Source organism: Hippopotamus amphibius, chromosome 4, assembly GCF_030028045.1.
Source record: "Hippopotamus amphibius kiboko isolate mHipAmp2 chromosome 4, mHipAmp2.hap2, whole genome shotgun sequence".
In the NCBI taxonomy this organism is placed as follows: domain Eukaryota; kingdom Metazoa; phylum Chordata; class Mammalia; order Artiodactyla; family Hippopotamidae; genus Hippopotamus; species Hippopotamus amphibius.
The window spans coordinates 179,210,067-179,281,445 of NC_080189.1; the positions used below are offsets into that span (position 1 = coordinate 179,210,067).

General features: G+C 48.9%; 1 protein-coding gene across 1 annotated transcript; it reads left to right on the plus strand.

Annotated features, from left to right (window-relative positions):
* The first annotated feature begins 3,735 nt into the window (after positions 1-3,735).
* C4H14orf132 (chromosome 4 C14orf132 homolog) lies at positions 3,736-53,396 on the plus strand. The gene is made up of 3 exons (XM_057732644.1): positions 3,736-3,812; positions 8,026-8,287; positions 51,904-53,396. Exons 1-3 carry the CDS (start codon positions 3,736-3,738, stop codon positions 52,126-52,128), a joined length of 564 nt encoding a protein of 187 aa, XP_057588627.1. The 3' UTR covers positions 52,129-53,396.
* The last annotated feature ends 17,983 nt before the right edge of the window (positions 53,397-71,379 follow it).

Consider the following 71,379-nt stretch of genomic DNA (forward strand, 5'->3'; position numbering starts at 1 on the left):
TTCTAACACCTCGCTCTGGCAGGGCTGCCATCGGGAGTGATGGAGAGGTGAGCACAAAAGGATCTGGGAAATCCACGTGCAGGAGAACAGGCACAACCTGGAGACCACAAGCTCACTCTCATCATCATTATTTCTGGCGTCACTGTCCCTGGCAGACCTGTGGATGTGGCTGCCCTGGGCAAGCAGAGCTGGAGGAAGAAGCCTCTTCCGGGGACGGTGTCCCAGCCCTGCTGCCCTCCCCAGCAGACCTGCACATCCCCCACTGTTTCCTCCCCACACTATCAGCGCTCTAATTAAAATGAGTTCATCAGACTCTGGAGGCGCAGCCAACAAAGGAAGCTAACACAGCAATCGCCTTCTGGGGACGGTGCCTGGAGCTTTGGAAGTTTCCTATGAAGAGAAGCAAGTGTGGGTGGTGTGGAAGAGTTCAGCTGAGTGGGAGACACTCTCCTCTCTGTATAGGAGACAGGCAGATGTGCATGGATTTCTGGGGAGTGGGGGGAGGACGTGGGATTTCTGAGACTAAGCCATCCACACCCCTGCTCCCTGTCAAGGTTCTTGGTCTGCACCTGGGATGCCAGGATGGAGCAGGCTGTTATCTTCCCCAGATCATGAAATGCCTCTTTGTTTTTCTACTTGGGAAACAGGAGAATTATTTAAAATTGTCCCCTGGCTGGAGCACTTTGTCTGTCCCCCTTTCTGCTCACCTGCCCTAAACTACCCCATCCCTGAAGGCCACGAAGCTGGTCCAAACCCCTCCAGTCCTCCTGCATCCCACTCCAGCATCACAGATGAGTTCTTTTGTTCTGAATTGTCTCTGCCAGTGCTCTTCAATAGAAACAGAATGCAAGCCACATACAATTTAAAATTTAAAAAGCCACACTGCTTGTGTGTGGCTGTGTTCCAATAAAACTTTGTTTATAGACAAAATAAAAAGCCACAATGCAAGCAACTTAAATTTTTCTAGTAGCACGTGATAAAATCCAAAAGGAACAAATGAAATTGATTTTAATAATATAGCCTAATATGGCCACAACATTGTCATTTCAATATGTCATCAATATCAAAAATCATTACTCTTTTTATACTGTCTCCAAAAATCCTGTATTTTATACTTAACTCTCAATTCAGACTGGCCATATGCTTAATAGCCCCATGTGGTCACTGGTTACTGTATTAGATAGCGCAGGTATGTACTATGTTGACATTGGGTGATGGTCTTGTCTCCATCTATCAACTTGGTACATTTCCCTCCTGGGTGGAATTATGGCCCAGTGAGGCTATATTCACCCCTCCAGGGAGCCCTGCACAATCCTGACTCTTGGGAGGAATTTAGTAATTGTTTTGGACTGAATAGGTTGTAGAATGGTCTTTCTGCCTTTGTATTAAGACATGACGCTAGGGGGATTTCCTGGCAGTCCAATGGTTAGGACTTGGCACCTTCACTGCCATGGCTCCAGGTTCAATCCCTGGCTAGGGAACAAAGATCCTGCAAGACACAAGGCGGGGCCAAAAAACAAAACAAAACAGAAAAAACAGAAGTGATGCTAGGAGATGTGGGTCTCTAGCTCTCTGCGCGTGGCAGTGGCCCAGGAATCCTGCCCCAGGTTTTCCTTCCTATGCTGTAGGAACACAACACCAACAAGGAAACAGAGCGGGGTCGGGCACCTGAGCTTCTAGTATCTGGTGATCACTCATTTTAAATATCAGCCCCGGTGTGTGTGCACAGGCAAAGGAAAGCAGGTAAAGGGACAAAGGGAGAAGTTGTCCTTTCTGCATCCTCCTACTTAATTTCATCCATTCTTTTATTCAACCGTAAATGCTTATTAGCTCATTCGTTTGTTCATTCGGGAAACATTCCCAAAGCAGTTATTTAAGCCAGGCGTTTGCTAGGTGCTGGTGTGTTTCATGGATAAGTAAGAAACCATCCTTCCTCTCTCTGTGTAATCCCCTGGAGTACTTGTTCTAGCAGAACATATGCTTAACTAGAGTAAACATAAGCAAATGAGCAAACTCTGTATCAAACTAACACCCTCCCCTCTCCCTGTGGACTTTAACTTTCCTTCTCTCCTTCCATGGACAACACACCTACCAAGTGCAGGTTCAGTGCTAGGCACTCTTTCCATCATCTCACTCAATCCTCCACTTTTAGAGAGAGAGAAAGAAAAAGAAAAAAACAACTCTGGCTCAGAGAGGTTAAGTAGCTTGCCTGTTGCCAGCTAGCAACTGGCAGAGCCGAGGTACAAACCTGATTCTTCAGTCTCCCCTCACGGGGATCTTTGGACCCCTTATCATTGCTGTTGAAGCTCTACACAGCTCTCTCCACCCCTTCCAGACACGCATGGGAGAAGCTCAGGAAACACGTACTGAATAGATGGATGGAATACTTGTTGACTTAAAGAATGAATGAATGGATGAATTCTTCCTCACTTTATAATGATTTCCTTTTGCATTGGCCTAACATATAGGTTCCTTATGGGCAGGAAGCATTGTGCAGAAGACGTGGATTCTGGAATCAGATGATTTGGGCTCAAATCCTGGCTCAGCCCTTATTTGCTGACCAGTCAAAAGAAATGTGTCTTGCTGTGAGAATTGCCAGGGAGGGTGTGTTGGGCCCAGACTTCAAAGGACAAGGGGGTTTCCTGGGCATTTTGCTGTCCCCACTGCTGCTTTCCATTTTCTCTGCCTGCTAAAAAGAGGGGTGGGTCCTGGGCCACCTCTGCCCCTGTGATGTGCTGTAAATAATTAATCAAGTGGCTTAGTGCGAAGCTCATGAATTCTTAAACCCTTTTTAAAGGCCTCCCAGGAAGAGAGGGCATCTGCTGCAGGGTCTCTGTGGCCCCCTGCCCTCTCCATCTGGGTCCCAGATGAGGCGAAATGACAGGGTCAGGTCCCCCTGATGTGGCCTTCAGGCCAAGAGCCTTTTAAGGAATGGAATGTTTCTCTCCAATGGATCCCAAGTTCTCTTCACACATAAATTATGCGTCCAATACTTGGCAGAACAGCAGTCTGGAGACTGTCCCTGGAACCCAAATCCTCTAAGTTTGCAGTGCAAAGATGTATCCCCTTGTCGTGTCCCCCTGCCAAGCTGCCAGTACCAAGAACATGCAGGTGGCCTGAGGCCCAGGACTCTCAGAGCCCACGGCAGATTGCCTCTCCTAACAAGTAAGTACATTCAGAAAGGGAGAGACGCTACGGAAAAATAAAATAAGCTGTTTTAATTTTAAGGACGGATTACTTAAGGTTGGAAAGGCTTCCTGGAGGAGGTGGTTTTGGAAATGAAACCGGAACCATGAAAAGAAAGATCTGGAGACAAAGAATTCCAAGCAGAAGGGATAGCAAAGACTATGTCTCCGCAGGGAAATGGACTTGGTGTGTTACCGAGACAGAAAAAAAGTCCTGTGTGGCCAGAGCACAGTGAACGAGAGGGTTGGTGGGCTGAGAGTGGGGTGTAAGGGAGAGGGGACTGAGGAGAACTCCTGGGTCTACTGGGAGGCCTTTGAGGGAATTAGCAAAGGAACTCCTTCCTCTAGACAGACGTAGCCCCTAACCCATGCACAGGATTCCATGAGAGGAGCATGGCTGGATTTTAACCACATCTGCCTTTCTGGCAGGCACCGTTGTGCAGTGTGCAGCATGCAGCACCATACATGGAGGACCTGGGTAGAGTCATCATCTGCTTGTGATGGAGCAGGGTAGAAATCATAGCTCAGTGCTGGCCAGGATAAATTTGAGATGCCGTTAGCCACCCAGGAGAAGTTGCTGTACAGACAGCTGGATGGGGCCACCTGGAGCTCAGGACAGAAGTCCAGGTAACCTCACTGATCACTACATGCCTGGATGTGGTCGCCCAGGGAGAGCTACAGTGTGATATTTCTAACATGCAGATTTGCCTGTGAGGTGTTTAGTCAGTAGGTGAGACCAGCAAGGTGCCTAGGAATTAAAATTTATGGAGACATTCTCAGGGTCACACAAGTGCAAAGCTGGCACCTGAGAATACATGTCATCTTACATTTTGTGTCTTCTTAAATCTAGTCCTGCTCTGGGGTAATTCAATGGAGAGAGGCTAGTTGGTGGTGCTCGCACAGTTGAAAATTCATTTGGGGAAGAAAAAAAAAAAAGAACCTCAGCCTTTATTTCATACCATATATAAAAACAAAAATATGTCATAGACCTTAACACAAAAGCTATAACTATAAAACTTTGGGGGAAAAGAAAACAGAAAATCTTCATGACCTTGAGCTAGTCAAAGATTTCTTAAATAGGACACAAAAAGCATGAACCATAAAAGAAAAAGAAAGGTCAAGTGGGTTTTATCAAAACTGAGAACTTTCCTTCGAAAAACATCATTAAGAAAATTTAACAAACCACAGACTGAGAGAAAATATGTGCAGTACATATATCTGACAGAGGACATGTTCCCCAAAAACATAAGGAACTCTTACAACTCAGTAATAAAAAGATAATTGATCCAAATCTTTTTAAATGGGTAAAGATTGGAATAGACCCTTCACAAAAGAAAATATACAAATAGCCAATGATGAGCAAGTAAAAGAGAGGTTCAACATCATCAGTCATCAGGGAAGTGCAAATTTAAACCATAATAGTGTACCACTTTATACCCACTCGAATGGCTTAAATTAAAACCAATGAACATATCAAGGATTGGTGAGAATGTGAAGCAACTGGAATTCTCATACACAGTTGTTGGGAATGTAAAATGTACAAACACTTTATAAAATAGTTTGGCAGTTTATTATAAACAGCCAACGAAGCAGTTCCACTCTTAGGTTTTTACCCAAGAAAATGAAAACAAAATGTTTATACAGAGACTTGTACGCTAATGTTCACAGATGCTTTTATTCATAACGGCCCAAAACCTAGAAACCGCCAAGTGCCCAGCAACAGGAGAACGGATAAACAAGCTGGGGCACATCCAGACATCGATGCTTTTCAGCAATAAAAATGGAACTACAGATACATGCAACGTAGGCATGATTCTCAAAAACATGCTGAATGAAGGAAGCTGGACAAGGAAAAGAGTACAATCTGTATGATTCCATCTATAGAAAAATCTAGAAAAGACTAATCTGTAGTCATGGAAACATGATTAATGTTTGCCTGAGGCTGGAGTTGGGGGCTGGGGGTTGGCTTCAAAGAGACAAAAGGGAACTTTTAGGGGTGAGTGGAATGCTCTGTATCCTGACTGTAATCCTGGTTACACGGGTGTGCGTGTGTATCAAGACTTATCAATCTATACATGCAAAATGGGTAGATTTATGTAAATTATACATCAATATAGTGACTTACAAATACTTCAGCTCCAGCTTTTGCTGACAACCAGTCCTCTGGCCCTCCTTGTCACTCTGAGTGTGGTAACGTAAGAATGTTTTCTTTCTTCAAGGACATGGTGATTAAATAGTTCCGTTCACCTCAAGGATATGGTGGGTGCTAACACTGGACTCAAGATTGGCGGGTCCATGCCTGCCCCTTCATTTAGAGATGAGGGAACTGGGGCCCAGGAGGCAGGAGAGACTCATCCAAGGACACACAGCTTGATGTAGGTATTGACTACAATGTGTCACTCGGGGGAAGTTTGAGTTTAAAACACAAAAACAAACCAAGCAAACAGACAGTTTGCCCTGGTCCCATCTCTCTTTTTCTTCAGAGCCAAGTCCAAGGAGAGGTCTGGGTTCCCATGAGCGAGGACAGGTCCACAGGCTGGTAACTGCACAAAACTTCTGTCTGCAGAGCATCTTCTAGAAGATCCACCCGGTCCAAGAACACCATCACCATGAAGCAGTGAGGGTACAGGAGCACGAGCCCCACTCTTCAGCTGACACCACCTCGTGCTGTTCTCCCCACCTTCATCATCGCCCTGCCTACCTGCTGGGGTCCTCGCGAGAACATGAAAACATGGATGTCTGCTTCCAACACTCTTACTGAACCTGGATGTCTGGTCAGTACAATAAGGCAAAGCAAGGAAGTAAACAAAAAACAGATCAGAGAGGAATAAATAAAACGGTCCCTCTTTGCAGATAACATGATTGCCCACATAGAAAATCCCAAGGAATGAACCAAAAAATTCCAAGAACTAATAAGTTCTAGGTCACAGGATGCAAGAAAAACAAATATACAAAATCAATGATATTTTTTATATACTAGCAATGAACACACGGACACCAAAATAAGAAGTATATTACCTAAAAATTTATAATCACTAAAAAAAAAAAAAAAGAAAGAAATGTTTAGGTGTGCATTTAACAAACATATCCAGGCTTTGTATGCTGTAAACCACACACCACTGATGAAAAAAAGAAAAATCAAGGCAGGTCTAAATAAATGGAGAGACATACTGTCTTCGGTATGTCTTTGAACATACTAGATTGGAAGACTCAACATAGTACAAATGTAATTTCTCCCTGACTTGATACAAAATAATGTTTAACCAGCTATCTGGGCATCATGTGGCCCAATCAAGTTGACAGATAACATTAACCACCGCGGTACCTAAGTCAGAATAGCATTACTGTGGGAAACGAGGAGCAGTTAATGGACTAGAACAGACAACACATAAACAGGCCCACACCTGGATGGAACCGGACAAATTTGGTGATGTCAATCCACACCAAACCAAAAGGGCTGGGCTGGTCAATACAAGGGACGGGATAATGGATTATTAATATGGAAAAGATGAAATTTCTTCCTTAACCCATAGCAAAAAAATAATCAGTAAGAAAAGCACTGAAATATGAAAAAATAAAAATTAAAAACTACAGGAGAGTATCTCTATGGTCTCCAGTGGGGAAAGGATTTCTTCAACCAGGGCTAAGTGTAAAGTTAAATATTAATAAACTTTGACTCAATTAAAATGAAGAACTTCTGATATCTCTCTTCTTATAAGGGCACTAATCCCGTTAGGCGAGCTCTACCCTCCTGACCTAGTGACCTAATTACTTCTCCAAAGCCCCACCTCCAAATATTATCAGATTGGGGATTAGGGTTTCAACATATGAATTTTGAGGGGACACAAACTCTGTCAATAAGGCACTGGTCCCATTCCCACAGCAGCCCCCCCAGGGGGCTTCAGGGACATCTGCTTGCTCTCCCGGTCAGCTGTGCGGGAGGCTGGACCAGCTGCAGCATCGAGGACTCGAGCGCAGGCAGCAGTAGGGACACATATGGATCTGCCCTTTACGACCGCACAGGTAACGCACAACCCATTCCCTACCAGGGAGCCCTTCGAGAAGGACAAAGCTCCCAGCTGCTCCTCTGTGGGCCAGCCACCAGGTCTGGGGTGTCACACACACATGCACACACGGGGATAGGTCCCTTCCACCTGCTCTGCTATTGTCCTCATCCTAGTTATCGCATCCGCACGTTTGGGATACTTGTAGAAGGTAAGGAAAAATCAAAACAGAGCCATAAGGTACCAGTTGTGCACGCTGCACACTGTGCAGTCCTAGAAGGCACCAGTCACAGCTTAGTCTCTGTTATTAGCCATGTTACAGTTCATATTTATTGAAGACACTACGGACCAGATACATGATCTCATTAAATTCTCTGGTTCTGTTTTCTTCGTTTTACTTACGACGAAACCCAGGCCCAAGGAGACACTACCTTGCCCAAGCCGCAAGAGCAGAGATAAGATTTAAACTTCCTTCTGCCCAGTTCCAGAGCCCCAGGACACCGGACTCTGGGCGCAGTGTTGGCACCAAAAGCCTGTTAACCCTGATCCTGGCAGGCCAGCCCTGCGAAAGCACGGCTGGCCCCCTCCCACCCCCCGGGGAACTGGGCTCAACAGCACCGGGCAGGGCGCCAACAGCACTGGACCTGGGTTCAGGGGCTTGTTCTTGCACCGACCAGAGAAGCGACCTCGGGTCTCAGTTCCTCCCTCCCGCGCGCGCAGGGAAGCGATTGGGGGCGCTCAGTGGGTTCCACCGAGCCCCGCCCTCGGGGGTGGGGCTGGGAGTGATCACGTGCAGGGGCGCCCTGTTCCCCCGCCCCTCCCCGCCCCGCCCCCAGGCTCCAGGCCCTCCACCCCTTCGCGATCCGGAGTCCAGAGCGCAGAGCCAGCCGAGAGCGCCGCGCGGGCTCGGGATCCGCCGCCACCACCACCCGGCTGCAGAGGTTGGCGTCGCCGCCGCGGGGTTTCGGGGACTCCTGCTCGCTACGTGGCCTTCTCCCGGCCAGCTGTGCGGGCAGCTGGACCAGCAGCAGCAGCAGGGAGGACTCGAGCGCCGGCGGCAGCAGCGACACCATGGATCTGTCCTTTATGGCCGCACAGGTAATGGGGCGCCTTCCACGCGCGCCTCGGCCCGCCAAGTTTGGGCAGATTCGGGGCCACGGGTTCGCGCTCCCCGCCCGGGCTGAGCGCGCCGGCGGGGTTCAGGCCGGGCGGTGCCTCCCGCCGGGGATCCGAGTCCGGGTCCTTTGTCCGGAGCTGGCATCCCTACCTGGTGCGCGCGTCCGGGCGGCGAGAATGGCTCCCGGGGCTGGGGCGGGTTGGGCGCCCTGAGCTCCCCGGGTGGACCTGTGCGAGGGGCCTGGGCAGTGGTCCCCTGCCTACCCATCCCCCACCAGCGGTACCTACCTCCGTTGCCCGGGAGCCCTCCAAGGCAGGGCAGCCCAGATCCGTGCGAACCTGGGTTGGGCAGGCAACCTCGCTCTTCCCCATTCTGTATCTTCCCGAGGCGCCGGGTAATCTGTCACTTGCTGCTGCCCTCGGGCACATCCCACCTCACTTTTCTCCTCTTTGATGGAGACCACAGACTCTGCAGCCCGAGTAACGCGGCGAGACCAGCTATGTGACCAGCCAAGCGCCAGAGCACACCAGTCGTCATTTTCTCTTTTTTTTTTTTGCTTTGTGCTGAGTCTGTAGCCATCAGTGCCCGGCGCGACCATAACTCTTTCCTCGACACAAAACAGGTTCCCAGTAGCAGACAAAAGAGGTGACCTCTCATCGCTTGGTTTTTTCTCCAGGAGAAACCCCTGGAGCTCCGAGCGTGGAGTGATCTTTATGTTTGGTGCCTTAACTCTGGAGCCAGAACAAAGGCAGACGCCTGCTTTCCGCAGCTGTCTGTGGCCTTTTAGAGTTAGATTTTGACTCCAGGGAAGGGCCACCGCATTTGGGCTGGAAGAGAAAGTCCCCATGTAGCAAATTCAGACCTTGCACCTTCTATCGAGTTGGTTATGTTGGGAACCCAGTGGTGGGAAGGCCCCCCAGTTTTCCTCTGTCCCCTGGGCATGTGACAGGGCCCCCACTGGCTGCTGTTTACTTTTCCAGGGAATGGAGTTTCAGGGGACATTTTCCTTTTCCCCCAAACTTTATTATTGTGGAAGTCTGTTTAAAAAGTAAATGTAAAATAGATAGCTAGTGGGAAGTTGCTGCATAACAGAGAGAAACTCGATGATGGGTGATGACCTAGAGGGCCAGCATAGGGAGGGTGGGAGGGAGTTGCGGAAGGGAGGGGATATGGAGATATATGTATAAATACAGCTGATTCACTTTGGTGTATCTCAAAAATTGGCACAGCAGTGTAAAGCAATTGTATTCCAATAAAGAGCTTTAAAAAAAAAAAAAAGTAACAGCAAAATCTAGGCTGTGGGGACAGTGAGCTCCCAAAGCAGGCGTGAAAGGATGCAGAATCCTCAAGTTGGCTCAAGGGAATGCAGATTCCAGCTCTTGGCAGCCTCTTGACAGGTTTTCCATAATGCCAGTTGCTCCCATGAGCGATGCTGGTCTTTTTTTGCCTAATTTTCTGTCTCCTGTTCCTGAACCCATGTTTATAAATATTGTCATATGGACATCATTTTAGAGAGTGGTGACTGTAACTGTGCGATGACTGAGGAGGCTTCACCAGATTTATTTCTAGAGGGGAGAGGAGCTCGCACAATGTCTACCTCTGCCTTCCCCCTCTGGATCCCACTACACAGCTGGTGTTTCCATGGTTACAAGATAAATTGATTACTGCTAACCCTGGGGCTAGCTGGAGCATCAGGAGTTGCTATGGTAACCTGACAAAATAAACTTAGTGCTTTCCAGCACCAATAGGCAGAGCCTGCGCAGAGATTGAGTTCTGTTTTTTTTGTTTACGATTCAAGTTTAATGTGGTCAATTTATTACTGTGGACAGATGTTTGGGCCCTGGTTACATTCTCAGTCCTGGGCTAGCTGTGAAGTGCCACCAAATGGGGAGAGATGCTGATGTTTGCTGAGCATCTGCGATGTGCCAGACATGGGCACTTACACAGTACATCCTTACACATCTGTGATGTTGGCACTGTTATCCCCATTTTATAGATCAGGATACCAGACTTAAGCGAAATGAAACAATTTGCCCAGGGCACACCTTTAGCAAGGAGGAAAATGGATTTCAAATCTGTGTCTGAGGATCTGCAAAGCTGCTGGATTTTCCCCCTTATTGCTTTTCCCTGAGAAAGACACAAAATAAGGGACAGGACGGACATATTTAAAGATGACTTATCTCTCCTTCTCCCTCTGGGAAGTGGTCTTCTTGTGGTGCATCGTACCTAATGGATTTCATTCTAATGTTGCTCTGTACCTCTTATCCCCACAAGGTGAGGAACTTTTACTTCTTCTTCTGTGGCACTTAGCAGTGCTTGGGCGCATGAGTGCTCAGCACATGCTGTGGGTGTATAATGACCACTGTGTGTGACCGAGTTGCTGTCCCCAGACAGCAGAGGGCAGTTTGAGAGAGACATGTGAATGCCTTCATCCACTTGCTCAGCTAATACTGAGTACCTACCTTGTGCCAAGCTCCATGTCAGGCACTGGGACAGGGATGCTGGGGGGACAAAGTTGAATGGGAATTAGATTTTCTGTCTGGATGCTTGCAGAGTAATGGAGGAATAATGGACCAGGCCATTCCAGAAAGGGCGACCAAAATGCCTGGCATATAATAGGCCCTCCACGAGCATCTATTAGATGATTGGATGAGGGTAAGACAAGATGTATGTGCACACAAAGCCATTAACAGGAAAAGACAGTGAATCTGGGGTGTCACATGCCCCCACCCCCGACAAACATCAGTACTTGAGGCTGGGGGTTCTGACAGATAAGAACTAGAGGCAGATTTCCCCTACTGGGCCTGGGAATAAGGGCATTCTAAGAAGATAGGCATGAAATTTCCCTGGCGGTCCAGTGGTTAGGACTCAGCACTTTCATGCCGTGGCCCCCGGTTCAATTCCTGATCAGGGAGCTAAGATCCCGAAAGCCACGTGGTGCAGCCAAAAAAATAAAAAATAAGCAGAGAGGCATGGAGGTAGGAAAGCCCAGACTATATTCAAGAATCCTTCAGGAAGCTGGCGGGTAGAGGGGTGCAGTAAAACTGGGAGAGAGAGGCCAGAGCCAGGTTGTAGAAAGTACTAACTGCTGGGGATGAAAAGTTCATGTTTAATCAGTAAACAGTGGGAACCATTGTAGGTGATTGAGCAGGAATGGTTTATAATTGAAACAGTGCCCTGGGAAAACCCCAGCCCCCATAGAAGCCAGAAGCTGGAGGGATGGATGGAGTCAGAAGTGCACACCTGTTGGACTCATTGATGGAGTAAAAGAGACCATATCCTCGTGACTCCAAAACCCAAGTATCTTCCCTTTCACCAAGTTGTGAAATATGATTCCTCTTAGTGGCTTAAAAAGACCCGGAGAATATATGCTGTTTTAGATAGAGTTCCCTCTCAAAAGCTAAGCTTCAAAAAGACACTCTTCTTGGATGTACAGAGTGGACATCAGTTATCCAGCAAATCCTCTTATGCAGATGTGCCCTCCCTGGTGCACATACATGGGGCTGTGGGTTTGGGTTTAGAAGAGGCTATGGTCACTGAAGATGTAAAGACTCAGCTTGACCCTGAGCCCTGGAGGCACTCAACCACCCTTTTCCCCTCCCTGGAAGCACCCCAGCCCCACTCTACACAGTCCCTGGGCCCCTGGAGATTCTGGAGGGTTGAACAGTAAACAGGGGCATGCATTTTTCTGTGGCCAGAGATGGCCAGGAGGGCAAGGCTTTCCAGACCCCCTGGGAGCTTGGGGGGTGGGCGGAGGGGAGAATCACAGACCTTGAAGACCTATCTCCAAATCCCTGTGTTGTCTGTGAATAGCCTGTCCCCAAAGACGGCCCCAACCATCCCTTCCCTTACTCCCAGATGTATGCTGGCTGCCCCCCATGAGGGGTTGGGGATCTGATTCCCATCCCTTTAATCTGAGCTGGCCTTGACGACTTTTCTGACCAAGACAGTGTGATGTGAGTCACATTCTGAGATTAGCTTGTAAGAAGCTTGCAACTTCCACCTGGGACTCTTGGAGCGCTTGTTCTGGAGGAAGCTCACGTTATGCATGAAATGCAGAGACCCTGAGACCTCCATGCTGCGGGAAGGGAATGAACGTTGAAAGAACCTATTCTGAGCTGGGCCAGCGCAATGAACTAGAGGAACAAGGAGCCCTATTCACCTGTTTCCCAGTTGTAACCCCCCGTAGAACGAGCACGTCTAAGGCATAAGAGCTCGCTCTTATTTTTGTCTTGCATTGCCCCTACGGTGACTAGTCTAAACCCAGTAGTTCCCAAATGTTGCTGCCACTAGAATCACCTGGGAGCCTTTAAGGGTCCTGCTGCCCAAGTCCCTCCCCAGACGCTCATCTGAGTGTGGAGCTGGAAGCTGGCATCAGTGTTTTCTTTTCATCCCCTCATTGATTCCAGTGTGCAATTAAGGTTGAGATCCAGACCTTCAGCCCACACTGTAGGGCAGCCCCCCTTTCTCTTCTCTGGATGGAGCACATCCTTGGCTCTCTGGTTCCTTTTAGGTCATAAAAAGTCATGTCGTCCCTGGAAGTCACTCCTGTATTGATGCAGCAAATTAAAATATTGAGGCCCAGAATAATGGGAACTTGCTCCAAAATTGAGATTCTTGTTTGGGATTACCAGATGCAAACTATTATATATAGAATGGATAAACAACGAGGTCCTACTGTAGAGCACAGGGAACTATGTTCAATATATTGTGATACACCATAATGGAAAAGAATATGAGAAAGAATATATGTGCACGTGTGTGTATATAACTGAATCACTTTGCTGTACAGCAGAAACTAACACAACAGTGTAAATAAAATTAAAAAAAAGAAAAAAGAAAATTAAGTTTCCCTCTTCCTCCAGACCACACCTGCCACAGGTGGGAAATCTGGAGTTGGAGTGGATGCCTTTATTGTTGTCGTGGTACAGACAGGGAGGAAGTGGAGAGGGCAGGTGGTTCGGCTGTCAGGCAGGGGAGCCAGGAGTGGATCCTCATCTGCTGACCACAGACGCGTCCTTCATGTCATCATGCCACCCCCCAGAGCAGTCCAAGTGCTGGGGGGAGGTGGGGTACCCGGGAACCTCCATGGATCAGCTTCAGGGAATCATGGAGCCCTGAGGTACACATAGTATCTTGTTTATGTATGTACATTTTGAAACAAGTTCTTAAAGAAATCTGTATTCGTTTCTTAGGGCGACCTTAACAAATTACCACAAACTGGGTGACTTAAAACAGCAGAAATGTAATCTCTCCAGTTCTGGAGGCTCCAAGTCCAAAGTCAAAGTGTCGACAGGGCTGTGGTCTCTCTCAAGGCTCCCAGGAGGACAAGCCCATGCCTCTCTCTTAGCGTCATGGTGTGGGCTGCTGTCATTGGTGTTCTGTGGCTTGCAGGGATACTACAGTCTCCTCCGTTGTCACCTGACACTCTCCCCGTGTCTCTGTGTCTGTTCTTCTCTTCCTATCGGGACACCGGTCATATTGGATTAGGGTCTGCCCTATTGACCTCATGTTCATTTGATGATATCTGCAGAGATCTTATTTTCAAATAAGGTCACATTCACAGGTACTGGGAGTTAGGACTTCAGTATATCTTTGGCGGAGACACAGTTCAACCTATAATAGGGTCTGAAGATCCCTAAAGAATAAGGATCTTGGTGCTTGTGTTAGTGGCCACTTGTCTTTGAGAGGCAGTGGACAGGTCACTTCTCTAAATCTGTTTCATCATCTGTGAAATGGGGACAAAATGGCCTTCCTCCGGGAACTGTTCATCTAGTCAGCAGACGTTACCTGTGTGTCAGGCCCTCCCTGTGTGGAGCACTGGGGGGCAGAGGGTCACAGGCCCTGCAGGGTGAGACGTGACAGGGTGGAGGTAGATGTAGGTGCCCTGGTAGCCCAGAAGGGGCATCTAACCCAGCTTCGGAGGTCAGGGAAGGCTTCCGGAGACTGGAATTGAGCTGAGTTTGAAGGATGCATAGCTTATGTAGACGAAAGAGGACCTCCCGGCCTGGGGAATAGCATGAAATGGCTTGAAATGGATGGGCTTGAATAGTGTCTCTTGTCAGGAATGAAGGTTGCAAACGGCCATTTGATTGGGCCGTGCGGCAGGTTGTAGGGAGTGGAGGTGAGGCTGGGGGAACCAGGGCCTGGCAGATGGCCTCATGGAGTGGATCAGGGTGGGATGGGGGGCTACGGTGACCCGGAGAGCAGGGGCCTGGCCTGGAGGGGGCACAGGCAGCGGCCCTGAGCTCCAGCAACTCGCCCATGCTGTGCAAACACACAGGCCCGGGGCCGCCAGTGCTTGTGGGTTTTTCAGAAAACTGAAAACTCTGATGCTTAGAAGCAATCTGGATTTTCAAATGCTGGCAGCTAATTAAAAATTTTAAACGAACTGACCAACCATGATGTGAGCTGTTTTAATAATTACTCATCGCTCATCATTTCTGTTACTCAGCGGCTTAAAGCAATGACTTATTTTGTGGGACCAGAATTTGGGAAGAAGTGGGCCAGGCAGGTTGTTTCTGCGCCAGTGGCATCAGCTGGGACTGCTGGGCTGGAGCCTAGATGTGAATCACAGCTTCATGCCTGTGTCTGACGCCTCCGTGCAGCCTGACCGTCCTCTCCTGAAAAGGTTTCCTAAGGCAAGTGGGGCTTCCTCCCAGCATGGTGGTCTCAGGTTCATTGAACTTCTTGTTTGGCACTTCCTTTAGCCTGAAACCAGCATTCCCAGGTGGACCCTGTGAAGCTTCTTATGATTGGAAAGTCCCAGAATATTACGAACTCCACATTCATTTGGTCAAGAAAATCCTAAGGCCAGCTCCGACTTAAGGACAGGGGAATCAGATTCCACCTCTCCATGCGGGAGGCAGCAGTCACATCCAGTGGAGAGGGAAGGATGGATGGTGGACATCTTTCAAGACAGGTTACACCTGGACCAAACAGAATAGGCGTGTGGACTGGATTCATCGTGGGGCTGCCAGTGTAGTAAGTATCTCTAGACTAGACAGATGGGTGTAGAGCTTGACAAAACCTTGTAGATTTCCAAGCCCAGGAGAGAAGTAAGTTATTGTTCAGGGGATAGACCGTAAGTTTATTAGGCTGAACCATGTGAAGTTGCTAATATCTGACCATTCTGACCTACAAAATGACAATTTCATATAGTTCAGCCTAATGGGTACTAACTAGAAAGACAGTAGCTTCCTTGAATTATGGAGGGAAGAAGGGCTGTGGAATATGGGGAAGGGAGTCACTACCTGCTAGGGAGATCTGAAGGGGCTTCCTGGTGTTTGAGAAGCAGGGTCCCAACCCCACTTCTGTCCTCAGCCCAGCTCTTAGACCCTTGGCCTTGCTGTTGGGAGGATACAGTATACCTGGAATATTATGTTCCAGTGGGTTGGTCTCTCTGGAAGACAAGATGCATGGGCTAATCATAGCTGAGATGCTATGTCCCCCTTCTGCCACCCACCCCCCCACCCCCCGGACCTTGGGAGGCTCACGGTTAATTTGCATTTTAATTATTTTTCATGGAGGGGAAAAAAACCACAAAAGACCTCTGGTCAAGAGGCGATTCTGTTATCTCTTGAAATAGTCCTAGCTGTACTCAAGGGCCTGTGGGGGCATTCCAAAAGATTTCCAAGAAACCAGCAGAAGTTTTCCCTCCCCAGAGGAACACAGCACTGCCCAGAGAAATAGAATTCTAGGGTGTCTGGCAGTCTGCTACTTAGAGAATGTTTTCCCCAGCTAGCGACTGCTCCTTTTTCCTTAAGCAAAAAATATCATTAAAATACAAATTGTCTATTATATCAGATGTTTTTAACCTAAGGGCTGGTCTTGGTGTACTTGAATTCCCATTTAAAAGATTTAAATATTTTATCATGCTAGTTAGAGAGCCTCTAATGCTAATTTATATAGCCTCGGGAGAGCATATAGTGCTACGTTTTTTGCAGGGGTGTAATGAGAAGTTAAGGAAGAAGTAAAAATCTGTAGTATGTTTTGTAGACCAAACTTCTAGATAATGTTTTGTTTTGTTTGCTTGTTTGTTTTTAATTTTTATTGGAGTATAGTTGCTTTACGATGTTGTGTTAGTTTCTACTGTTCAGCAAAAGTGAATCAGCTATACACATACATACATCCCCTCTTTTTTGGATTTCCTTCTTTTTTAGGTCACCACAGAGCATAGAGTTCCCTGTGCTATATAGTAGGTTCTCATTAGCTATTTTATACATAGTATTAATAGTGTATGTATGTCAATTCCAATCTCTCAATTCATCCCCTCCTTAGCATCCATACAGTTGTTTTCTACATCTGTCTCTATTTCTGCCTTGCAAACCGGTTGATTTGTACCCTTTTTCTAGATTCCGCATATATGCATTACTATACGATACTTGTTTTTCTCTTTCTGACTTACTTCACTCTGTATGACAGACTCTGGGTCCAGCCATTTCTCTACAAATGACCCAATTTCATTCCTTTCTGTGGCTGAGTAATATTCCATTGTATATATGTACCACATCTTCTTTATTCTTTCGTCTGTTGATGGGCATTTAGGTTGCTTCCATGTCCTGGCTATTGTAAATAGTGCTGCAATGATCATTATTATGGTACATGTTTCTTTTTGGATCATGGTTTTCTCTGGGTGTGTGCCCAGTAGTAGGATTGCTGGGTCACATGGTAGTTCTATTTTTAGTTTTTTAAGGAACCTCCTTGCTGTTCTCCATAGTGGCTGTATCAATTTACATTCCCACCAGCAGTGCAAGAGGGTTCCCTTTTCTCCACACCCTCTCCAGCATTTATTGTTTGTAGATTTTGTGATGATGGCCATTCTGACCAGTGTGAGGTGATACCTCATTGTAGTTTTGATTTGCATTTCTCTAATGATTAGTGATGTTGAGCATCTTTTCATGTGTTTGTTGGCCATCTGTATGTCTTCTTTGGAGAAATGTCTAATAGATCCTCTGCCCATTTTTTGATTGGGTTCTTTCTTTCTCTTTCTTTCCCTTTCTTTCCCTTTCTTTCTTTCTTTCTTTCTTTCTTTCTTTCTTTCTTTCTTTCTTTCCTTCCTTCCTTCCTTCCTTCCTTCCTTCCTTCCTTCCTTCCTTCCTTCCTTCCTTCTTTCCTTCCTTCCTTCCTTCTTTATTTCTTTCTTTTTCTTTTTCTCTTTCTTTTTCTTTCTCTCTCTTTCTCTCTCTCTCTCTCTTCCTTCCTTCTTTCTTTTCTCTTTCTTTCGATATTGAGCTGTGTGAGCTGTTTGTAGATAGTGTTTTGAGTCAAGATATTCCATCTGACTTGGAACAATTGTATCTCACAGAGCTAAGAGAACCAGGGTATCTGGAGGTGGATTACAAATCTCCAGTTGAACACGAATGTTTGTGGAGTACCTGCTGTGTGCTCAGCCCAGCTTTGGGGTCTGAACCCAGCTCCTTGTGCTCTGGGATGATGGAAACCCATCTCTGTTTACTCTGTCCCAATTTTCTCCCCTCAAGATGTCCCTGTACCTTCCCATCATAGCTACCCTTTATCAGATGCTTAGGAGGTACCAGGCAGGCCCTGAGTTGAATAATGCACAGAATCTCACTTCTTAATCTTATGACAGCCCCATGGAATAGGCAATTTTAGGATCCATTTTACAGATAAAAAGAACTGAAGCTTAGAGAGGCAAAGACACTTGCCCAGGGCTCACTGGAAGAATTCAAACCCAGATCTCTGTGCCTCTTCAGCTTATTTTTTTAATCCAGTCTTACAATCTCTGCCTTCTGACTGGAGTGTCTAAACCATTTATGTTTAATGTGATTGTCTGTATAGTTGGGTTTAAATTTATTGTCTCACTGTTTGTTTCCTATTGGTCCCTTCTGTTCATTGTTCCCCTTTCTCTCTTTTATGCCTTCTTTTGGATTCACTGAGAATTTTATATTCTCCCATGTATTTCCTATGCCTGTTTTGTTATTTTACTGGTTGTTTTAAGATTTACAGTATATATCTTTAGCTTATCACAGCCTATCTACAAGTAATATTATGCCATTTCACATGCAGTAAGAACCTTATAACAATACACTTCTATTTCTCCCCTCTCAGCCTTTGTGGTATCACTATTGCACATTTCACTTCTACATATGTTTTAAACCTCATGTTACATTATTTTTGTCAAAAGTCAATTACTTTTTTTGAAAGAACTTTTATTGAGATACAGTCAACAGACAATAAACTGCATACATTTAGAGCATACAATTTGGTATCCCAATCTCCCAACTCATCCCCCCCTCAACCCTCCCCACTTTCCCCACTTGGTGTCCATATGTTTGTTCTCTACATCTGTGTCTCTGTTTCTGCCTTGCAAACGGGTTGATTTATACCATTTTTCTATAGTCCGCATATATGTGTTAATATATGGTATTTGTTTTTCTCTTTCTGACTCACTTCACTCTGTATGACAGTCTCTAGGTCCATCCATGTCTCTACAAATGTCCCAGTTTCGTTGCTTTTTACAGCTGAATAATATTCCATTGTATATATGTACCACATCTTTTTTATCCATTCATCTGTTGATGGACATTTAGGTTGCTTCCATGTCCTGGCTATTGTAAATAGTGCTGCAATGAACATTGGAGTGCATGTGTCTTTTTGAATGATGGTGTTCTCTGGGTATATGCCCAGCAGAGGGGTTGTTGGGTCATATGGTAACTCTGTTTTTAGTTTTGCAAGGAACCTCCATACTGTTCTCCATAGTGGCTGTATCAATTTACATTCCCACCAGCAGTGCAAGAGAGTTCCCTTTTCTCCACATCCTCTCCAGCATTTACTGTTTGTAGATTTTCTGATGATGTCAATTACTTTGTAAAGAGATTTAAACAGTAAGGAAAAGACTTAAATATTTTCCCATATGGCTACGATTTCCAGTGCTCTTTATTCCTTTGTGTAGATCCATATTTCTATGTGCTGTCATTTTCTTTCTGCCTAGAGGACTTTAACATTTCTAGTAGTGCAAAGCGCTGGTGATGAATTCTTTCAGCTTTTGTATGTCTGGGGAAAAAGTCTTTTTATGGCTTTCACTTTTGAATATTTATTTTTTACTGGACATAAAATTCTAGGTTGACTGTTTTTCAGATACTTTAAAGATATTGTTCCATAATGTTTCTTCTTTCCTTGTTTCCATTGAGAAATCTGCCACCCTTTTCTTGTTCCTTCAAACATGATGTGTCTTTTTTTCCCCCTTTGGCTGTGTTTATAGTTTTCTCCTTACTGATTTTGAGCACTTTGGTGATAATATACCTTAGCATAGTTTTCTTCATGCTTCTTGTCTTTAGGGTTTGGGAGCTTCCTATATCTGTGAGTTTATCCTTTTTATTACATTTGGAAAATTCTCTGCCGTCCTTTCTCCACCCCACTCTCAGTTTTAATGAGATATAGTTAACATAACATTGTATAAGTTTAAGGTGCACAGCACAATGATTTCTTACATGTATATACTGCAAGAAAGATTACCACAATAAGTTTAGTTGACATCTGTCACCTCACGTAATTACAATTCTTTTTTTCTTGAGATGAGAACTTTTAAGATCTACTTACTCCCTTAGCAACTTTCGTATATACAATGCAGTATTGTTAACTGTAGTCACCATGCTGTACATTATATCCCCAGAACTTATTTATCCTACAACTGGAAGTTTGTACTTTTTGACTACTTTCACTGAATTCCCCAACCCCTTGCCTCTGGAAAACACCAATCTGGTCTGTTTCTATGAGTTTTTTTTTTTTTAGATTCTACGTATAAGTGAGAGTGCCTTTCTCTGACTTATTTCACTTAGCATGATGCCCTCAAGGTCCATCCAGTATGTCTCAAATGGTAAGACTGCCTTCTTTTTTATGAGTGAATTTTATGTGTACACATATATATGCACACATATTCGTGTATATATATATATATGTATGTATATATCTCATATTTTCTTTGTTCATCTGTAAATAGACACTTAGGTTGTTTCAATGTCCTGGCTATTGTAGATAATGCTGCAGTGAACATGCGGGTGTGGATATCTCTTTAGGATAGTGATTTCATTTCCTTCAGATACATACTCAGGAGTGGAATTGCTGGATCATATTGTAGCTCTATTTTTAATTCTTTAATTTTTGAACTCCCACACTCTTTTCCATAGTGGCTGCAAGCAATTTATATTCCCATCAGCAGTGCACAAGGGATCCCTTTTCTCTACATCCTCTTCAATACTTGTTACCTCTGTCTTTTTGGTACTAGCCATTTTAATAGGTGTGAGGTGATATCTCACGGTGGTCTGAGTTGCATTTCCCTGATGACTTGTGATGTTGAGCACCTTTTCATGTACCTGTTAGCCATTTGAATATCTTCTTTGGAAAAATGCCTATTCAGGTCCTCTGCCCATTTTTAATTAGATTATTTTTATTATTATTATTGAGTTCTATGAGTGTTACTTTATTTCTTTACAGATTTTTCTGTTGCCCCCTGTCTCTTCTCTCCTTTGGAGATTCTGTTTACACATATATTAGGCTGCCTGACATTGTCTCACAGGTCCCTGATGCTTGTTCATTTTTTTGTCTTTTTTTTCTGTTTGTGATTCTTTTTGGGTAGTTATTATTGACATATCTTCACATTCACCAGTATTTTTTTGAATATCTAATCTCTGCTAATCCCATCCAGTGTATTTGCAACCTCAGACATTGTAGTTTTCATGTTTAGAAGCTTAATTTGGATCTTCTTTATATTTTCAGTCCTCTTCTGAACATATTCAATATTTCCTCTAGCTTTCTGAACATATGGAACACAGTTATTACAACTGTTCAGATGTCCTCATATTCTAATTCTTAATCTGCATCAGCTCTGTGCTGCTTTTGATTGATTGCTCTTTCTCCTCATCATGAATCTCATTTTCCTGCTGCTTTGCATGCCTGATAATTTTTGATTGGATGCCAGACATTGTGAATTTCACCTTGTTGGGTGCTAGATATTTTTGTATTCCTATAAATATTCTCAAGCTTTGTACTGCAATGCAGTTATGTTACTTGGAAACAGTTTGATCCTTTTGCGTCTTGCTTTTAAGATCTGTTAGGCAGGACAAAGAGCCATCTTTCGTCTAAGAGTAATATTTTCCCGCTACTGAGGCAAGGCTGCTCTGAGTATTCTACCCAGTGCCCTGTGAATTATGAGATTTTTCAAAACGGCTGGTGGAAACAGGTACTATTTCTGGGCTGTATGGATGCCAGGCACTACTCCCTGTCATCCTTTAAGGTGATTCTTTGCTGCCTCAGGTGTTTTCCTCGCACACATGCACTCACCAGTGCTCTGCTAAATATTTGAGGGGTCCTTCTTCAGATCTGTGTTCATCTGTCTCATCTCCATCCTCTGCCTCATGGTCTCCAGCTGCCTTGGTCTCTCCAGACTCTCAGTCCCATCTCTTCAATCCAGGAGTCCACTGGGCTCTGTCTGGGTTCCCTGTTCCTGCTCCACAGCCTGGAAACTCTTTCCAAGCAGTAAACAGTGTCAATTATAGGGCTTACTTGGTTTGTTTCCCATCTCTCAAGGATCACTCGTTCACTGCCTGATGTCTAATGTCTTGAACACCATTTTCCCATGTTTTGTCTATTTTCTAATTGTTTTCTTTGGGAGGGTAAATCCAGTCCCTGTTACTCCATCTTGGCTGGAAGCAGAATTTTCTTAACCCTGTGTTTTTAACAAGTATATTACCCCTACTCCTTTCCTCTCATTGTGGGAAAGGGAATATAACACTAAATCTGAACCTGGCCCACTGCCTCCTCCTGCCCTCTGTGGAACCTTGGTCTGGCACTTTTCTGTCTCTTCTGAATGCCGTAAAATGTGGGTAACGTACGGAAGCTCACAGGTGAATCTCTGATACCAGATTTAGAAAGCCAGACAGTGCATGGACTGCCCACATCCCTTTCTGGGCTGCCATTGCTATTGAGTTCCTTCAAAGAGTCTTGTGACGGGGTGCTCCATGGGACATGGAGAGAGCTGGGTAGTGACCCAGGTGTCAGGTCTGGCAGCTGGAAGCTGGGCAGCCTATTGAGCAGGGCTGGTTCCCCCAGGCCTCCATCCCAAGCACCTGGACTCAGGGGAGGCTCATTCCCTAGGAGGATGAAAGCGAGGGGGTGGGGAGCAGGTTTCTGCAGCCACAGGCCCACCCAGGGTGGCAGCCAACAGCTGAGACCCTGTTTGTCTTCTCCAGACCCCATTACAGCCCCTCATCCATCTCCTCAGCACGGAGCTCTGGGAGCTGATTAGAAATGTATTAAGGCTTGGCTTCCAGTGGCTTTGAGAGAGACCTGAGGGAGGTGACTAATGAGGTCCCCAGGCCCCCAGCACCCCGCCTCTCTTTGCTGAGCCGTGGCTGTGATGCCTGCATCTCCTGCCTGCTCTCCAACATCCTGCCAACCCTTCTTCCCTCCCTCTGGAGACTCCACCTGGGCCCCGATGCGTATCCCAGTCACCAAATCAATCCGGCAGGGAGGGCCATGCAGGCAGCATACCGTGGGACACCCCCGTGCTGTGTTGGGGGATGTCAAGGAGCCAAAAAAGAAACTGTCACCAGCCTTTGACATCTTTGTCACCCTCACCAACATTGTGTGAGCTCAAATTACATACGAAATATCAACATCAAGCACGCAGGTGAGGCAGGAGCCACCCCAGGGGGGAAGGAGAAGGGGGTCGATGGGTAGATGAACTTGAGCACCTGCTGAGGGCCAGGCTCTGTGCTGCATGATCCCCCGTGAGGGCAGTGCTATCACATGCCCATTTCAGAGAGCCTGAGGGTCTGGCCTAAAGTCACCCAGGCAGGAAGGGCTCAAACAGGCTGAGCCCAGGGCCCAAGGACCAATGGCAGCTGACAGATTGCAGAGTGTTGAAGAGGGAGTGGAGGGGGACCTGAGCCCCAAGCAGGCGTTAGTCTATGTCGCAGACCTCTGCAGCCCAGCCCTCTGTTAGCCCCTGTCTCCCTCCCTGGGGCCTATGTGGGCAGAGTGGATTGTGGCTGAAGCAGTTTGTTCCAAAGCTCAGACAGGCTGGCACCAGAGGGGGAGGCAGCGTCCACAGGAGGCTGAAACAACCAGGGAGGGGTCTGAAGGAGGGGAAGCTTGCTCCCTCTGGAAGTGATCAGCCCTCCCTCCTCCGCTGAGCCCCCGAGGCTCCGTCCTGGTCTCCGTCAGAGCATCCCTGTGTCTGAGGTTCCCTGAAGACAAAGGTTTGTGTCGCATTCATACCGGGATTGCTGCTGCCCAGTCCAGGGCCAGAGCTGATAAATAAGTAATAAATGAATCAAAAGAGAGCAGGGAATGAAAGCATGGGAAAAGCTGGATAGAAAACCTGTGCTGCATCAGCTTGCCAGGCCCTTTCTCCTGGGTCTGCATCTTACCTTTCCCAAAGGTGTCAGTTACCGACAACACCCAGTCCTGCCAACAACACCCAGTCCTGCCACCGGGCCCCACATCCTGTCCCTCAAACTTCCAGACCCTAGCACCCTCCCTTGCCCCCCACAGGTTATCTGCCACATGTGGGGCCCAAGACTAGGGCTTTCCATTTAGCACAAGACAGCCTGTCTTAGCCCTTCCTGCCTGGGTGACTTTGGGCCAGACCCTCAGGCTTTCTGAGACTTGCTGTCCTCCTATCTGAAATGGGCATGTGATAGCCCTGCCCTCACAGGGTGGTCGTGCAGCACAGAGCCTGGCCCTCAGCGGGTGCTCAAATTCATCTACACCACCCGCCCCCTTCTTCCACCGCCTAAGGGCGGCTTCTGCCTCACCTGTGTGCAGGTGACTTCTGACTCGTGTGTTTGCATTGCTCTAGAACCCTGGCCAAATCACCTGGGCAGATCTACCGTAAGGTGCCAGAATCCCGCCCCAACCTTCCTGTGAAGGTTGAGTCACCCTCTGTGTATCTTCATTGATGGGGAGCTCACACCACCTCCCAAGGTGGTAACTTCCACTAGAGGCAGGTAGCCTTGGGCTCAGACATGGTCCTGTCACTGTGTGTCTGGGGAAACCACTCCATCTCTCCAAGCCTTGGCATTCTCAGCTGTGCAGTTGGATGATGGTCATTGTGATAAGTTATGTCAGGATTCTGAGGCTTAAGTATGGTAATGTGGCATCTCGTAAGGGGTCAGTAAATGGGAATCATTCATTATGAGCTTCCCCTCTTGAGTCAAAAATCATCTTCCTTTTAACTCTCTCTGCCCATTGGTCCTCAGAAGCAAGTCTAATGCTGCTTGCACGTGGTAGCCTGTTCTGTAACTGCCTGGGGCTACAGAGAGCACCTGAGATGGGGAAGCCAGATGCTTACGTTCCAGACCTGGCTCTGCCACTCATGACTTGGAGCACCATACTTAACGTTTTAGAACCTCAGTTTCTCTGTCTATTAAATGGAAATAGTAACACCTAGCTCACAGGGTGGACAGGAGAATGAAATGAGATGATGGATGTAAAAGTGTGCACTATGCCAGACTGCACAAATGCCAGTAATAATTATTATGTTTGAATTACCATCCTGTATCCTCCTTCAGCATCATCTCTTTTTTGGGGGGATTAAATGTGGCCATTTCCTTCAACTATTTTTCCAAATTACTCTTCTCTCTGAAATCTTCACCAGGTCAGGCTCTAGTCTGTCAGTCTTCTTATAAATCGGTTTTCTCAGAACAAGATATGATGATCCAGAAGGACCTATGGCCTCCTTGGATCTAGCCCTGCTATATCCATTAATATGGCCACTGGGAGCTGAATCTTGCCCTGTGTAATGCTGTACCTTTGCCTCATGCTAATGGGAGGTCCCTCTTTCCTGAGGGCTGCTGTTCAACCAGTTCTCTCTTCCAGAATTGGTGCAACTGATTTCTTTGAACCTTAGCACAGATATGTCAAGAACGGTGAAGGCTCTGAAATTTTACCTTGCTTGCAAGCTAGCCTGCCACGATGTCAAAGATGTTGACCAAAGATGCGCGACTCACAGACAGAGAGGGCTTTATTGTTCACAGCACAGTCTGCAGCATGAACTTCACATTCACATCAGTGCTTCTGACCCCACAGGTCCCACGGGGCCCAGGCAGAGCAGCCCAGGTGGATTCTGTGCTTGCCTTGGGTTTGTGTAACAGCGAGGATCCCCATGCTTAGGAAACTCGGCTCTTTCAAAGGGAGCTACTAGCCAACCTACGCAACCTTGTCTCAGAGGGAGATATTATTATCTCAGAGGGAGATAATCACCCTGGTCGGGAAACAAATGTGCCTTCTGTCCCAGAGGGGTTGCTGTCTCTTTCTTAGGAGAGAGAGCTTGCTGTATATCATTGCTGTACAAACATTGAAAAGATAGTGCAGAACGAGGCTCTCATGCCTTTACTCAGAAGCGTGCAGAACATGAAGGCCCAAGGAGAATTGTCTCCCAACAGTGTCTTTATACTCATCCCTTGAAACTGCACAGATTTGGGCTTGCATTGCATCTCCCTTGGCCATTCCAGAGCTGTGCCACCTTGGGCAAACTCCTAGCCTCTCTGATCCTCAGCTTCTACAGCCTGAAAAAGGCAGAATTCCTACTTTCCCAAAGTGCTGTAAGGAATTCTCGGTAGTAATGTCCTTGCAGCATCTTCACTGTGCCTGGTGTAGAGCAGACCATGGAGAGAAGGCAGCAGAACCACAGTCACTGTGATTTGATTCTCCTGGTCTTCTTCACCAGCCCTGCCTGACCTAGTCCTCGTGGCTCCAGTCAAATGGGGCAGAGTCACCATCCTGGCCCTGAGCCCATTGGCCAGAGGCGAGGACCTGGGCAGGTGGTGTCAGGAAGCCCGGAGCAGATAGAGCAGAGCCAGGTTCACATTGGCTTCCTGGACCCGGATGAGTCCATCTCTGAGCCTCAGCTTCCCCGTCCATAACATAGAACCCACCTCTCAGAATTGAAGGAAGAACAAAAGGAGATGATAAACACGGACTGTTTGGAATGCATGTGACAGACGCTCAGCAAAGCCGTTATGATGCCTTTTCATTTCAGTAGCCTGAGACTCCCGGAACTCAGTGTGGGGTTAAAGACAGAAGCTTGCTGCCTGGTGAGGAAAGCGGCCATTCTAGCTGCTCCCTGGAGGGAGCTGATTAGGAAAAGCAAAACAAAGAAGGCTGTGGAGTGTGAGCTTGTCTTGCAAGCTCCTTGCAGATCGCTCAGCACGTTGGCAGCACTCAGTAGCAATTTATGGGCATTCCTTCTGTGTTCTGCCTCCAGCAGGGAATACAGAACTAACTGCCCAAGGCATCCTTCCGTGGGGTCCACGGATGAGGAGCCTGGAACTCTGGACACCTGCTCTCTGGCCTTGGCAATGGCTGTTTACTTACTGTGTGACCTTGGGGCGGGGTGACTAACATCCTCTCTCTGGGCTACACTTAGGAACTCATTGTAGCTTGCTGGCTAAGGGTTTGCGATGTAGAGTCAGACAGACCTGGGTTTGAATCCTAAGTTTGAAACCAGCTGGAAGACTCCAGCATGTCATACAGCTTCCTAAGCCTCAGATTCCTCATCTCTGTGATGGGGTAATGACCTTTCCCGCCCCGCAGAGTTCTTGGGAGGATGAGATAAGCCCACGCGTGTGCAGAGCCTGGCCAGGAAGTGGAGCCTATGTTGATGTCGCATTATTCTCTGTTTCTTGGTCTACACAATGGGGTGAGACTGTGGGACCACCGAATGTCTTATTGCCTGAAGAGATGGAAGACTCCTGGAGTCAAGGTCAAAGAATTCTGGTCCAGATTCTCTTTAGCCTCTTCCCGGTGGTGTGTGTCTTGGACGAGTCGCTTTACTTCTCTGCACCGCACCATCAATACTGCCAGCTCATCACGCCTCCTTCCACCACGTATGGTGAAAACACTGGTCCCCATGCCTGGCCTGGGACCCTGATCAGTGCTCAGGGCCCCTCTCAGCTCCGAGCTTGTCAATCAGCGAGGCTGCTGGCTTCAGAGAGCACCCCGTGTATTCAGGGTGCGGCGAGTAGGAAGGTGACACACATGGGACACTGGGTGGGCCAGAGGAGCGCACAGGGGTCCTAAAGGGAGTAGCAGGCAAGTCCCGATGGCTGGAGCTACCCTTGCTCTGTCCCGACCCAAGGATTAGTCCTTGGGATGCTTTTTGGAGCTGCTGGAGTGGCTTAGGCTGGTGGTCCCTGCAGCTCCTGGCACCCCAGTGGCAAGCAGGGTGGACCATCCCATGGGCAGCCGGGGAGGAGCAGCATCTTTTGCAAAAGGAAAATGCTTAGCCTCCTCCTGGCAAATGACGTTTACTGGGTCCTGGGGGAGTGAAGTCCATTTTTTATACTTCTGGTCTGGAAAATTAAGGGGTTGCTCACGGGTACTCTGCGGGGAGGAGCGCAAGACTGCGTGTCCCGGATCCATCGCAGAGGCTCCTTCTCCTCAATTCACGGTACGTGGGTTGGAGGAGTGGCCTTTCCAGGAGCTGGCAGTCTCTCGGGTCACTGGGACCGTGCCAACCATGATATCGCCCGCTGTTTGCCGGGTTCTCTGCTGAGGGCTTTACTCGAGCAGCACAGCCAAGCCTCACCACCACACTCTGAAGTAGAAATTCCAATTCTTCCCATTTTTTCGGACGAAGCAACTGAGGCTCAGCAAGGTGAAGTAAGTAGCAGAGCCAGGCACCCACAGGTTCTTTCTCATGGCTTCTTCCCTGCGTTCAGTAGCTCTGCAGCTGGGCCTGGTTGGTTTTTCCATCTGAGCTCAGCCTGAGCGGGGAATCAGAGAGTGGCAGTAATTGGGGACCCTCACATTTCCACCGTGATTTGCAACGCAGAGCTTTGAGTCCAGCACATCTAAGCGGGGAGCAGGGGTTACCAGCTTTGTTTTCAAAGCAGAAACCAAGGTGCGGAGGGGAGAAATGAGCACTCTCTAGCCACACAGGATGCCACCCCTGTGCCAGGCTGATCCCGGCCGTTCCAAAGGGTGCAGACAGGGGTAGAAAGGGAAGCAAGCGGGCTGTGCGGGGAGCCGTTCCTTGGGAGCTGAGGAAACGGCTGGTGAGTGACTTGGAAAGGTTCCTGAGCCACCTCTGAAGGGTGCTCTAAGCCTGGGGAGAAGAGCCCTGGGGGTGGGAGGCTGGCAGGAGAAAGCTGCGCTGACAGACAGAACACAGGCCACATGCTGGATCTTTTGGCTCCAGGGCTCACTGGGGACGAGCTCCCCCAGGCCTGCAAAGCAAAGGCACCCAGACCACAGCATGAGCAGACGATGCCCCCCAGGGCTTCCTGCCGAGCCTTGTTCACATTCCTTAGTCCACTTAATTCATTCGACAGTGGTCCCCTGGGCCTGGCTCCATGCTGGGTATTGGGAGAAGAGGTGACGAGGACAGTCCCTGCCACCAAGGGCCCAGCCATGTGGAGGGAAGCAGAAGAGCCAAGAGAACTGACAGTACTCAGCGAGAAGGCTGGGGCTGGGCCACAGAGGGTGCACCTCAAGCCGCCTATAGGAGCAGGCCTTGTTGGAGGGCTTCCTGGAGGAGGTGGCATCTCGAGCCTGCCATTACGGGGCTTCCTCTGCTGCCGCTCTGATTTTGCACACTTGAGCCCTCCTCATAGGTCGCAGCAACTCTCGTGTGGCCACAGGCTCTGGAGGGAACAGGCTGGTAGGTCCCTGAGTTCTGTATTCTGGATTCTAGGCAGTCCAGGTTCTGTCTGGCTTGGGGTACCCAAAGTTTGAATTTGGAGCTGTGAGGTCCCCTCAGGAAGGAAGGAAGGCCAGGGCAGAGGTGAAATTCAGGTTGTCCCTCCCATCTTCTCCTCCCACCAAGGGAGGCTCAGAACCCCTTCCTGTATCCCCTCCTCATCCTCCCTGTAATGCACAAGGTCCACTGTTAGAGGCCAGCTCCGAGCCCAGGGGTCCCCATGCCTGACAGGTTCACTCTGGACTTGGCCTGGGATCCTCCCCGAGATCCCGCCTGTGTGGGTGCTCAGTCTCTGGGTGTCCGTCCTGGGGCATTTGCCACCTTGAAGCGTTGGTTCTACATTCAGGCAGGAGATGCTAAAAGGGAGAGCAGGTAGGGTTCAGACCACCCATCTCACACTTGCATTTCCTCCGCCCATAGGAAGGGTGTGGCCTGGGGGCTGCGTCTGCACAGAGCCAGTGCAAGTCCTGTGTGTGAGCATCAGGAGTGCAGGGGGTGAGCCCAGGGCAGGGTCTGGCTTGGATCTGGCCTCTAGAAGAGGTGCCCTCTTGGACCACCTGTTCGTCTGCTACCTTCTTTTCATCAGCCTTAACTACTGTCCCATCATCACAGTCTCCTAAAAAGCCTCCGGTTTGGGGGACCATGCTGTTCATCTGTGTCCCCCACCCCAGCTGTGCTTCTTTCTTTGGAAGAAGACACACCTGCCTTCAGATTCCGCCTTCCAGGCTGGTGTGTGACTTGAGGCAGCCACCTGATGCTCTACAGCTATTTCCTTACCTGCACAAGTGAGCGAATGACCTTGATCTGGAAGGACTGGGTGGGGATGAGGAAGATCAAGGGTACAGTGCCTGGCACAGGCATGGCACTGAGCATTATCTAGATGCAAGGAAGGGGAGGTCAGGGAGGGGAAAGGCTGTGTGCCATCTCTGCTTGAAGGACACAAATCCGTGAGATTGGGGCATTGGGGTCGCCTGTTGCCCACACTCAAGTGTGATGACTGCCTGGTGCTCCCTCTGACCAGCCTGGCACCAGCTGGCGAAGGCTTCCCATTCAGGCCAGCCCCTTCTCCCAGTACATTGTCTCAAATATGATGATCAGTTCCCATTTTTTGAGCTCCTTTTGCAGGTCAAGGGTGTGCTACGTGGTAGGGTGAGAATTGGCGTTGCACTTGAAAGCTCATCTGTCAGTCACACTGTTTTTCTTTCAAAATAGTTGTGTGCAAGGAAGCAAAAGCCTTTAGCTGTGATCCTGATTTTAAGACAGTCAGGACCAGTGCGGTGGAGCTGATTCTCACCAGTTTAGGGAATTAGCCACTGGTGGGGGTGGGGGTATTTACAGCCCAGTTGGTGGAGAAAATTCTCCTAAAGCAGACAGAGTTCATAACTTTGGGAGGCCAAAGAGTTTTCTACAGCAAATATTCCAACAAATGATAAGAAATATCATAGACTCAAGGTTGTAAGTCAGAATCCCTTAGAACTGCTAAAACAAAGTTAGTCATTATAACAGCAAAGCTGGTGGCTTTTCTTGGCAAATACAAAGAAGCTTGACCCTTTGAGGACAAGACGCAGAATCGGTAGTTTTAACTTAAATGTTATGGTAACTCATATGTAAATATTCAATAATCTTTTATCTGTTTAAAGGAAGATAAAAAGCCTCACTGTCTCTCAAACTTCATGCAAACATAGCTTGTGGATTTTATTTTACTGTTTGTTTCTGGGTTTATTTTTTAATCGAAGGGTAACTCATGGGCATTACAGAGCACAACTCTTAAGCGTCCAGTGCGAGGAACCTACATACTGTGCAGATAATTTACATTAACAAGCCTGACTGCTGTCCTGGGAAAGCCCTGCTTACAAAGTTGGCCCTTGGCTGGGGTCCCCACTCTCCTGATTGATAAGGATGGTTCTCTGCACCTAAGGATGGTTCACTGTTCCTGCAAACAATACGGTGTATGTAGAGCACCTGCTTTCCTTCTGGGAGCTGGGGTTGGGTACGTGCTGGGCAGAGGGTGCCTACTGACCCGCCCCCCATAAAAGCCTTGGGCAGCGAGTATCCTAAGCTGGCTACCTCCTAGACACTTCGTCCTGTTTCAGCCTGTTGCTGGGGAATTAGGTGTGTCCTATGTGACTGCATGGGCAGGGATGCTTGGAAGCTTGTGCCTGGTTTCCTGTGGCCTCTTCACCCCACCTGCCTTTTCCCTTTGCTGGTTTGACCTTGTGCCCTGTGCTGTAATAAATGAGTCCTCCCAGAGAATCACCAAACCCGGGGTGGTCTTGGGGACCCCAACACACATGTGTAGACACCCCCATAACTGCCCCCCAGATCAAGAAGTATAACATTTTCTTTGTCCTCTCCCAGCCAGTGTCTCCCAAGGACTTGATCCTTGTCACCCACTGCTCTCACTGTCCCTCCACGCATGACAGTAGTTTTGGGGGCACATCCTTCTCTTTCGGCCACTATTCTGCATCTCTGTTTCACAAAGAATTGTTTCCTTTTTCTGCACACAGCTTACTCACATCTTTTGTCTCTTAGAAATAGCTGTGCCCTGTCCCAGTAATGCTCTACCCATTGGAAGAATGTTTCTTAATAACATCATTTCTGCCTGCCTCTCCCCTGACCCCCAGTCCTTAACTCCCTCTTCTGACTTTTAAAAACCTTGTGAATATTGGTTTATTGACAATTATACAGCTTATTAAAATTCTGCCAGGGATTTTAAAAAGTCTGCCTTCTTGCTTGAGACTTCTTAAAAGACTCTAATCCTTCCCCTGCTCTGAGAACCTTTTAAAGCAGAGCAGGATTTATCAGAACAGTTTTTAATCGAAGTTAACTTTGTGGTTTTCCCCACACAGCCAGACACAAGCACATTGTGGAGATTTACATGTGACATTGGGAAATGCTGTAGTGAGTCTGTTCGCTCAGGTAGAGAGCGTCGTGGGGTGAGGACCAACAGCCGCCTGGCTCAGCCAGACACACAGTGGATCAGACAGGATGGACATAAAATGGAGCCAGAAGGATCAGCCTTCCCGGAATTCCAGGCACCCCTGGGATGTAGCCGCAGGGCTGCTGGTGGCAGAACCAAGGGCGGCTGACAGTTTGTTCATCCTCCATGTGTGGTGGCCACGGGTTGCCTTTCAGAGGGGCCCCAAGTCCACAGTCCCAGCTCAGCCATGGCTCCCGGGTATCTGAGCACGTTGAGTCCATTTGTATGTCTGAAAACTGGCTCAGTACTACCTGCCATCCCGGTTTATTCTGAACACTGATGCGCTAATGTGTGCAAACAGCTTTGCAGATATAACAGTGGCAGTAAGGATGCAGCCTGGCATTTACTGAGCACTTAGTGAGTGTCCAGTACTACTCTAAGCACTTTATATGTGTTAATTTTCACAACACCCCGGAGCAGGAAGTACTCTTAACAGCATTCCCATTCTGCAGATGAGGAAACTGAGACTCAGAGGTTATGTCACTTGGTCACTTGCCCAAGTCCTAAAACAAATGAGTGGCAGAAGGGGTTTGAAGGTCTATGGTTGGATGTCCTAGCTCTCAGCCGTGTGCCAACCTTACCTATCAACTGCAGCGTGACTTGTAGAACACTGTTTACCTGGACGCAGCCTCCGCTGAGGGGGCGCTAGCAGAGTGGCGTGTTTCCGAACATGGGAACATTCATCCCCAAATTCCCATGCAACTGCTGCAGCCCTTGGCCAAGCCTCCTCTCCTCCCTGGACCACTGCAGGTGCCTCTCACCTGGTGGGTTGTGTCTGGTTCCTTCCTGATCCATTTTCCTTTCCTCCTGCTGCCAGAGGAGCTTTATCCTGCTAAGGTTCCTCAGTGTCCCCCACCTGCCCCTGGCCCATGGGATAACATCCCAATTCTTGGGCTGACCCTCCATCCCTGTGAGCAGACCCAGGCATCCTCTCCAGGCCTGGGGACTCACAGGCACCTTCCTGGTCCCTGCTTTGGCCAGGTGCTACCCGAATCCTCCGTACTTTCCCCTGAATGCCCCCTCCTTCAAGGCCACCCCATTTCCCAGAAGCCAGGTGCCCTAGACCCCGCACTCAAAGGCAAGTGCTCTTCTTTTATACAAATATCTCAGCCCTGCTCCCTTCCATCGCTGGGCTGGCATTGGTGCAGACAGAGATCAAGCGCAGCTTCTGTGGCCCAAACTGTGTCATTCTTCCCAGCCTCCCCCAGCATGGGACATGGGGCTGGCGTGAAGGCAGGTAGGACTGGGTGGCAGGCCCAGGTCTGAGCTGGCCCCCCCATGCTCACTGCAGGACCTCAGGCAAGTCCTCGCCCCCCAAGAGCCCCAGTCTCTTGGCCAGTATGGGTGGGTAGTGGCCTGTGGACACAGCGAGCACAGAATGAGCAGAGCCAGTGGAGATGCACTTTGTGGGGTGTAGAAGCTTCCAGTGTTGTGCATGTTTGCTGGTCCCGTGAATAAACAGTAGGTTGAGATTATCCCAGCAGATGGTTTACATCCCCCACACTCTCTTTCTCTTGCTGTAAGCTGAAAGTTCAGGGCTCAGCTTGCCCTCTTTCTCACCCTCCTCCTGCCTCACTCACTCATTCTCTTTCCCCCTTGGCCAGACACTTCTTCCCTCCCCGTCACCGCCAGCTCCAGGGAATCTGCTCACCACCAGTCAATCAACAAACACATATCTCTCTGAAGAGAAATAAGCCCTACATCCCGTCTACCCCACCAAACGGCAGAGGGTCCAAGATGCCATCTGGGAAAGGGGTGGCAAAGGGTTCCCGGATCCCCCTACACACCCCTCCAGTGCATTTCCCCAGCTCATTTCTTGTTTGCTACAGATTCTTAAGTTAGAAGGAAAATATTGAGCTCCTAATTCCAGAGTTTGAAAAGGTTCTTCTCAGAGCATACACTGTCTTAAAGTGGTAAAAATAAAGTGGCCAAAACCACCAACTACTACTGTTAATAATAATAGTAGTAGCACTAGTTACTAGAAATATGATTGTGTATTAAATTATTATCTGCCTGGCCCTGCACTTAACACCCTGTGCCAAGTGTTAAGCTGAGGTCTTTATGTCTGTGGGCTCATGAAGTCCTCACAGCACCCCAAGGAGGGAGGTGGTCTCATTGGTCCCATTTTACAGATGAGGAAAGTAAGGCTCAAAGAAGGTGAGGGATTCGTCCGTGGTCACACAGCTCCTTGGTAGCCAAATCAGATGTTGGAATCCGGATGGCCCAGATCCTTGATCTGCACTTTCTCTCTGTTGGAGTCTCTGGGGGTTTGTATTACTTGTTGCCATTGGGCATGTGTGTTGTCAGCCCAGATTTCAGTCCGTAAATTCACTCAAAGAGCTGCCTGTTCTTGGTTAAGTAACAAATAGCAAGCAGGACCACCAGGACAGCCCAGAGCAGTTGCTAGGGCTGAGCTACTCCAAGCAACAGCAGCAAAATGTGATGTTTGTGGGTGTGTGTTTAATTTACCATGTTTTCTTTTAAGTAGAACTTGTTAGCCACAGTAGAACCAGTATGTCACAGATGACGCCTGCCCAGTGAGCAAGATTTAAAGAAATAAACGCCTCGGCATAATTCCCCAGCTTTCTCAGTAGTTCTCAACCAGATAATTCCTCTAATACTGAGTCTTCTACCTTGGTATTCGCATCCCTCCTTAATGAGGAGTTAATCAAAATTCCTGATGATAAATCCTCTATCCAGCTGGCCTGGACCTTCAGCACATTTTGAAGTCAGAAGCCCTCGCGGGCAGCTTTCTTATTCACTCACTGCCTTTCTCCAGCAAGTTGCTTCACTTATTGAGTGCCTGCTGTGTACACATCATCTCTGAGCTTCTCCACGGCCTGGCGGTCAGGGTGTTGCCCCACAGGTCAGGTGAAGAAGACGTTTTAAGGCTGAGATGGCACGTCTGTGGCTACACCCTCTGCGGGAGACAGAGCCTGAACATGCACCCTGACCTGAACTCCAGCCCTTCTTTCCACTTCACTTACGTGATGAGTGTCACGGTCTTTGCTCTCAACTCATCAGGATAGAAAGTCAGAAGGGCCGAAGGATCTTTGTCTTACCCTTTCATTTATATCTATTGCTCTTGTTTCTTGCCTGCATGTCGCAAAAGCTGACATGGAGATTACAGCCACCCACGTGTGTCTTTACAGTAATCCTTTGAAACAACAGGACTGTCTTTTTCGATTGGAAAGGAGGCATTTTCTGCCTCTTCTCAGAGCAAATTCCTCCTCCCCCGCTCCTCCCCACCCCTTTCCCTCCAGCTGCTGGTGACAATCAGATACTCTTAACACCAATCCTCTGAGTGGCATCCTTGTCAAACCCTTCAGGGAATAGGCCCAGATCCCTTTACCGGGCTTTTCAGCTGAAACTGGACCAGGGCTTTTCTGCAGAGGATTGAAATGCTTTGTTTGCTCTGGGCTGTCAAACACACCCTTTCTTGGGCTGCCCTGGGCCTCGTTAGTCTTCAAGTGATTTTAAATACTCTTGGGAGGAATACAATCTTTTTTCTAAGGTGATTTCTTTCCGACAGACAGGTTTCCTGTGGCGGATAATACAGACTTGATTTTGCCCAAACGAGCCAGCGAGCATTTATTGAGTACCTGCTGTGTGCAAAACACTCAGGATCTAAGATAGCACTGGTGCTTCTGCCCTGAATCTCAAAACCAGGGGGTGTCAGTACACAGGAAAACCATGACCGTTGTTGCATAAAAAGAAAAAGCTTTTCATCTGATGCTAGAAAAAACTCCGGAAGGAGGACGAGGCAGGGATCAGCATGTTTGTTTGGGAAGCTGAGGCCAGAGAGGTTCTTAAGCAGTTGTTGATTTGCAGCTGTGGACAAGGTCTCAGCCCTCCTGGTCCCTGCGAGCCCCCGATGGTGGACCGTTACCCTCAGGGACACAGGGTTAAGAAGGAATAGCTCTCGCTGGCCGTGCCAGCTGAAAAGAAATTAAGGTTTCTTGTAAGCAGTGAATTCCTAAAAAGTCCTCTTGACCCAAGAACAGGGCTCTGGGGATTTTGGGGGAATAACGGAAGTCACATGCTGGTCTTCATTTGCTCTCCTGGAGCACGAGGACTCTGCTCAGGCCGACTCTGGAACCGCCACGCTCTCTGGCAGGGATTACGCATCTGGTACTAGCCTCCTGTATCTTCTCTGCTCTGTTTTCTTCATGACACACTGGGCTGTCTTTTCTCCCCCATGCTCAGGCAGGGAGCTTTGACATGGTGAGAAGAGTCTTTCTTTGGCTTCTGGCCAGAAGCACCTTTCCCGAGTGGGCCTGTGTGAGCCACAGCCAGCTTTCTGAGATGGTACCCAACACAGCCAATGAAGGATGGGGCGAGATTGCTACTAACCAGGTCCCAACTCGTAATATCAGAAGGAGCTGGACAGACTGACTCCTCTCTCTGCCTGACAAATTCCTTCCTGTCCATCTATCAGGACCCTTCTCAAAGGGACAGCTCCTCATGGAAACCTTCTAGAAGCTTCCTAGTCAAGTTCGGACTGTGCTGTGTCCACTCCTTCTTCTTCCTGCACACACAGGTGTCCCTGGGGAGGAGGGGTGTGGTGACTCACCGGGACCTTTATAGGTTGGAGGAGACTCTGGTGTCTTAAAAACATTCTATGGAGATCCCAGTGTCTCTCTCTGGTGTTGTTTCCTGTCATGATTACTACTGAAAATGATTTTGTCGTTTTTGTCTTATAGAGGAGGGGAGATTTTTAAAATGATCCAAAATGATCCACTTAAGGGGGGTAAAGATGCTGTCACTCCATCCTCCCTTCTCTCTGAGATACACATGCTCACAGACATAGAACGCAGTCTCTTTTAATTTTATTTCATTTGTTAATTCTGTCTCCACCCCTCTCCCTCCCTCTCTTTCTCCCTGCTTCTCTCTCTTTCCCTTTCTCCCTCTCTCTTCCTCCAAAATAGGAATCATGTGGGTTTTATCTGTGCACCTCTGGCTTCCAGCCCCGCCGTCATGTAGTAGATGATTGTTTGGCCAATGAATGAATAAACAATAGAACAAATTTCCCACCATCACCCTAAGGGTCTGAAATTTTATTCTACTTGATGAAAGGGAATTTAATACCATTAGGTAGATGTGAAAGGGAATTTAATACCAAAGGGGACACTCGTTTGGTTACAGTGATGCTATTGAATCACTCTAAAGATTCTACTGAATTCATTGGGGGCAGAATAGGTACTAGTTTATAACAACCTTTGCCAGCTGTTTGCTAAGGGAGGACTTCAGAATTCCCCTTTGTTTTGTGTTTGCTCAACTGCAAACAGTCAGTGAAGGCGGAAGGTGGTATCATCCCAAACTGGTCTTGGCTGCTGCTTCCTGAGGTTCTCAGCCAGCCTCATCTGAAAACAAGCGATGGTCCCTGCATTCTCACTGTGGACCATATGCGCGCCCTGTGAAGGATGGGGTCTTGGGAGTCCTGGACCACCACACTGATGTCTGGCCTTTCTGTCTCCAAGGCAAGTGTTCCCTTTGTTCCTGGTAATCAAAGATGATGTGTTCTGACGAGACAGTGTTTTTTTCCTGCTGTGTTGTGCTGAGTTTCTATGGCAACCGTTTCAAAGATGGTGAATTTGATTTTTCCTCTTAATTCTGTAATGCTTTCAGGCTTTCCAAAAATATCCTCATTTTCCTGGGCCTTACATGGGTCTAGAAATATTCGGCCCCAGCAAGTAGAACCACCTCATCCACCATGTAGGTATTGTCTCAAAGAGTGCAAGGTGCAGCAAGTCATTGAGAAAACATTTTTTAATAAAAAATATGTTTGGCATCTGCTCTGTGTGAGTTGATGTGCTAGGCATTGGGGAGTCAAGGAGAAATTAAACTCAGCTCTTGTCCTTAAAAAGCTCACAGTCTGTAAGAAAGAGAAACAAGTATACAGCTCGCCATAATGCAATGTAATATAATGTAACAACATAACATTATATACTATAATGTAACACTAGTACGTAGCTAACTATAATATAATGTAACATGACATAACATGATGTAACATTAGTACATAGCAAACTATGCTATAATGTAATGTAACAATATAATGTAATGCAATATAGCATAATATAATAAGTATAATGTAATGTAACATAATAAATATTTCATCAGTTGTAGGAATAAATTAGTGGAGAAAGCCATTCAGCCGAGGATGACAACAAGGGTTAGGAGGTGGCAGACATGGATGTTGATTCCTGATCAGTTACTTATAGCTGTGCAAGCTCAGGGAAAAGACTGCCCCTCTCTGAGCCCCCTGTCATCCTCTGGGTCCCGGGCTGGTATGAGGGTGAAACAGCACCCACTGAGCCCAGAGCAGCTCTTCCTTGGGACTTCCCGTTCATCCCTGCTGAGCCCCTGGATGCTCAGGAGAGCCTCAGGAGAGGACATGAGCACAGGTGGAGGACCCGTAAGCAGTGGAAAGGCAGGAGAGAAGCCTGAGCCGTGAGGTGGCCTCGTGAAAATGCCTGGCAGGTAGGGGTCCGAGGGAGGTAAGAAGGGCAGTGTGGCCCATGCAGGTAATGGGATCTGATCCGTCACCATCCCTGGTCAGGAAACTTTTTGAGAGTCACCGTTGCATAAGACTGATGTACCATTGGTTCCATGCTATGAAATAAACATGGAGGTTTCTCTCAAAGTCCTCAGTGTGCACTCAGCACCGTTCCCGATGGCGTCGTGCCTTGTCACATTTGGGGGTGCTGCAGGCGTGACCTCCGCCTCTCTCTTTGAGGGAAGAAAGCATCTCTCCTCTTGGTCCAGTGCAGTATTGGCACACGGAGACATCCATGTACAGCAGCTGTGGAGACTTTTGTGGGGCGATGCCTCACCACTCTCCCCCTCAGCGCGTGCCTCTGTTTCCTCTGCCCACCTATCAAACAAACGTGGTGATGGTACCCAACCCAAGGGGTTGCTCGTGACAAATAGTGATCATGCCCACAAGATGCCCAGCACATACCTGGCCTAGAGCAGGCTCTCAATAAATATTAGCTATTATTTTTATTTCCTCCATTTTGTTTTTAATTAAAAACTCTTCAGCGTGTGACCACGAGCCAACAAGAGTGGCAAAATGCCATTAATTCAGCCTCCACGGAAGAAACATACAGGAAGGGGGGTAGCTGGCAGTGTGCTGTCAAATTTGATGAAAGGGCAGAACTGCTTTTTTTTTCCCAGTGCTCTTTCAACAAAATAGCCAAGTTTGGAGGCCAGTTCTCTGCCAGGATAGCATCCCCCAGTATCACGTGACTTCATGAGCAGGCCTTTAGGATTGGCGGTTCAGAGGCCTGGAGAACTCTCTCTTTCTCTCTCCCTGTCCCCCTCTCTCTCTCCCTCTCTCTCTCTTCCTCTTCCTCTCTCTCTCTCTCTCTCTCACACACACACACACTTTTGACTCCTGCCCCTTGCTAACTGAGGGACTGACCTTGGGCAAACTCCTTAACCCTTTCTAGAGGCAGTTTCTGCATCCATTTTTGTTGAAGGCATTAATAAAAGCGACCCTCCCCAAGCCGTTAACATTTCTGAAGATCCAGACTGAAGGCGTACGGGGAAGTGGCCACACACCCCACACTCAGTTCTAGCCTCTGCCCACAGCATGCCCCTGCGTCATTGTGGTCTCTCCATCGGCCCGCAAGTCCCTGGCAGGCACCTGAATGGGTGTGGGTGAATGACTGCCATCCTGCGATGCTCTTTGCCTGTAGTTTGCAAGGACGGGCAAGCTTTTTTCTGAGCATCCTCTGATCTGTTAAGAAAGGGAAACAACATCCCATGAAGTGTGAATTGTCTGAATAGAGGTTCATCTCAAAAGTCATTTGAAACAAATTCAAGATTCCTGTATGAGCCTCAGTCTTCCCGCCTTCTTCTTAAAGGACAACTTTTGAAGTATGATAGACACACTGGAAAGTGGACAGCTTGCTACATCTTCTCCAAGTGAGACGCCCATGTGACCAGCACCCAGATCATAACACAGACAGCCCCACCCCCTCACTCCAGGAGCAATTCTGACTCTGACACAAGATATTAGTTTTGCCTGTTTTTAACCTTTATAAAACCCACAATTTCCCAACCTGGACACTACTGACATTTAGGGCTGGATGATTCTACATTGTCAGGGGCTGTCCTGTGCACCGTAGGGTGTGCAACAGCATCCCTGGCCTCAACCCACTAGATGCTAGTAGCACCCCCTCCCCACCAGCTGTGATAATCAAAAATGTCTGTAGATATCACCAAAAGTACCCTATGGGGCAGAATCGCTCCCAGTTGAGAACCACTGATAGAAATGGAACCACATGGTGTGCTCTTATTTGTGTCTGGGTATTTTACTTTGTTTTTGTCATCGTTGTGTTTATGAGATTCTTCCATGCTTCTGTGTATAATTGTGGTTCATAATCATTGCTGAGTAGAATTCCATTGTGAGAGTATGCCGCAATTTACGTATCCTTCTACTGTTGGTGGGCTTTTGGATTATGTCCAGCTTGGGGCCATTCTAGATGGTGCTACTATGGACATTTGTGTACAGGTGTTGAGCACATGTACACCTTTCTGTTGGGTGTATAGTCTGTTTTGTGATGTCTTTCTGTTTCTTTTCCTGCCAGCCCCCATGTGGCCTCCATGCCTCCATCACAAAGGAAACTCATCATATGGTGAAATGCCCTGGCTAAACCTCTGCCCTCTTCAGCCTTCTCCTAGACCTGGTGGCATAAACTCCAGTGTTCAGATTGCCGTCATGGCTGGTGCATCACTCCAGTTAAGCCACTAACACTCACCACACTGTGCAGCAGGGACTCCCAGCCTCTGGCCAACTCATCACCACAACCAAGTGCTCTCTTCTGACGGGGTCTGGGGGAAGCCTGTTGACCAGCCCCATCGCCCCAGAGGATGGGACCACTCAGCCTTGGGATGCTGTACTCCAAGATGGGCCTTGGGGGGGAGTGTGATAGGCAGTGGTTCCCATTCTGGTGACTTTTCACATGACTTTCACTTTCCTTGATCAGAATGTTCTTCTGACCCATGTTATGTGATGACCAAGGTGGCAGGATTTGGGTGTTAAATTTGCCAGCCTTCAAATCAAAGTTTACATTTCCTTCCTCCCTTTCTCCCTCCCTCCGTTCCTCCTTCCCGTCTTTCCTGTCATGTACATATTTTGTTAGATTTATAGTAGTGTTCTGTTTTTGGTACTCTTATAAATGAAGCATTTTTATTTTGAATTCCAATTGTTCATTGCTTGAATATAGAAATACAATTAGTTTTTAATATTCACCTTGTATTCTATGACCTTGTTAAGCTCACTTATGAGTTATATGATCTTTTTGTAAATTCTTTGGGATTTTCTATGTAGACAATCATGTCATCTGCAATTAGAGACAATTTTATTTCATCCTTTCCCATCTGTATACCTTTTATTTCTTTCTCTTGCCTTATTGCACTGGCCAGAACTTCCAGTATGACATCTTTGCCTATTCCCTAGATCTTAGAGGGAAATCATTCAGTCTCTCATTGTTAATTGTGATGTTAGCTTTAGATTATTTGTTTTTGTTTTTGTAGGTGCTCTTCATCAAATTTAGAGAGTTCCCTTCTATTTCTATTTTGGTAAGAGCTTCTACCACGAATAGATGTTTAGTTTTGTCAAATGCTTTTCCTGCATCTATTGATATGATTATATTTTGTTTCTTCTTACTTCTGTTAGTATAGTGAATTACATTAATTGATTTTTGAATATTGACCCAGTCTTGCATTATCCTTTTTTATATGTTGCTGGATTCAATTTGCTAATATCTCTTGTCTGCTTTTTGTGTATGTTCCGTTAGGAAATTGATCTTCTGTCTTCTTGTCATATCTTTGATTTTGGCAGCAGGATAACACTAGCATCATAAACATAATTTGGGAAGATTTCCATAAAATAAACTGGAAAGTGCCTTCTTCTCTTCTGTTTTCTGAAAGATATTGTGTAGAACTGGTATTATTCTTCCTTACACATTTGATAAAATTTGTCAGTGAAACCATTTGGAGATTTCTTTTTTCAGGTTTTCGCCTTATTTTCTGTAAGCAGTGGTCCTGATGTCAGTTCTGATTGTAACACCTTTGCAGTGCTGTTCAGACTCCGGGGTGAATCTGGGCTTGGGCAGGGGTCTTAGTTCTGTTCTCAAAACCTTTATTACGATTCCTTGGTTCATTTCCGTGCACGCACAGCTTGGAGCGAGCCCAGAATGTGTGAGTTTACACACGGAATTAGGGGATGCCTTCTCCAGCTCTCTACCCCCTGAAATTTACCCTTGGGATTCTCTTTGGCTCCCAGGGGTGGTCTTTCCTAACCCTTTACCTAGAAAGTCAATGTTTCTGTTAACTTTCTCTTCCTGTGCTGTCACCCAGCTCTGCACGGCCAGGATGCCTGCTCTGCAAAGCAGGAGAGAAAACAGAAAAGATAAGGGCATCTCCCCACACTCTTCAGACTATGGGGGACCCTTTTCTCTGTCCTGCTGGTCAGAAAGAAGAGTTTTCTCTTGTGTTTTAGGTTCCATGTTAAAGCTGCCACCGTCACTGCCATCTAAGCACAGTCCAGAGATTGCGACTGGCCTTGGGACAAGGCCAGAGAGAGAAAAGAGAAAAAAAGAAAGATATTGGCGATTGCACCCTAACCCCCAGCTCTCAGGAGCCCCTTCTCTCAGTCCTCCATCTAGAAAGAGGGGTTTCTCCCAGGGCTCTTCTGTGGAAGGTGGGAGGGGTGGAGGGAGAGCCCCAGAGAGCATCCCCTGCCGTCTGCCTTCAGGGTTCCTCTCCAGCCCACCTGCTGTGCTCCCTGGGCCGAGTCCTCGGGCCCAGAGTTCCTAGCTGTGCTGTGTCTTGGCACCAGAACCCTTTCACTGTAGTTTAAAGTTTGTATAAGGGTCCCCTGGGCCCTGGGCTAGAATCCTCATTGTTTAGACAAGAGACGGACCCAGCAGTAGAAGTGGCCCAGCTGGGCCTGGAGCCAGGATGGCACGTACTCCTGGGGCATCTCTGGGCGCCCCTGTCTGGTCACGGCCGCGAGGTTACTCCCCTCCCCGGGTCAGGAGGCAAAGCGCCCTTGCCGGCCAGCGTGGTGCACCGTTTAGCCCAGGCCTCCGGGGCGGTGATGAGTAGGAAGGTCCACAGGCAGGAAATGGAAACTTGGCCCCTTTCTCTCTCCTGCCGCGATGCGCCTTCAACCCTCACCTTCAGAATACATTGTAAGGGGATCATGGTTTATCTTGCAGGAGGCCTTGAATTCCATTTCTCATGTTCCCAATGGAATTCACTGGAAATTAACCAGATCCAAAAGCACAAAATGGAAAAAATCAAAAGCGATTTACTGTGGCGAGGCCTTGAGAAGACAGCAAGCCCAGCTCTCTGCCCTGGGGGCCTGGGGTCCATCCAGCGGTGACAGCAAGGACGACACTAACAAGGCTCATGAGCATTGGGCACTTACAGCTGGGACACTGCATTTCAGACACAAGCACCCTGGGGTGGGGATGGGGTCCCACTATTAGCCTCATTTTACAGATAAAGAAACTGAAGCCCAGAGAGGAGCAGCCTCTTGGGCGTGTCACACAGCAGAAAGGGACAGAGCTGGGGCTCAGCCTCATGCCTGATTCTTCAGCCCATGGTACCGACCCCAACTTGCCCTGCTTCACGCCATGGGGTACCATTTGCCTTGTTCTTTTTTTTTTTTTTTTTTCTTTAAATATGGGATGGTTTGTTTTTTGGGGACTTTGGGTTTTTTTTTTTAATTTATTGGCTGCGTTGGGTCTTCATTGCTGCAGGTGGGCTTTCTCTAGTTGTGGCGAGCAGGGGCTACTCTTCATTATGGTGCACAGGCTCCTCATTGTGGTGGCTTCTCTTGTTGTGGAGCATGGGCTCTAGGCACACGGGTTTCAGGAGTTGCAGCATGTGGGCCCAATAGTTGTGGCTCGCAGGCTCTAGAGCACAGGCTCAGTAGTTATGGCACATGGGCTTAGTTGCTCCATGGCATGTGGGATCTTCCCGGACAAGGGAGCAAACCCGTGTCCCCTGCATCGGCAGGCGGATTCTTAACCATTGCACCACCAGGGAAGTTTCATTGCCTTGTTCTTGTCTCTGTTAAAGGGCAGGTAAGGGGCTTCCTAGGTGGCGCAGTGGTTGAGAATCCGCCTGTCAATGCAGGGGACATGGGTTCGATCCCTGTTCCAGGAAGATCCTTTTTAAAAGAAAAAGAAAAAACAAAAACAAAAAACAAAACAAAACAAAAAGGCAGGTAATGCCATTTTATGACAGTGTGTTTGAGTCTGTATTCCTCTAAAATGTGAGCCCTGCAAGGTCAGAGGTCATGGGTTACCCTTTGGCATCCCTCGTGTCTGTCCAGCATCTCCTGGTGCAGAGAGGGCCTTCAGCATTTGTTGAATGAATAATGAATGGGTGAATGACACTCTGAATCTATCCAGCCTTTATATTTGGACCACAAAGACCCTTTAAGAATTTAGAGATGAGAGAAATTATTTTTATAATGTTTATAGTCTGGTTGGAGGCATCGCTGGAATTTTCCGATGAACTAGGTCACCCAAGAGCCTGGGCCACAGATGGAGGGCTTCTGCAGAGACAAAACCAAGGCGGTGGTTCTTTGTACTAATTCTGAAATTGCAGCTCCTTCTCAGATTGCATGGAGGTGCCAGATTTAGCAAACAAAAACACAAGACAGATGCCCAGTTAAATTTGAATGTCAGATGACTTTTCAGTACAAATATAATTTTTTGCTGGAAGTATGTCCAATGCAGTATTTGGGATATACTTATCCTAAAATTATTTTACTATTATTATACTAAAAATTATTTTGCTGTTTATCTGAAATTCAGATTTAACTGGGATCCCTGTATTTTCTCTAAGGATTTTATCTAAGGGTTTATCCGACAATCCTCACCACTCAGGATCTCACTTTACGGCCATTTATAACTGACTCCGGTCTTCTTAGTATCTGGCAAGGACTTCTGAAGCACTTGGCTTGACCTTGGCGATCACTCATCTGAGCTGCTCCCTGGTAAGTGAGGCTCAGAGAAGGAGGCAAGGCTCCAGCGAGGCCAGAACCCAAGTCTCCCGGCCCCAAAGGGACAGGGAACAATACAAATGTTTTACTACAAATTTAACTTTGAAATCCACAGCCCAGGAGCCGCGAACATAGCTGTGGCTAGGCCAGGATGCTGCAGTGCCAGGGCCCTGAGAACGACCTTCTAAGGAAAAGAGTCTGGTGCAGCACAGGTTACGGCCAACAAGCTCCCCTCCTAAGAGCCGCCACCAACAAATGCCCATTCTCTCTTGTTTCCCCTCCTCTGAAAGGTGCTCATTATTCAGGAAAGTGTCTGGCTGGGCCACCTCTGGTGAGTGCACTTTGAAGATTTCCTCTTGAAAGCATCTTCTGTGCGTTCCCCCGGAGGGGCCCAGCTTCAGGGAGATTTATGTAACCCTCATCCCCTCAGCAGGAACAGATGGGGACCTGGAGGCCACACCTCCATGGAGCACCGTGTGGACTCTGGAGGACAGTGCCCCAGTGTCCATGACAGCCACACCCTCCTGGAGGCCCTCCAAACCACGCTTGGCCACACATGCCACACGGGAACCCCAACACTGAAGGATGGGGACCCCGAGGGCTTGGGCATCATCTTGGCTTCCGAGGGTGGCTGGTCCTAACCATCTCATGTGTGAGGCTCTCCAGTGTTCAAAGCCTTGCTCTTAATGTTATGAAGTTTAAAACACCAAAAAGTAACAGATATCCATATGCCTACTAACCAGAATAGACCACTTTTTTATCATGTTTATTCATCCTTTCTTATAATATTACCAACAAAATCGTCTCTTTCCCCCCATTTCCCCTTTCTCAGAGGCAGCTGCTGTTGTAGATCTGGCTGATATATACACAGTCCATGTCTGTATGTTACATATATGTGGATCCATGCATAATACGTAGTATTATTTTTAGGCGTGTTTTTAATTTCAGCGATGGTAACTGACTTTATTTTGTGACTCGCTCTTTTCCCCCAGAAAGCATTTTTCACATAGCGTAAGGGCCTCCCAGCATCTCCCTTCTTCTTTGAGGCAGTCTATAGTATTTTCCCCATTTTTAAATGAAAAACCTGAGCCTCAGGTTAAGAAGTGGGTCTCGGTCCCACAGAAAGGAAATGTTGGCTCTGGGCCTAAATCTCAGCTTGCCCTCAGGATTCTTGGCCGATGAATTCATTCATTCACCAAATATGTTTTGAGTGTCTGCTCTGTTCTAGGGACTGAAGATACTGTGGAAAACAAGGAAATTTCCTGGCAGTGATGGTCAGGAAGCCTGTATAGATAACATTGACCTTGAACACTGGCCATTGACCTTGACACTCTGTCCTGGTATCTCCTCTTCAACAAGCCAAGAAGAGTTTTTCTGATCTTGACAAGGTCATCTCTGACGAGGACACGGGTCCCCCACCCCCACTCCCAACCCCACCCCACCCTGTGTCTTTCCGATTATTAGTGTCTAACTGAATAAGAGGAGGCTTTTCCTCTTGTTCTGCCTCCTCGGGCCACACTTTTTCTGCACAATGGACCTCCTAGTGTTTGAAGTTGGGAATCATCACCCTCAAATCTGCTCTGAGCCTTAACCGCATCCAAACTACTCATCCCCGTCCTCAGGGGTCCAGTGACTACACCTGCCCACAGGGGTGAGAAGGCCCAGCTGCTCATCTGAATAATGGCATGACACCCGGAGGTCATTCCCCAAAGTAGCTAAAATTAGACTGGGCTGGCTGGAGGGCCTTTCAGAAAGACCTTCCAGAGGCTTCTGCCATCACCTGCCTCTGAAGTGACTTCAGCCATCATTCCTTCATTCTTACCGGGACTCAGTTTCTGATCAAATCTTCCCAACTTCCAAATGGTGGAATTAAGGCTGACCTTTTTGGTTTTCTATTCTTGGGATTTTGCTGTTTAAAGTTATTTTCATGTTTAACCGGCACTTTGAAGTAGAATCTGTTTTACAACAAGGGAAAATAAAACATTAAAACCAACAAACCTGAGGAGATGGATTGAGCATCTCTTAGCAGCCGGCCTCAGCTGAATTTGGGGGGTGTGGAGGGCCATCTGTACAATCACAGATGAGTATCTGATTAATTGATCGCACAAAAGCACACAACTGGAAATGCCAGGTTCCCAATTACCTTGCTTTAATTTAGCTTAAGCAGCTGAATAAGAGAAACATGTCATACTCTCGGTTTCAAATTACTACACGAACAAGAGAAGGAAAGAATATTAGGAGCGACCGAGTGACTGGTGCTGCGTTTTACTTATCATATATGATCTGATTCCCTGCGTGCGAGAATCCTACTGGTTCCACTGTATTATCTCCATTACTTACAGGGAAGGAAATGGAGGCGATTTGGTTAAATGATTCGCTCAGCTGTACTATCTGTAATGAAGCAGGATTCACCCCTGAGTCTTTCTGATCCCAGAGCTCACCCCGCCCCCCACCCTCTGAGGCAGCAGAATCAAATGCTGGGCCGTGACCTCTGGCAGTGCTGAGCTGTCCGTCACTGAGGTGCAGGGCAGAGAGGGGCTCACTGTGGAGAATGAGCTGTCCCATCGCGGGGGAGCTCTGGGATCGGGTGTATGAGGTGCAGCCTGTGGGAGGCCGTCTGCTGATTTCAGGTTCATTAATTCCACACGGTTGTATTGTCACCTTTTCTGTGTTACACATGGGGGTGAGAGATCGTGCTATGCATGGGCCATGGCCTTGCCTTCAAGAGTTGCCCGGGTGGTGGGAGACCTACCTCCAATTAGCCGAGCCTGTGGTTGCCACCTTATGTGGCCAGAGACCTTGCAGACGTGATGAAGGTTAAGGATCTTGAGATGGGAGATGATCCACGTGAGGCCAGTATAATGAGCATAGTCAGACTTCTGCCCTCCAGAACTGTAAGATAATAAATGTGTGTCGTTTTAAGCCACTGAGTTTGTGGCAATTTATTACAGCAGCCATAGGAAACCAACACAGGGCATTAACTACCCACAGGGAAGCAGGGAGAGGGCAGCAGCCCCCGTGCAGGTTGGCAGCAGGGCTGTATCATCCTGGGGGCTGCTCTCTCCTCCCCCCACCAAAGGCTCTGTCCAGTGCTCCCCCCCCTTTCCCCAGTGATTTGAATGAAAATGCTCATTGAACCCACATATGCCTTGAAGACAGGAGAGGGAGGAGCAGGCTTACACCCAGAGATCTCAATAGGATGGAAGAGTGGAGTCGAGGGGGGGCATCTGTCCAAAAAACTAGGGCCCTGGGGGAGGAAGGAGAAGCTGAAGCAGCTGCTGGGCAGAGAATAAGGGGCATCTGATTAATTCCAGGGACGGGGAGTGCTGCAGGGGTGCCAGAGGAAGGGGCTACAGAACCAGCCTCAAAGTCCAGGCTTGCTCGGGAGGGAGAAAGTCAGCTGCCTGTCTGGCCCAAGCCCTGCTTTCTAAGAGGCCACCAGCCGGTAGTGTCTGTGGCCTCACCTGAGTGATGCTTTCCCTGCAGCCGGGTCAGATGAAGACACTGCCGATTTCCCCTAGAGAAGGGCGGTGCTGTCTCAGGGCCGCAGGAGGAAAGGGTACCCGCAGGGTGGGCTGGGGTCAGTGGAGAGATGCTGGAAAGGCAGAGTCGGAAAGGCAGAGTCAGACAGCAGCGTTGTCGGTCCAAGTTGAGGGTGGGCTTCACTCATCCGTCAATCAATAGGGATTCATCAGACAGTGCGCCCGACGTGGGCAAGACTCTAGGAGTTCCACCATGAGAATAAACTTATCTGTTGCCCCCTCAGAGTTTCCAGGCCAGTGGGGGACACAGAGGGACCTGCACCTTGGGGTGGGTGCCCCCAAGGGGAGGATGTGGTCTGGGGCGTACTTGGGAGAGAGGGCTATAGTGGGCAGGGCCATTGGCTGAGATTCAAAGGATGTGTAGGTTTAATGGGAAAGCCCGGGCCCCTCACTGCAGGCCAGCAGATCGCTGCCTCTGCTCCCCCTTAGGACGGATGTGCCTGGTTCATCTGTAGCTCATCTCGTCTGCATCACTCACTGGGGGGCAAGAGGAGGTCACAGTTCTCTTATTTAAACTTTTAATTGTATTTTTATTTTTTTAAATAAATTTATTATTTACTTATTTGTTTTACTGGCTGCGTTGGGTCTTCGTTGCTGCGCTTGGGCTTTCTCTAGCTGTGGAGAGCGGGGGCTACTCTTCATTGTGGTGCGTGGACTCCTCATTGCCGTGGCTTCTCTTGTTGCGGAGCAGGGGCTCTAGGCGCGTGGGCTTCAGTAGTTGCAGCACACGGGCTCAATAGTTGTGGCTCACGGGCTCAGCTGCTCCAGAGCAAGTGGGATCTTCCCAGACCAGGGCTCGAACCTGTGTCCCCTGCATTGGCAGGCGGATTCTTAACCAGTGCCCCACCTAGGAAGTCCTTTAATTGTATTTTTAATAGAATACTTTAATAGAATTTGTGTTTGTCATCCTATCTATTAATATGTACTAAGTATGTTAATTTAAAATACTATTGACTCTGATAAACATATAAGAAGGAATCGTATATAAATGCAACGCTGGATAAATTCTCACAAAATGAACTCCCCCTGTAACCAGCAGCCCCGTCAAGGATCAACACGTGGCCTGTCCTGAGCGCCCCCTGGTGGCCTCTTCCTATCACTACAGCCCCAGATTGACAGCTGCCAGGTCCCCACCGACATAAAGGATGAGCTGTGTTACGGATGAAATGCCGAGCTCCTCTGAGCAGGAGCCCGGCAAAGGCTGCTCTTCTCAGCCCAAGCAGGTGCTCGGAAGCACCCATTGACGCAGTCATGGGCATCCTTTAAAAAGAGGCCTCTGAGATTCGGAGCAGGCCACGCACAGAGCTGCCGGAAAGCAGCGTGTGTGTGAATTCTCCGATGGCTCGCGTTCCCTGCAGGTATTCTTTCTTTTTCACTCCTTCCCTCCCGCCCTCCTCTCTTTCTCACTTCTTTCCCTTCCTTGCTCTCATCCCCAGCTGGAGTGTGGCCCTCACCTGTCTGGCTCACCACTGTCCGCAGAGTCTAGAACGGAGGCCCCTGGTTAATAGTCCCTAATACAAGTCAGACCAGCAGCTGAGAGAGGCGGTCCCTGCTCTGCTCCTGCCATCCCCTGGGCAGTACACAGATGCCCGGCTGGAGCGTGGCCCCTGGGGCCAGTGACCGTTCCATCTCCCGGGCCCAGTACTGAGTCTGACCCTGGAGTCAGAGAGGCTGCGGACAGAACGGGAAGCACCCTGGTTCCACAGCCGGACACACCCGACTCAGCCCTGACCCCAGCACAGATGAGTGCAGTGGCCTTGACCTTTTCTTACCCATCTGAAATGCGGGTACCATGTTATGCTCCAGCAGGATAATTGAATGATTAAATGAGAATATTTTAAAATCTCTAGCACATTCCCTGACCATAGCTGGGCCTCTGTGCTGATAGTAGTAGCAGCTCAATAAGTGTGTATTGAAGGAAGGCTTAACTGTTTAATGTTCATTCATTCATGTGCCATTTAAAAAACACATTTACTATGAGTCAGAAAAAGAAAAACAAATACCGTATATTAACACATATATGTGGACTATAGAAAAATGGTACAAATCTATGGTTTGCAAGGTGGAAATAGAGACACAGATGTAGAGAACAAACATATGGACACCAAGTGGGGAAAGCGGGGACTGTTGGAGGGTAATGAATTGGGAGATTGGAATACCAAATTGTACTCTCTAAATATATGCAGTTTATTGTATGTTAACCGTATCCCAATAAAAGTTCTAAAAAAAAAAAAAAAAACACGTTTATTATGAGCCTAATATTTGCCAGAGCCAACCCTGGGGTTTAAGGCGTGTCAGCCTCTGGATGGGTCTAGAAGGGCCTGGACGGCCTGGACATTGGCCTTCTGGACTGTATCCAGGGCCGAGCCCTCCCTTTGAGCAGCCCACGTCCTCCACCCTACCCCCACCTGAGTCTCAGGAGCAAAAGGTTTTACAAATGGAAGGAAGAAGCTCTGATCCTGGGGACCAAACACGCCGGCGTCTTTGTGTGCCGCAAGGCAAGGCCTTGGGAGTTCAAGTCACTCTGCTGGGGAGTTTGGCTCTGAAACATCATACGTGTTGACTGGGAAGTGTTGCATCTGAGTCTGTCCAATAAATAAATATGCACATGCAAGCGTGTACGTATAGCCAAGTGTATGCATAAGGATGGTTACCAGTGCATTATTTATCATAGGAAAACATCAAAATTCCTAAATCTCCAGTTCTAGAGGAATGGTTACATCATGGCTTGTATTTGTGATAGACTATTATACAACTGTAAAACAATATTTTGATAGGCTTTTTGATACAAGAATATAAAACCACCATGTTTAAAGGTTCTTTCTCTCTCTCTCTATCACACACACACACACACACACACACACACACGCATGCATGCACACGCATAAGAAAAAAAGATTGGAAAGGAAGATTTCAAAGTGTTAACAGTGATTATCCCCAACTGGTGAGATTATGATTCTCTTTTTTGCCTCCTCTTTTGTATTTTCTTAATGTTCTATGCTGAGCCTATATTACTTTTACAGTCAGGAGAAGAATAAAGACATTTGGTCATGTGTGCTGTCATGGGGGGCCTGGCATTTAGAGAGGGAGGGTCTGTAAGCCTCAGTGAGTTGCCAGCTAGCGTGAAGTCCTCTGCTGAGCTGCTTAGGGCCTTAGTGTTTTCATCTGCAAAGTGGGCATGAGTGACTGCCTCATATGGTTGCTGTGAATGCTCATTTTTCTAGATGCAAATATGCACTGTCATTTATTTAAAAGACCCAAAGCAAAGCTCAGTCAGGTGCTGTATCTTTGCGTGGGGCTGCTGGACCAGGCAGCTGCTCCCCTGCGGGTGGCCCCCCAGCCCCCGGGGCCCTGGTTAATTCTCTCTTTCTTTTCAGCTGCCCATGATGGGAGGCGCCTTCATGGACTCGCCCAACGAGGACTTCAGCACCGAGTACTCCCTCTTTAACTCCTCCACCAACGTGCACACGGCCTCCAACGGCCAAGGTCAGCCGGAGGAGCCGCCACGGTCCTCCAACGATGCCGTCCTGCTGTGGATCGCCATCATAGCGACGCTGGGGAACATTGTGGTGGTGGGGGTGGTGTATGCCTTCACCTTCTGAGCCACGGGCGCTCCGGCTCGGCCCACCCTGCGCTGGGGGGCTGTCGCTCTTGGCCTTTGGCTGCACCCAGGTTCTAGAACCAGGAGTTCTGACCAGGCGCACAGCCTCTCCAAGGGGAGCCACCATGTGTCTGGAATTTCCCCAAGCAGCCCTGATTTCAAATACTCTGCCCTGGGCTCCAGCTGACCCAGAAGATATGAGAGCCTGGGCTTCCAGCACCCAGAGGCGCGACAGGGCAAAGCCTTCGAGGAGCAGCCTGGGGAATTCTTGAGACTGCATTCCATGACCATGAGACCGGAGGGAACAGCCAGCTTGGTTTAAAATACTGACATGGTTGGATGATCCCTTGCTGGCCCTAAATACTTACTTATGTGTCTTGTTTCTATGTAAACTTATCACCCCTGGTGTACGGGGTGCCTGGGCGAGGGCAGCCCTCAGGACTTGAGGGCTCCCACCCCAATCTGGTTTCCCACTCAGCCCTTCGGGATATCGGTGGTAGTCACTTGAAGTATCATACAACATTCGTCCTTTGACTTGGAAATGACATCTTTGTAACCAGACACCTGGCCCCTTGTAAAACCCAAGGATAGAATTCTCGGTGACCTGGATTTCAGGGGTGGTAGTGGGGGTGGTTTTTATCTGCTGGAGGGACTTTCTCGTCTTCATAAAAAGAGGAGAAGGTGCCTTTAAAAATTAGATCTGCCAGGCGGTTAACTCTTCCGGCCACCCACTGAAGATGCTCTTTCTTCTCTGAGAAATCACGGAACTTTAGAGATGAGGTGTGTGCACTTCGTTGATTGGCAGGTGGGAGGGTGAGGGGCGTTGTTTGCCTGTGGTCTCAGGAAGGGATCAGAGCAGGAGGGACATTCCCTGAGTGTCAGCTCAGGGCTGTGTCTACCCCAGGTAAGCCCTTTCTTGAGCAGATTCCTGCCTTCTCAGCTGCCCTGGGGAGAATATCTAAAGGGTCTTCAAGCTGTGTGCAGGGTGGGCAGGGCGTTAAGACACCCACACCTTAAACTGGGCTTGGCTGCTGTGCATTCTTGCAGGTGTAAATGTGGTCTGCCCGAGTCAGTTTCCTGACATGCTTAAAAGTCAGTGGCTGGGGAGGCTGGCAAGCCTGGGATCCCGCTCATCAAGACCAGAGTGCTATTGGCCTTTGACTGCACCCATGTGCTGGGGGAATCAGTATAGGAAAGGGCTCACTTTTCTTCCCTCCTTAGCAAAGGTCATGGCACAGTGCCCCCCTTCCCGAGACAGCTCTCTCTGTGCCCCCAGGAATGGGAGGAGCTCGGACACGGGGCTCGCTTGCTTACCAGCCGGGAGTGGCTTTCTCTTGCTTCCTCCCTGCACTGTACAGAAGAAAATAGGTGGCGTAAACTGCCCCTCCGTGGTTGAGAAATGATTAATAAAGAAGCCCTCATGCATATTTGCGGACAGTTGCAAAAAGGCTGAATTTGTCACCACGGTCTCAGGAGAATTGAGTGTTCCTGATGACAGGCAAACGGACATCTTAATTGACCGGAGGCAGCCACTCGTCTGTGGGAGGTTGGCACCGAGCTGCCGTGGTAACAGGATTACCAGCCCGGCCTCCAGACAGCACCGCAGAGCTCTTATTGGCCACATCTGTCACTGCCACCTGGCATCCATCCACATGTGCTTCAGTTCAAGTAGAGGTCATGATCACAGAGAGCGAGCGTGACCTTTGCGGAGAAGGGGTGTGGCACCTTCTGCCTGGACCTTCTGGAATAGCTGACCGGGCCCTGCCGTCTGCAGGAAGGACCAGCCCAGAGGCGGAGCCGGGTGGTGGCCGCTGTGTGCACATCCTCGCAGCGGCTTCTCCAGCAAACTCCTCTCCGTCAAGGCCTGACATCTGCCCCATGAGCAAGGTCTTTCTTAGACACGTGTCTTTATGAGGGAGCCCGAGGGGGAGGTCCAGAGCCAGGGTGGGGAGACAAGGGTCTTCGTGGGGTCCCTCCAGCCCAAATACTCTGATTCTTTACCTTCTAACCCCCCATCCCCAGGGAGCCTGCAGCCCTGTAGGAGGCAGGTAGCAACTCTCTGTTCTCAAATGGCCTGTGGAGATGGTCGTGGGCGAGAAGCTTCTATGTTTGATAACGGGGAGGAGTGGGGAAGGGAGAAAAGGTTGGCTTTTAGCTCTAATGAGGCCTCCAGCCTTCCAGGGCACCCCTGGTGGGCCCCATGTTCACTGGGTATTTCTGGGCACAGGGGTCTCCTCTATGAAGATTTCTTTTCCCTGACATGAATGCCAATTAAATTCAGCTTTCAAGTCTTTCTCTCTTTTCAGTGTCAGGGCCATCGGTGGTCAGGAGCTTTAGGGACCTTCTTGTCCAGACTTTGCATCATACGGATCACAGTGACTTGCCCAGGGTCACCCCATCTCCATCTCCTATGGTTTTGAAATTTTTTTCCACCTTCACTCAGATAACAGGAATCAGTGGGTGTGTTAGATTTCCAGCGAGAGGCTCTGCCCTCTCCCTCCTGTTGCAGTCTGGGTTCTGTCTCAGATGTTAGTCAAAGGCCAAGAGATCTAACATCATCGCTTGAGTCTTGTGTCCAAGTCTTGTGCCAGATTCCCAGGCACAGATCTAATCCTTACCGTTACCTTAGAGCATCACTGCTCCAATACACAGACAAGGGACCAGAAACTCCGAGGAGTGGAATAATTTGCCCGAGACGACACAGCAGGGAAGTGACGAGCAGGCTGAACTTGAACCATCTGGTTGAAAGCCAGCCTCTTTCTGGAACACCATGCTGCCTTCAGTGGCTGGGTGGCACCTCCGGGGCACATTTAAACCAGGCCTGGGTCTCCAGAGGCCGTTTCCCGAGGTCCCACATCATGACGTGGCCCAGGCCGGCCCTGGCTTCTGTAGGTGGAAGTCTCTGACTGTCCTTGGAATGGAGCCTGCTTATCCCCCTCTCTCTGCCCAGGGTTTGGGTGTGGTGGTCTTTGTTACCCGCCCCTCCCCACTGCACATTTAAGTTGAAATCAAGTCTCTTTGCGTGGCCAGAGGAGCTCCCAGAGACCAGCTTTCTCGGGACACATGCGGAAGGGCTCTGGCCGAGACCTGGAGCCCTGCAGAGGGCCCCCCGCGAGGGGTGAGGCTCACACAGCCAGAACTGATGAGGACAGCAGGGGGATGGCCCGTGTCGCAGGCCTTCCACTGAGCCCCAGGGCTCTCCCGGGCAGGGTGGGGATGAGTGCTCCTCTCTCAGACCCCGGCCTGGGGCTCCTGTTCCGGCTTCTCCCGGGTGAGGCTGGCCTCTGAGCCCACCCTGGCTTGGTTGGTCATGCTGAGGAAGGAGGGGCTTGCCTCTTTCGTAGCTGCTCCTCAGAGAAGGGGTCCTACATTTGCTAGAATGTTCTCTCTACTTGCCCCCCCACCCCCACCCCGCATGCCCCTCCGTTTCCCCTCTGCAAGCCGTGGGTGTCCCACACCTCGGGGTGTGCTTGCAGTCCACCACACAGGGTACCACTTGCTTTATGAGGTCTTTGGAGCTTTGGAGGAGAGGCCAGGCCGGAGGACATCTTCGCCGGGCATGTCCCAAGGGAATTCGCCTCAGCCGCCAGATGACCCGTCTGTGGCCTCCTGCTCTGTCATTGCCCTTTCCACGGAGTCAAGAGGCAAATGAGACTCCCTTAACCCGACAACCTCCTAGAGAAAGATGCTCGTATCATCTCCTGCCAAGGGAGAAAAGCAGGGAGGATGGGCTAGTACCACTGGCCTCAAGAGACAACAGGCCATTTTCCAGCTTGTTCTAAATGGAAGGCCTGGCTGCCCGCCAGCCCACTAGCATCTGTCGGAATCCCTCCCTGGAGACTGGAGGGACTCAGCCGCCGTCTGCTCTGCTGCCCGATTCCTTCCAGACAAATGGTCCTCTCCTTCAACCTTCCCTCATTATTAGCAGTGATATTATTAACAATGATTATTCTTCCTGCTGTTGTCATTACGCACCTTCCTTGTGCTGTGTTCTGTATCTCATTTACTTCTCAAATCACCCCTCAGGGGCAGGAGCGAAGGTACAGAGAAGTGCACAGTAATTACTGTCACAATTTTTCAGTTGAGAAAGCTGAGGCCAGGCTATGTGCCTGAGAGCCCACAGCCGAGGTGCTGGGATTCAGACCCAGCCCTGCTGGCTCTGCGGGCTGGGTGGTTACCCCGCGTCTCCCTGCGTTCACACCCTCCGTGACGAGCCTCCTGGGATGGACAGGCCTCTGAGGCTGGGCTGTTCTGGTCCTGGAGAAGGGATTTCGAGTGTAAGAACTAGAAAGGATGGGCCACAGTGCTCAGGTATCCATCCGTCTCAGAAGCCCACAGCAGCAAGAGGCCTTAGAGAGCATGGAGTCAGGACCTTACCTTTCGGGAGGTCATCTGGGGCCACACCATAAATTAGTGGAGAGCTTACAGGTCTCCAGATAGATGCCTGGCCCGAGGTGCTGTGCTTTCACAGGGGAACACTGGGGGGCCCCGGATTGCCAGCCCCAGCCTTGGGACAGGCGTCATGTTCTCTGCCAGCTGTCACCTGACCCCCTTCACCCCTTTGACTGCCCCCAGAGCAAGTCCTGGGTGGGCTGGGCTGCCGTGATGGAGATGCCCTAGAGGCTGTGCTCCTGGCCCAAGGCGGCGGCGGCAGTCAGAGCCTCATTGTCCTACTCACCTGGCCCACCTCTCCTGCCCCACCTCCTTCACAGGCCCCAGGCTTCGGTCATGCAGTGAGAGGGACAGAGGAGAGGCTGGGTAACTTAACACTGAGACCCCAAAGGGGCAGAGTCCGTAAGCTCCGAATGGAAAAAGAAGGTGCTCCAGGAAACCAGGTAGTGAGAATTCAGCGGCAGCCAGGTGTCCCCAGCAGGTCACTTCTGAGATCAGACCTTGAGCCCTTTCTTTACCCTCTTTTTTGGGGGGGAAGGATGGGGACGTGGGGTGGGTAGAGGACAAAACAGTGCAAACCCTAGTGATTAAAGGGAGGGACATCCCCACAGCGTGAGAAAATGGCAGCTATCAGGAGTGTGATGAAATGGCCAAAGGTACATAAAATCGACTATGTAAATTTTGGAATGTAAATCTGCATTGTTCTGAGTCATGGTAAAAGGCATACTTTTTTTGGCAAGATAGAGAATAAAGGCAGAGGAAGCCCTTGGAGAGGTTGGTTGGGCTGCACAGTTCCTGGCATGGGCTGGGCACCTGCCTTTTAGTCACCGTGCACGCGTGTACCTGCCCAGACTTCTCCAACCAGCTGTTTGTTGAAGTCCATCATCTGCGCCTTGGTCCTTTTGTAAGCTGACTTCCCGCCTCCCCAGGAGGAGGTTTGAGACCCGTACTGCCTTGGGAATAAGTCCTGACAGATAAAATACGAGGCATATTTGCAAGAAACTTTGTGCCGAGGCTACTGGAGGAATCCAGAGCCCTCCCTCCCCGCCGAGCCCCCTCCACGTGGCTGAGCAGCCACCAGTGGTCCCAGCATCGGTCTCATCAGCTGTCTTCCCCTCAGTGTCTTAATGAAGCAGAGAATCACCACATTTATAGTTCAAAGCATTATCCCAGTAACCCAGATGTTTCTGACCTGGGCGCTGTAAGCTGGCAGGAAGGGGGCTTCCAAATTTTTACACTTTCCTCAAGGAAACTGAGTCCCTCGAGAGGTTAGGGAGAGTTGTCAGGTCACACTGGTGAGCGAGAGAGCGGGTTCTTGAGCCCAGGGCATCGATTTAAGAAGTTTCTGAACCACTAGGACTGTGGTTCTTGACTGGGGACAGTTTTGTCTCCCAAAGGACCATTAGCAATCTCTGGAGACAATTTTGGTTTTCATGGCACAGGGGATGTGTTCTGCTGGCATCTAGTGGATAGAAGGCAGGGATACTGGTGGCCAGCCCCCAGGACAAGGAACTATCATCCCGCAAATGCCAGTAGCGCTGGGGTTGGGAAACCCAGCTTTAGGCCGTGCTATCTCTGACTCCAAAATTATGGCTATCTTCCAAAGCTCCACTTTTCCCTATTTGTGAGTTATTGAACAGATCAAAGGTCTTCTGAGCCACAGAAGTGATCACGGTTGCTGCCTCAAGTTCAGATAATTCCAGCCAAGAAGAGTGATCTGGAATCTAGCAAGTTGTTTGGAAATCCATGTCCTCTCTCTTTCCATTGTCTTGGGCTTTTGTGGGGAGTCACCCTGGATGAAGAACCCTACAAAGTGCATGTGACAGTAGGGCTGAACTTGTCCCATGACCCACCCAGTAACTGTGGGTTTCTGGGACCTTGAGGGACCTGACTCCTAGCCAATATATCTGAGAAATGCCTCTGGGGGAAAATCTTAGAAGGGGTAGAGATGGGGAGCTGGTTAACAGCCTTTGGGCAAATTTACATCATCTCTGTTTCTGATCTTTCCCACCCTATTTCCCCCAGTTGAAAGCATACTAACACTCTTTCTACTCTTTGAAGTTTCTACTGTGTAAAGTTTTAAACCTTATTCTTGTAACTAGCCACAGTCCAGATGCCAATTCTTCATGCCTGGAGAATCGGAAACGTTTCTGTGTCTTACTAATGTTTTCATATTCAACATGTAAATGTAAGTAGTTTACTTAATAAAAAGGTATTTTAACTATTCTTGTAGTCCTTTGCTACTCAAGCCCCCAGATTTCGCGATAAGATCGCTAACTTTTACTACAGTGAAAAAGCTATTTCATAATGTAGGGTTTCAATGTGCTCTTTTGACTCAAAACCTCTAACCTTGATGATGTAAACATGTGGCCATGTGGAATCGTGTCCCTTTGACTGTCGGCACTGTTGCTGTTGTCATTTTCTATTATGATAATTAAAAAAAGAAAAGAAAACGTTAACTCCTCTGTGTCTGAATCTAACCTGCGTTTTGTCTAAAGGATGCTGTCGACTCATCTTGCTGAGGCCTGACACCGGCGTCACCTCCATTCTGGTGCTCCTTCTGATAGGGACAGAGTAAAGGGACAAAGGAGGTGACTCAACAGTTAATCTCACCAAGGCTGCGGACACCAACCTTTTTGGCACCAGGGACTGGTTTCATGGAAGACAGTTTTTCCACGGATGGACGGGCGGACGGGGGAAGAGGGGGATGGTTCGGGCGGCAATGCGAGCGATGGGGAGCGGCAGATGAAGCTTTGCTGGTGTGCCTGCGCTCACCTCCTGCTGTGCAGCCCGGTTCCTAACAAGCCATGGACCGGTACTGGTCTGCGGCCCGGGAGGTTGGGGACCCCTCCACTAAGGGATCGTAAGTAAAGGAAAAAAGTATGGGAGACCCTGTAAGTTAACAATCACTCAAGAAAGCAGGTTTGCCAACTACAAAACCAAGCAGGCTTTCTTAGCAACAAAACCACGCAACAGAAGCGCGAGACATGCCCCCAAACAATAATACAATGGTAGCATGAGAACCACATCCTGCCCAGTGAGGTCAGTTAGTTGATGATTCCTAGGACATGCTTCTCTGCGCCCGCGAAAAACAGAAATATAAGGGAAAGGTAACATTCTACTGGAACCATACAATGTATCACATTTTAGTATATGTTACCGCCTTTTTGCTCATTTCCATTGTGCCATGACAGTCCTAGTTTGACCATGGAGGGACACGAAAACTCCCCTGCCAGACATGGAGGAGGAACTGATGATGGAAGCTTGACATGTACTCAAGAAGGACAAAGAAGGGAATTCCCTGGCGATACAGTGGTTAGGACTCTGTGCTTCCACTGCAGGGGGCATGGGTTCAATTCCTGGTCAGAGAACTAAGATCCTGCAAACCACATGGCATGGCCGAGAAAAGAAACGAGGAAGAAAGTGGTCTTCTTCCCCTCCCCACTTTACCTTTGATTATAAAACTGCAGCCCACTAAGTTCTCAGGGCAGCACTCCCTTGCCCACCAGCCTGTTAAACCTCACAAGCATCCTATTCTAATAAATCACTTCTTATCTGTCACTTTGCCTCTCACAGAATTCTTTCTGTGCTGAGACACAAAGAACCGAAACTCCTCAGACCACGACCCCTTCCCCCGCCCAAATGCATTTCTGCCGTTTCACTTCTGCCCCCTTCCCCTGTGCCCCTCCCACACCTCCTCCTCATCACACCACCTGCCGCAAATCACAGAAGCTGCATTCACTTACCCATCAGTCTTCCCCTCCCTCTGAGTCATCTGAGAGAAAAATCTGTTTTATTCAACTTTTTATCCCTTGCACCTAGCACAGGGCCAGGCTCATGGTAAACACAAAACAGACGTTTCAGGGAATGAATGAATTGTATCTGAAGGACCAGCCCAGTAAATTTCAGCACTACATGGTAAGGTGAGCGTGCAGTTAAAGCTTTATTCAGACACTCACTGGTAACGGCAAACATGTGGCACTAACTAGGTGTTCAGTGCAGTTGTGAGCCCTTTACATATATATTAGCTCATGTGATCTCCACAGCAGTTGTATAAAGTAGGTATTATTGTTCCCTTGTCAACTGAAAAAAAAAATTCACTGAAAGTTGAGAATTACCTTTTATCTGGAGGACAAAACTGAGGACTCAAGCCTGGAAGACAGCCTCTCAGATAGCTCTGAGGGACTGCTCCAAAGATGTAAGGGAGGAACCAGAATATATAGGGGGGTTTGCAACAAAAATCAGGTTGTCGGACAGCAAAAAAATTACTGTTAATTAAAGAAAACCAGACATCTCAAGTTAATCATTTGAGATGTCTCCTCTGATATGCACCTTAACTATCTAGGACCCGTTTCCTGGTTGTTTTTTTTTCCATCCTGAGTTCCCTCGGGATGCACAGTTGGGAACAGCTACAGTGGCTGCTGGCTTAATAGCTGTAATATCCTTTGTTTTCTGATACAGCAGGCAGTATTTTTCATCCACACTCTGCTTCCGGTTTTCACGAACAAGGAAATGGAGGCATAGAGTGGTTTCTTGCCCAAGGCCATGAGGCTGTGAGTCCAGAACCCGGACTGGAACACAGAACTGGCTCAGGATCCGTATTCTAAGGGCTGTAAAATGCCTCAGTGTTTGCTGAGCACCGATGGTGTTGGAGGCCCTGTGCCAGGGGCAGGGATGCTACCCTGGAGCATGTTTTTGAGGGGGAGAGAGGCACAAACAACGTGACTGTCAGGTGCCACATACTGAAATGACAGGGGACCGAGTGTTGGGTTCTGCACTCTCTTCCGAAGGGTCCATATCAGGCCCTAAAGGAGGTCCACCGTGGTGGCCAGGACTGCAGTGAAGCAAGGGATTGATCGGATCAGTGGCTTTTAGGATAGTTAACAGCTAATGGGAGCTTGGACCCAAAGCTCTGGGTCCCAAATTAGACCCTGGTCATCCTAAAAGGTAGGAGGGGTCTGTGCATGGGGCAGGTGCAGCAGAGGGCAGGCCAGTCAAAAGATTCATGGGTCAAGCATCGGGCTTTTATGACCAGGAAGCGTTGGGCTGCAAAGCTCTCCCCCTCCCCCAACTACAGCCTTGGACTGGTTCCAGCTCTTCTAGTCTCTCTCAGCAAGTAAGACCCCTCCCAGAGCAGGGTCATTCTGGGCTGGGCAGATAACCAACACCTGCCACTCTCAGTCCAGCTACCTAATTTGCAGGTCCCACTGTAGCATGAAAAGGCAGGGCTTCTGCTCAGAATTATGAAGAATTTCAAGATGGCGACCACAAGGTCGGGGGCCCTTCTTAGTGCAGGGCCCTGCGTGACTACGTGGGTTACCTGCCCACTAAGCCGGCCCTGGCCACCGCTGCCCTGAGCCATGCAGCCAGGGGAACAGATGAACCCACTCCACACCACACGATGCAGGATTCTCCCCCAGGCTGCTCTGCAGGGAAATGCATGTTGACAGCTTGTGGGAGAAGCAGAAAGGGCCAGAAAACATTCCCATGCCTGCATGCAAGCTCCTTTCCCAACGTGACTTTGCAGCGCCACCATCCAGAGGGCACGCCTTTCTCCCCAACATCTGACCCTATGGGCTGGCCTTGCAACCTGCATCCACTGAGAGGGTTTAAGAGGACTGAAGTTGGGCCAGTCCCGGGCGTGGGGAGGGCTTGCAGCTTCCTCTGTTGATGACCCGGGGACCCTGCGAAGCTGAGGCTAGCTTGCCCGAGGAGGGGAGCCCAGGGCCTGCCTGCCTCTCTGTCCCAGCCCACAACCTGCCTACTGCCCCACAGGTGAGTGAGCCAAGGGAAAGAAGGGGTTCCACAATGTAAGTGCTGTACAGGGCTCCCGAGGCAGCAAGTAAAGCCAAATAAATCATGGAAGGATGCCTGGAGGAGGCAAAATTCAACCTTGCATAAAATCTGGAGAAGCAGGTGCACAGCAGAAGAGTGCATGGGTGCTGGGGGTGGGGTGAGAAGCCAGGCTGGAGCCTGGAGGTCAAGGCACTGATGGGGATAAGGCCACTAAGTGAATTAAGCCAGCTTGAAGGGGCCCCGAATGACAGGGTGGGGGTCATGGTAGATAGTGGGCTGCCATCAGCAGCACGCACGCAGGGCTGGTCCTCAGAGGGAGGAGCACAATGTCTGCAACAGGGAGGCTGCAAGGAAGCTGGGAAGTGCCTCCTGATTTTGCTTCTCAAACCCGCCCCTCTGGTCATCTTCCTGGCACCTCCTTCTGCCCCCAGCTTGGACCAATTGCCTTGGGTCTTCCTCCCCATCCTACAGCATGTGAAGATGGCACAGGTACTCACACAGCCCAACAGACTATGTTCTCAAGACTGATGAGCATCATTTTGAAGCAGAGGGGGGCTTCCTAGGTGGCACAGTGGTTGGGAAGTCCACCTGCCAATGCAAAGGACACGGGTTTGACCCCTGCTCCAGGAGGATCCCACATGCCACAGAGTAAATAAGCCCATGTGCCACACTATTGAGCCTGCACTTTAGAGCCCATGAGCCACAACTATTGAGCCCGTGAGCCACAACTACTGAAGCCCGAGTACCTAGAGCCCATGCTCCGCAACAAGAGAAGCCACAGCAATGAGGAGCCCGCACACCACAATGAAGAGTAGCCCCCACTCACTGCAACTAGAGAAAGCCCGTGCACAGCAACGAAGACCCAATACAACCAATGAATAAATAAATAATAAATTTATTAAAAAAAAGAAAGCAAGGGGCAAGATTTTTCAAGCGAAGACGGCAGCCACAATCTAAGCTGCTATATTTCCATAGACATATATATACTACCAACCGTAAAATAGATAGCCAGTGGGAAGTTGTTATATAACAAAGGGAGTTCAACTCGAGGATGGAAGATGCCTTAGAGGACTGGGACGGGGAGGGTGGGAGGGGACTTGAGGGATGGTGGGGGGGAGTCAAGAGAGGGAGGGAATACAGGGATATGTGTATAAAAACAGATGAATGAACTTGGTGTACCCCCCAAAAAATAATAAATAAATAAATAAAGAGGCTGCAGCCAGGCCAGCCCTTACCAAAAAATGCCCCCACTTCCCTCTGCCACCCTCCCTGCTAGCACATATACTAAATTTTTGGTTTTACAAATTTGGTTTGTAAATACCAACGTTCACATTCTAGTTGCCTGCTACCAATCACCTTTGATATTTTAGTGTTCTGAAATGGGTTTCTTGGGGCAGAATGTCTGGATGCAGCATTGGGCCTGTAAAGAAATAATTGTTCAACCAACCACAACTTTTCACTTCTGTCCAAGAGCCCTGTGCTTTGGAGGGGGGGTAGGAGTGCTCCCGTCTCCTGGACAAGCCTGCCTCCCTCATTAGCTGTGCACCCCTGGAGAGCAAAGGCTCCTCTGGGCTCCCCCTGTGTCCCCCACAATGCCCGGTGGGGAGAGTGTCGTGCTTCCACTCAAATGGGTGAACAAGGAAACAGAGGATCTTGGCAGCAGCATGTCGATACCTGGTGGGGTGGCCACACCCTGCATCACCTCCAGAGCTGTCTGAGCCTTGAGGGTGGGGGAAGGGGGGAGGGAAGGTGATGGGCCCCCTAGGGATTCTGGGAGCCCAGCCTGTTTACAGGGCTCCACAGCCCATCCTCTACGGGCATCTTTCCTTTGGCCCGGCCAGGCCCCTGTTGGCTCAGTTTCCTGCAGGGCGCTGGCCTGACCAAGGTAGCAGAAATAGCCCCATGGTTAATATTTATATAAGCCATGCTGCTGGGGCCTTTTCTGCAAACTAAACAAATAACATTAGCTACCATGGCAACCAGCACTCATAGAGGTGCTGCCCTGGAGGTTTACAAAGCACTTTCCAATCCAGCCTCGGTCCTTTGGACAAGCCCCTCTCACCCCACGCCTACCTGGCCCCGGCACACCATCTGTCTGGGCTGGAAAAAGGCAGGGTCCCTATTCTTTGTCTTGGGTACAAAGGGTCAGCTGAAGACAATGGCAAGTACATGTGGACAGTGGCAAGGCTGGGCGGTTTGGGGTGGGGGGTGGCCAGAGGAGGGTCTCCTAACCAGGCTGGCAGCCCAAGCCAGAGGCCGAGACTCCAGTTTTTAGAAAAGAAAACTGAAGTTTATGTGCTTCTTCATTCAATAATTAATGATTGAGCACCTACTATATTCCAGACACTATTCTAGACAGTGAGGGTGTGTAAGTGAACAAAACAACGTCTATCTGGCACCCTCTCATGGTGCTCAGAGACAAGAAGCAGACAAGGAAATAGTTAAATAATATATCTGTGACATCATAGGAAATATCTCACAGGGTCTATGGCTAACAACACTGCATTGGGTACTTAAAATTTGCTAAGAGGATAGATCTTACATTAAGTGTTCTTGATCTTGGGGGGCCTCAGCCTGCAGTTGCTTGAAGTGGGCTTTCAGCTCCCAGTCAGTAATCGAGGTCACGTAGAGGCAGTGAGAGCACAGAATCCTAGTCACTAGACCAGTGGTCAGTGACAAGGCCCTGGCCCCACGGCTTTGCAGAAAAGAATTCCCACAAAGATGGAAAGTAGTGAAACAAGTAAAGTATTTATTAGGAAAAGAAAAGAGCAGAATACGTGTGGATAGACACACGGGCGGACTGAGAGAGAGTCGTGCCCTCGTGGCAGTTTAAATCACTTATATGGGGCATTTCTTCCGTGTTTCCTTTGACCAATCATTTTGATTTGCCTGGTCCAAAGTCCGTATCTGGTGTATCTCAGGATTTTCCCACGTGTGCATGCACATGTCTTAGCCAAGATGGATTCCACCGAAGAGGCCTATGGGTAGGTTTGGCCACTTGGCATCACTCCCCTTTTGACCTCCAAGGAGGCTTTCTGCGCATGTGTGGTGGGGAGAGGTCTGCTGACTTCGAGAATGAGGAATGTGTTGTCTCTCATCTTCTCTCTGGGCAGGGCCCAGCCTCCCCTCCCAGTTGTCTTGTTATTCCTGTCTCAGAGCATTGGTCCACAGGGAATGGACTCAGACTGTTGGCCCTGGGGGCCCATCTGTCTCCTGCCTCATTCTAACAACAACAACAACAACAACAATAATAATAAAGGGGGATGGGGGAAACTTTGGGAGTTACAGATTTGTCTATGGCCTTGATGGTGGTGATGCTTTCCCTAGGTGGTGGGGATGGCGATACTTATCCTGAAACTCGAGGTTTTTTTTTTAACGTATCTTTATTTATTTGTGTATTTATTGGCTGCTTCGGGTCTTCAATGCCACACACGGGCTTTCTCTAGTTGCGGTGAGAGGGCGCTACTCTTCATTGTGGTGTGCAGGCTCCGCGTTGCCGGGGCTTCTCTTGTGGAGCACGGGCTCTAGGCACGTGGGCTTCAGTAGCTGTGGCACATGGGATCAATAGTTATGGCTCACGGGCTCTAGAGCACAGTCTCAATAGTTGCGGCACACAGGCTTAGTTGCTCTGTGGCATGTGGGATCTTCCTGGAGCAGGGACCAAACCCATGTCCCCCTACATTGGCAGGCAGAGTCTTACCCACTGCACCACCTAGGAAGTCCTCATCGAGTTTTGTACCTTAAAGACGTACAGCTTGTTACAAGTCAATCATACCTCAATGAAGTATTTTTTTAAAAAGGAAATACATATTTGGTCTCTGCCCCTGGTTTCGCACACAGGATTCCTAAGACCCTTGTCATTTCCTGAGTGATGAGAGCATCTCACACAGAGCTCCTAAATCCTTTGGGACTTCCTGGGTGACAGGGACATCCTTTGCACGAATGGGGTGACTGTTAGTGGGCTCCTGGACGGGGGCTGGTCACCAGAAAGCCCAACCCACGATCAGAAGCTTGGAACTTCCGGCCTCACCCCCATCCTCTGGGGCGAGGTGGGGGCTGGAGATTTTCCTCATTGGTCCTGCCTATGCGGGGAAGCCTCCATAAACATCCCCAAGCTGTGGGGCTGGGAGGACTTCCTGGGTGATGAACACATCCACGGGCAGGAGGGGGGCGCACCCCACGCTCCACGGGGACAGGAGCTCCTATACTCAGGACACCTCCAGGCCTTCCTCTGTGTTCCTGTTCATCCTGCTGTTCATCTGCATCCTTTATCAGGTCCTTTATGATAAACGGGTAAATGTAAACCAAGTCTTTCCCTGAATTCTGTGGGCTGTTCTAGCAAACTATCAAACCTGAGGAAGAGGTGGTGGGAACCCCCAGTTTATAGCCAGTCAGACATAATTGTGGGGACCTTGGGGACCTGGTACTTGTGACAGGTGTCTGCAGTAGGGGTGCTTTTTGGAACTGAGCCGTGAAATCTGGGGTCTGACACTAAATCCAGGGAGCTCGTGTCAGAATTGAATTAAATTACAAGACTGGACATCCAGTAGGTGTCCAAGAGTTGGTTTGTGTGGAGAAAATAGACCCACATCTTTGGTGCCAGAAGTATTGTAAGTAGAAGAAGAGTTTCCCTTTAATATCAAATGGTGCTAAGTGTTATGGGGAAAAAATAAAGCTGGTGATGGGCTAGGATGAAGAGGTGCTCTGTTTGGAGAGGGCTGTCAGGAAACTGGCAAAGACAAACAACTCGGGTGGGAGTTAAAGCGGTGAGAACAGAGCCTCTTCAGTAACGACTGACCCCGGGGAGGCTCTGACACTGTCTGACTTGTGCAGAGGTGACAGCTTCTAAAGTGAGGACGAGGGAGGGAAGAGAGGTGAGGGGCGAGGTGGAGGGAGCTCAGAGAAGTGAAAACTCACAAAGGATGTGTCAGTACAACTGCGCTGAAGCCAGCTGTGTCTGCTAGCTGGCAATTCTATAAATACAGCATCCCCCCACGCCCCGACACAGGACACTGGGAGACAGAGACCCCCCCCTTCCCGAGGGGCACATTTCAAAGCAATGGCTTTCAGGTCCTTGAGAAAGACCCTCCTGAGTTGTGGGAGATCCACAGACATCTCGAAGGGACAGAAGGAGGATTCACAACTGTTAACTGCTTTTTAGTCAATAACCTAAGAAAAGGCTGTCAGAGGCCTGTGTCAGGCATTAGCTACAAAGATGGCACATTCTTCTGACATCTGGGAGATTTTCCAGACAGGAACTCACTCGAAGGAGGCTGGGTCATGCTGGGGACACAGCCGCAGGCTGTTAGAAGCCTGCTAGAGTTGGTCAGGTGTCTTAGAGCCGGGGTTTGGGGGTTTGAATGGAGTTGGCAGGTGCAAAGAGAGCCCTTTGCAGTTCTCAAAGCTTCTGCTCCTAGGTGAGAGGTGGCGGTGCTAGCTGAGCCCAGAATGACAGTTTAAAGAGGTGATCTGAGGTGCCCAGCCACCCCGAGGGGCTGGTGGAGAGGAGAGTTTTGTACCCAGTTCTTACAAAGTGTTGTCTTATCCAAAAACTGCCTTAGGAAATAGCATCATTCATTCATTCAACTAAAAAGCATTTACTGAGCTTCCACTCTGAGCTGGGTGGATGGGAATAGGGCCCGGTTCCTGCACCCAAGGGGCATACTGTCTAGTCCTGAAGTCCCACTCAGAGATGATCACGTGTCATGACCCAGCTCTCCCCCAAGATGAAGGCTCTGAAGGCGTCTTACTCCCAGCAGGAGTCTACATGTGGGTGAGACGTGGCAGGGGACGCTGTCCTTGGGGCGTGCCCAGGAGGTGCCCTTTACCTTGTTGGTCCCTCCTTCTAAGTGGAAAGGGCACCCCTGCGCGACTCCTGCAGGTGTCCCCTGGGATCCAGCACCTCTAGCTGTCAGAGGTCACTTCCGGCTCTGTGGCAGATGTGCTGGTCTTGGATTGCCCGGCACCCGTTGTCCCCCCTTTTGCTACAGCATGCATCTTCTTTTGGGGAGCCACCCCCTCAGTTAGGTACTTGGTCCATCCTAGGCTCAGTGGCCACAGTGATACGTGCAGGGTAGGCATGTGGCCCTGGCCCGGCCACTTGTGATATCCCGTCCCCCTGGCACCAGTGACAGGGCCAGGGATGATTGACTACATGACCAAATGGGAGCAGGCAGAGTGGTCCCCTGACTTGTACGGGAGCACCTCGAAGAGACACTTTCTGCTGGATGTGAGCCTGCAGTGGCCAACAGCCGTCTTGCCCCTGCGCGAGGGGACCCATCTGAGAATGGAGCCACAGAGGAAGCAGAGCCCAGGGATGGAAAGAAAAAGATTGGTTCTTTTTTTTTTAATTAATTAATTAATTATTTATTTATTTATTTATTTATTTATTTATTTATTTATTGGCTGCATTGGGTCTTTGTTGCTGTTCACGGGCTTTCTCTAGTTGCAGCGAGTGAAGGCTACTCTTCAATGTGGTGCACGGGCTTAGTTGCTCTGCGGCACGTGGGATCTTCCTGGATCAGGGATCGAACCCATGTCCCCTGCACTGGCAGGCGGATTCTTAACCACTGTGCCACCTAGGAAGTCCCAAAAGACTGGTTCTTGATGGGTCTGACTGGACTCCCGGATCAAGCCACATCTGAAGGCCTACCTGTGGGATTCTCAGCTACATTAGCTAATAAGTTCCCTGTATGTCTAAATCAGTTTGAATTAAGTTTCTTCCCCGTGTGACAGAGAGTCTTGATCGATACTCCCTCAGTGCACTCTGACCTTAACCCCCATGAGAACTGGCCCAGTGGGAGCTCCAGGGTCTCTGTCTCATTCATCATCAAGCATCCTGGGCTCTTTACCTGGCTGCCACCTCAGTCTGTTCCTGCTCCCGCTCCAGTACTCCCTGCCCCCAGCATCTGGTACTCTGAATCTGACCACAGGTTCAGATTTTCTGGCTTGACACATAGCCCCCGCCCTTGGCCTTTTTTTGGCCTCTGATGGCGCCAGTTCCGGCCCACCAATGAGTCCCAGCACCTAGGACCTGACCCTGGTAGCAGCCCAGGTGACTGGCAGCCCTTTGGGTCTTGACCCTAAAGAATTAGAAATCATCAGACAAGCTGCCTCATTTTTGTCCTGTTAGTAGAGTGGAGGGCAGCCCCAACACGGTCCTGTGTAATTATTCTGTTGTGTTGTACACTGCACCTAAACAGCCAAGGAATCAATGTATATTAGGTGCGTGTGCTATTTCCAAAAACCACAAACTAAAAATAATAAACTATCAATACAGTTTAGAATTTGCTAACTTTATTATACTCTTTTGCTACATATAGGAAGGGAAGTCAAAGGGATTATAAATCTGAGTAAAATTTAAAACCGTATGTTTTACGACAAAGGGCCTTTAACATGGGATGGCCAAAGCACTGATACTATATATTTGCTATAAAGAGAATTATTATGTTTTGATTTTCTGATAGTAAATGTTACTTAATAAAGACTTGTTTCCCTTAACTTGGGGGGGATGGGGGAGGGAAGATGCTTGGCACAAAGCCACTTACAAAGATCTCCTTGTGTCCCCTCAAGACTTCTTCCTCCCAAGGGTTTATTGTGATTGGGGGAGGGGGAGGGAAAGCTGAAGCATCATTTGGCAAATATGAGAACGAAAGTGCAGCGTGACTGATGATAGGTCAGCTGTGGGCACACGAATGAATGTGTGAGAACTCTTGTTAATTCCACTGGGGCATCAGGCTCTGCTGGAGGGCCCTGGAGGCCACTGGCCTCTGAGTAGTGACAGCTGAGGTCTTACGCCCCTCCTCCTGGAGGAGCAAGGGGAATCTCGCAGAGTTGGGGCTGCCTTCAGAGGAGCATTTGGCAAGAGCGGTGACGACCTTTCTCCCCTTCCCCACCTCTGGTTCCCTCCTAGGAGAAAGACGTGTGTGTGTCAGTAGCTGTGTTAAGCCCACTTTTCAACCCTCTGGAAACCCACTCAAAATCCCACCTTAGGGCTTCCCTGGTGGCACAGTGGTTAAGAATCCGTCTGCCAATGCAGGGGACACGGGTTCAACCCTGGTCCGGGAAGATCCCACATGCTGCAGAGCTACTAAACCCAATGTACCACAACTACTGAGCCCACGTGCCACAACTACTGAAACCCACTCACCTAGAGCCCATGAACCACAACAAAGAGTATCCCCCACTCTCCACAACTAAAGCCCATGCACAGCAAGGAAGACCCAACCCAGCCAGTAAGTAGATAAATTAATTAATTTTAAAAAATGCTGCCTTGCCCAGAAAACCCTGGTGCATTTAATTCATTCTCCAAATTTGCCCCCAGAGGGCACCAAGACTTGGGGGTCCTAGAAAAAGTCAGATGGAGAAACAGTAGGCAGGGACCAGCAGGGGGCAGCGTGGCCCTAAGGATGTGAACAGATGGACCTGGCTAATTGGGCAGGTGGGTTCCAAGCCCATCTCTGCCGCTTATTGGGTAAGACCTGTGTGAGAAACATGCCTACAGGAAGCACCAGCAGAAGCTCTGAGATGGTATCTTTTAGCAGATTATGTTCCCACAGGGAGTGGCCCTAAACCACGGAGGAAACTGATCCAAACCTTGTGTGCCCAGACCCTGACCTTCAAAAAAAATGCTAAGCAGACAGTAAAGCTGTCGTCCAAACTGGTGGGCCCTGGGCCAAACCCAGCCCTCAGACCTCTTCTGATGGGCCTGGGCATGGCTCTGTTTTAATAAACCTTTGTCTTGAAGTATGACAGGCAGACAGAAAATGCACATCATAGGCGTATAGTTCAATAAATTTTCAAGGTCATCATACACATAAATCAAGGACTCAGGTCCTGTAAGCCAAACGTTCTCAGCTCATCCAGGAGCCCCTTCAGCCTGCACAAGGCTGTAAAGTTCCTTTTAATTAGTTGCCAATGACAACAGCAATAGAAAATCTGAATTTCCCGACAAAATGGAAAGATCCGCCTGCTGCTGCCTGCCCATGGGTGGAGGGAGCTGAGGCTGGCTGTCAGCTTTAAAGGAGGTGGGCACTTATCAGTTCATGCCAGCAACGCCCCCCAC

Excerpts from the sequence above, each read along its gene's own strand:
- C4H14orf132 (XM_057732644.1), top strand. The coding sequence starts at position 3,736 with ATGCCGTTAGCCACCCAGGAGAAGTTGCTGTACAGACAGCTGGATGGG. Across the intron at positions 3,813-8,025 it reads AGCTCAGGACAGAAGTCCAG|GCTCCAGGCCCTCCACCCCT; the intron begins GTAACCTCACTG and ends CCCCGCCCCCAG. Across the intron at positions 8,288-51,903 it reads TGTCCTTTATGGCCGCACAG|CTGCCCATGATGGGAGGCGC; the intron begins GTAATGGGGCGC and ends CTTTCTTTTCAG.